We start from the raw sequence: 72089 nt of genomic DNA, 5'->3' as shown, positions 1-72089 counted from the left end.
GCCCATGGATTGTTGCAATAACCTTCTGCTTCGCCTTCCTGCTTTGGTCCCTGTTGCTTCAGTCCATCCTGTGTTTAACATTATTAATAGGCTCAGTCCTTGCAATACATTGTTTTGTTTTGTTTTTAAATAAAATTCTATGATCCCTGTTCCTCATAGGAAAAACTCCAAACTTCTTGATCTAGCTTTTAAGATTTGCTTTTTACTTTGCTCTTTTTACTCCCCTACATAAATACAGTTTCTAGGAAGATGATTACTTTCTTCTTCTTTCTCTTCTGCTTACATCACCTCACCCTCATCTTATGCTGTTTTCAAATCCTATCCATTTCTCAAGGGTGCAACTCAAGTCTTATCTCTTGGTGAAGTCCTCCTTGTGCATTTCTTCCCAGGCTGACTGGGTCCTTCTCTGACCTCTGAGACTCTGGAGGATGTTGGAGCTGGCGGCCCTGAGCAGCTTGAGTCCATTGGTTCTTTCTGCTGGTCACGTAATTTATACTCTTACTCCTGTCTCCTCCGCTAGACTTGGGGCCATATCATGATTTTCCATGCCTGGCGTACTGCCTGGCACATGGTGCTTGGCACAAGGATGCAGTGAGAAGAGACTGAGGCCCAGGTCACTGGCGGCAGTCCTGGACCAGGCCTTCAGGATTTTTCTGGTCTGTATTGTTCTCTGTATAGCTCTTGTATACAGAGCTGGGTGGATTTTTCTCTTGTATGGTTCTTTAATAATTCAGAAGCTTAACTCTTCAATGATCTTAGAAATATCTCTTCAACACCACTTCCTCTCTGTCCCCACTCTTCAGGGATAAGATCATCTTTTTCTTTTCACTTGTATCCCTCCAAACCCTAAGTCCTCACAGACCAACTGTTGTGAGCTAAATTGGTGGACATTTCCTGTCTTTCTGTGAGACCACAGCTTTTGAGGAGCGATGGAGGAGAGAACAAACCTTTGCTGACTATGGACGACAGGTGACTGTGGAAATAGGCTTTTTATTCTAGTTCCTATTTCTGGTACACTTTTAGCTCAAATTTCCAGTTAAAGTGGATTTTTGAGTGTTTTCTGATTTACACATTTCTACTGAGCAGGCTGGCACTCTCTTTTCTCCTCCTCACAAAGAGTTTAGATTTCACCTGTTGTCTGCCTTCTAGATTGGATAAATATCCAAGATGGTAATTAGGCTAGAATCCTCTGTGTTCTCACTCTGACATTGGGTTTTTATGGAATGAACAGTTGCCAAAGATTTTGAAAATGTGTCATGTTTCACCTGGAAGTACATATTTTTATGTATTTTCCTATAGAAAAGCCATCTTTTCCCCTGTTCAGCCAGGAGACAAATCTGTGGGGCTTGAATTTGAAACCTTTAATAGATAATCACTCTCATTCCATATTCAGTGCACAGCCACAGGGTGCCTGGCACTACCCGTGTTGCTGTAAATAACGGGCCCCTTACACTTGGACCTAAACTATACTTAGCCAATTTACTGGAGTGGCAACTCCCATCTGTGTGATATTAGAGCACTTTAGCGTGGCCTAAGTTCTGATGTGTTTGACTTGTTAAAAAGCACATTAACAGTGCTTTTTCTCACAGTTTTTTACCCTGAGAAGGTGAAGGGGGCAGGATCTGAGTTACTCATGAATTGTTTCCAGAATCCATTTCAGAAGAGAACTCCGTTTAGATCTCACACCCTAAATTAAGATGCTGAGACCTGTACATTTCCATTGTCACCTTGGAAGTATCTCCTAAATGCCCCTCCCTCTCCATTCCCACTGCTTTCCCCTTTGAAGACATCTTACCAAAATGGCTGCCGCCCTGACCCTCTGGTTGTCTTTTTTGATGCCAGCCTCACTTTTCATTTTGTATAGCATCTCCCTGTCACATTGATCTCTCTTAAACATCTCATTCATCACATCAGTGACCGCGGTTTCTTAGAGAAAGTCAGAATTTTTAGCTTGCTGAAACAGGGATAGAAAATGTGGCCACTTTCCCTATCCTCAGAGTCAGGATTTTGTGAATATGGTATGGCTTGCTTCCTTCCCAGCATCTCTTGCAACCCAAGGAGCTGGGAAGAGACAATAAACCAAGAGGTTGAGTTGATGACTTTTCTCTAAAATCTATTAGACTGCCACACATTGCCTCCGTAAGGGAATTTAGAAATCATCTGTCCCCACACCTTTCCATTTCATAAACGAGTGAGCTGAACTCCAGAGCCTGTAGACACTTGCCCAAATTCATCCAGCTACTAATGGCAAGATGTCTTGACCCCAATCTATCATTTCTTCTCTTATTACTCTTCTGGGCTCTACAGGCCCTGCATGACCTGATCTTTCCAGCTAATCTTTGGTTCTTACAATTCTCCTACTCAGCCTGGTGTTCTGATGAAGGCAGATTTTTAACTGTGATGTGAAAGTGAAAATCCTGTGTCTGTCACCATGTTCTTAGCTTTTCTTTTGCCTGCAATGATCCCTCTTCCTTTTAATGGTTTTAACATTTCCTCATTTATGCCATGTGTTAGAAAGAGTGTGGACTTTAGAAACAGATATTTCATCATCTGCAATGTGAGTGATCATGGACAAGATAGTGAGTTTGTTCCCTCACAGGAAGGTTGGATTAATTTAGGCAACATGAAAAAATGGAGTTTATTTCCTGGCACATGGTAGGATATCAAACAAGGTTTGTGTCTTGCGTTTATTCCCATCTCAGTGTCCACACAGTCCCTGGTGCATTTTCTGATCATCTCTCCTTTTACAAGTGTTGTGTACAGTTTCTTCCCCCTTTCGTATAAGAGGGTTATCCATCTCTACCTCGCTGCTGTTGGGCTTGATCACGTGATTTGCTGTGGCCAATGGAATGCGAGCATGTGTGATAGAGCCCACGTTCTCCTTAGAGACAGTGTGTTTCTGCTGGCTCTCTCTCTCTCATCCCTGCTGCCCCAAGACTGGTTTGTGGCACACAGGAGTCGCTTGAGTCCTAGAATGAGAAAACAGATGATGCTGCAGGAGTTGACCTAGAATGTGAGCACAAGATAGATGTTTGTTGTGGTATATCTAGGAGACTGTGGGAATTGTAACCACAGGAGAGTTCCTAATCAGTTCCCCTTTCCTCTGCGTTAATCCTGTTTCCCAAAGTAGAGTTCATAAATACAGGTGTTCAAGAAATTTAACAGATTTTATTTCTGTAATAATTCTGTCTCTAAGCCTCTATGCTGCTGGATATGTAAAAAACCCAGACAAACAATTTCACCCTTTCTTGGAATGGGTGCTAGTCACTTCAGTTGTGTCTGACTCTTTGCAACCCCGTGGACTGTAGACCCCCAGACTCCTCTGTCCATGGGATTCTCTAGGCAAGAACACTGTAGTGGGTTGCCATGCCCTCCTCCAGGGGATCTTCGTAACCTTAGGATTGAACCCAGGTCTCTTTTGTCTCCTGTACTGCAGGCAGATTCTTTACTGCTAAGCCACCAGGGAAGCCCTTCTTGGAATGTCTTCCCCTCAAATACCTTCCTAGGATTGTGCTAGAGTTATTATGGGGGCCCAAAGCCCTGGGGTAGTGGGTTTTGTTCAGGTGGCCATCATTCCTGTGGACACAACCTCTTTGGCTACGCTTGGGGTGTGGGAATCTTCGGCAGGATCCAGACGCAACCCATTAACCATTCCTGTATTTCCGGGTCCTGAGAAGTGTTGCCAGTACTCAAGGCTTAGGTTCTCTCTGTTTTTGAGACTCATCAACCCTCTCCTTTTCTCTCCCTGCTAATCCAGAAGCATGTTCTTCCAATATTGGGGAAATCTTTCCTCTTTCAAATTTTTGCAAGAAACTCTGACTTTGCTTTCAAATTCTCTTCCCATAAAAATTGGAAAGCCTTGTAAGCTGCTGTTTTCCTTCTGTGTACCTACTTGGCCTGAGGCAAGGAGCATAGGGCTGACTGTACCTATTTGACTGCAGTAGAAAGAAAAGGGAAAATTCAGGAACAAAAATAAGTTAATATTTCAAATTATTATGTAGCTGCATTTCTCATTTAGGGCAGGGTTTTTCAACCTAGGTACTATTGATGTTTGCACCTGGATCAGTCTTTGTTTGGGGACTCTCTGGTGCATTGTAGATGCCAGTAGCAATTCCCAGCCCCCACCACTGTTGTGACAATGCAATATGTCTCTAGACATTGCTAAATATCCTGAGGGGTAAAATTGTGTGTACCCGGTTGATAACCACTGATTTGATATATGAATGTTACCAAGCTTGGTCTGCTTGCTGCATGACAGGCCAATAATACTGAGACAAGGTACCATCTTATCAGGGTCTGGATGCCAGTTTCTTTTATAGAACAGAGAGGCGGAGGAGGTGAGGAAGTAAAGTAAAAAGGCTTTAAGTCTTGCAGAATGTCTCCTGGCTTGACCAGTGTTATGGAGTGCCTGTGTGCTAAGTTGCTTCAGTCGTGTCTGGCTCTTCTAGACCCTGTGGACTGTAGCCTTCCCAGGCTCCTCTATCGGTGGGATTCTCCAGGCAAGAATATTGGAGTGGATTGCCACGCCCTCCTCTAGGGGATCTTCCTGACCCAGGGATTGAACCCACATCTCTTATGTCTCCTGCCTTGGCAGGCTGGTTCTTTACCATTAGCACCACCTGGGAGGCCTCCAGCATTAGGGAGAGGATGTGTTAATTTCTTTTCTGCAGCCAAGCCATTCACAGTTGTGCAGGGTCTGAATGTCTTCCTGTGAGCTCAACAAAGGCATTTTAATGTTCAGGCAGAGGGGCAGGGTTCCCTGAGACAGGTCACTATATGTGCTTATAGCTTGTAGGTAGTGTCCTTTCAGTGATTATAGTAACAAAAGCAGCAGAGAGCAAAGGTTAAAGTAAAAGAAACAGATCCAACATGGAGTCAGATTTTGTTCTTCCCTGTTATATGAACTGAGTTAAAACCTTTGCTTTCCGCAAGACTTAAAGAGGTACTCAATAGATATTTTTTAACTAGAGGAATTAAATAACTAGTAGGTTTTATTTCTATTTTAGCTGGGGGGCTGTAGTTCATTTTAAATGGGAAAGTGAAGAAAAACAAACAAGTTTGTCTGAAAAACATTTCCCCTTCCTCACCCTTTTGCAGGTATGCGATCTCTATGGGTGAATGCTCAAATTAATTATTGTTACTGAGGGATTCTAATGAAATGCTGAATTCAGTCACTCAACCAGTGTGGCAATTAACAAAAATTTGCTTGAGGAAGAACATTGATGAAAAGGAACTACAAAATAAATACATACCGAAAAACAGAATTGCTGGGAAAGCATGAGCATGAGTCTATCATAAGATTCTGCCAACATCTCAGTCCCAGAGTTTGCTGCTTGAGGGATTTATGAGAGTGAAGGATAAAAAGGTGAACTGAAATCCCACATGCTAATAAAGCTGTCTATGTTGTCATGGCTCCAATGTCCCTGAGGACATTTGGCAATGACAGGAGACTTTCTCTTGAAGGGTGAGGGCTTTTGACGTGATGTTTCCTTAGCCGGGTGAGGATTCCATGTTGGTCAAGAGAAGAGATTTTTTGAGTAGGAGAGGTGAGTCTTGTTTTTGTGGATATGTCAGAGTTGAAGGCATCACTTAAAAAATTGTTATTTATGTTTTATAGGAAATTAACCCTGCCTCTGTTCTTGGACACAACAGCCACCCAATTATGAAGGCAGAAAGGCTAGGAAGGGATTAGCATTACTTGTGTTTGGTGCTGCTTATCCTTGGTTATGTGAACCATGTGCATTTATCTTCAGGCACATAACAGATCGTCTGTCATCTCAGATTTCTGAGAATTTATATATGCAAACACTTGGCAGAGCTGGTATCTTCACAACCTTTCTTAATAATAACAGACTGCTGTTCAGCGCCTGGGGTACAATTTAGTGGGTACATCTCATTTTGGCATATGTGTGAAGAGGAAAGCCTTGTGTGGTAGGATTACTTTACCACTGTGATATTTCAGAAATCGCTGAGATTTAAATTACCATGGGACTATATTATTAAAGTGAGGGATTTATTCAGTTTACACTACAAACCCTTAGAGAGATAAATGTACTTATATTACAGGTAAAATCAGAAGGGTAAATAGCAAGTCTGGACACCATTTTCATTTAAGTAGTATTTTAGTTGTATGAAGATTTTTTTTAAGGACAAGTGCAGATAGAGGAATGTTTAATCAGAATATGAAAAGGTAGGCTAGAAGGCGACTAAGAATTCAAAAAGAAGCTTATTTTTCAGACAATAAACTATAATTGCCCTTAGAACAGCCTTTTTTTTTTTTTTAACCTAAATCATTTTTTTAAAGGACTCTACCAAGTGTGGTCTGTTTTCTCCTCCTTTCAACTCTTAAGGTATGTTTCAGACTTGCCTTTCCTAGACTTATCTTTCTCACTTCCCTGATAGCATCACTTAGTTTCTCTTTCCCAGTTTTATCCATCACTTTCCAGAGATCAAGCTGAAGACTCCCTTTGTTCCCAAAGTCTTCCTTCATGTACACTAATCAGTATACTGATGACTGTCTTGCTGCTGTGGGCTCCACACTTAATTTTCAGAACAGGCTTATATCAGTGTGTTCTAGAATGTGTTGTAAGGGATGACACTTTATGGGATGTTAATTGTCCATAACAGGGTACCATGGCTGAGTGGTCTAAGGTGCTGGATTAAGGCTCCAGTCTCTTTGGGTGCATGGATTCGAATCACACTGCTGCCAAGTGATTTTGGAAATGGCAACCCACTCCAGTATTCTTGCCTGGAGAATCCCATGGACGGAGAAGCCTAGTAGGTTACAGTCCATGGGGTCGCAAAGAGTCGGACACGACTGAGCAACTTCACCTTAGTGGCTCAAATGGTAAAGGATCTGCCTGCAGTGCAGGAGACTGGGGTTTGATTCCTGGGTTGGGAAGATCCCCTGGAGAAGAGAATGGCTTCCCGTTTCAGTAGACGTCACATGAAAAAAGGTACCCATGTTGATGAAATAAGTTGGAAATCCTGTGTAGACAAACTTTTGCCCCCTTATCTCCAGATCCCCTAACCAAAACTTCTCAGTGATGTGAATCTCCAAGATGGGAAAATAATACATGATGTTTCCACACATTGCTCACAGATTTTTTTCTTGTAACATCTATTAACTTCCCAAGACGTCAGCATTCCATTGAACAGAACAGACATTGGGAATGCTAAGACTCTGACTAGATGATGCTGGCTGTACATATGCTGGGATGAAGGGGTGACTGAGTTCAGAGGTAGAGAATACAAGGGTGAGTGGGAAGTCATAAGGGAGCATTTCCATGAAGGTACCAGCCATGAGAGATCCAGACCAAATGGCCCATAGATCTGACCCAGTTCCAGGTAGGCTGTGAAAATCTAGGGGACGGAGTGACACGACCAGTGGCTTGTGGGGTAGAGAGATGGCTTTGAAAGTGCTGTGCTAAAATTGTCAGAAAATCAGGAAGTAAAAGAGATGGAAATGAGCATGACTATTCATAAATTCATCATGTATTTGTAGAGTGTTGATTATGTATTAGAGAGAGGGTTTGCAGGAATGAAGTGACCAAGCAGAACCCTCCTAGCTATCTTGAGAATTTGGAGTGGAGAGAAGAGGAATGGGGAAAACCAGATCCTTAAGACATTTGTGAAAATGTTGAAAAGTGTGCATGGGGGTGCTTTGCAGATGGGGACTGCTCAGGAGCATCCTGGCGCTTCTGCCCTGTGGCCAAGGGCATTCGCTGTAATTTCCAAACCCCATGACCTGAAAGGACATGGGCTGTTGACATGCAGCCTGGTGACTTAGAAAGAGCACAGACAGCTGGGGTCAGCCAGGGTCTGACATAGCCATCCATGCCATGATGGAAACAGAGAGTAAACTCCTTGCTCCTAGTGACTTGTTGGGTTTCTAGAGCAGAGAGCTCTATCATAGGGGGTGAACCTCCTCTACCAATTTCCTCTGATTTGAGAAGCACCTATCACATTCCTACAGCCATTAGACTTCTCTCTCTCCTTCTTGAATTAACTCCCCCTCACATGGCTGCCCTTGTGGCTTGGCTGGTAAAGAATCTGCCTATAATGCAGGAGACCTAGGTTCAATCCCTGGGTCTGGAAGATCCCCTGGAGAAGGGAATGGCAACCCACTTCAGTATTTTTGCCTGGAGAATTCAATGGACAGAGGCTGGTGGGCTATAGTCCATGGGATCCCAAAGAGTCGGACATGACTGAGCAACTAACACACACACACACACACACACACACACACACACACTCTGCTACAGTTCACAGGGTCACAAAGAGTGGACATGACTGAAGCAATTCACACACCTTCTTTTGTTTCCAATCACTGTTCAAAGAAGAGTATATTGAAGTAGTGGGGAAAAAAATAAAGCAATTTGAGCCATCTGGAACAGTTTCATATTCTTCCTGCCAAGAATGTCCTATGTCCACAGCAGGAAGTTCAATTAACAAATCCATGAATCAGGATTTTAATTATACATTTATCTGGAAGGAAAATGTTAGCTTCCCTTCTACCCCATACCTTACTTGTGGGAGTCACAGTGTGACAGTGACTGAACCTGGATCCCTGTGGAGAAATGCGAGGTGGTGAAATGCTAACGTGTTAGTAGAAATTCATTTACTTTTGTTCACTGGTGTTTCTGTATTTAGCAAGTAGCAAGAATTCTTAGTTGTATGAAAAGAATCAGAATTGTCTAGAAGGTTAAGAAGTACCCTAATTAAGAAATTTGCTAACTGTTATTTCCTGCTGTGTCTATAGACTGTATTTGGTTTTAAGTCATGACTAAGCATCTGAACCGTTTCCTTTATTTGAACATGTTCTCTTTTGTTATCCTGCCTTCCCAGCTAATGGTGTGCTCCTTATGGCTGGGGACATTCTTTCTTCTCCCTATTTTCCTCCTCCTCCTCTTTCCCTCTACCTTCCTTGGCCCCTTCCTTCTTTCCTGATGCCTCTTCTTCTTTCCACTGCAGCTCTTGAACCTAGAGGTCCCCAGATGCTTATTGAGAAACTTCCGTTAATTCTATTATATAGGAGAAAATTGCTCTCATTGCCTCTATGCTTAGATATACCCTAGCCTGAGTAGGAGGGTTGGTAAAAGGGCTGAGTATTGGGACAACCAAGTCCATCCTCTCTGAAGGCTGTGGCCTACACTGTCCAGAGTAAGAAAAGAGAAACATCATTTGCCAGACAGGATCTTAGGAGATTTTGTTGACCACATGACCTCAATCAACTCTCAGAAGATGGAGGTAGTTCAGAGAGAGAAAGATTTAAGCACCAAACTTACAATAGCTCCCCAGATCCTTTCCAAAAGCAGACAAGTCCATCCTTCTCATGAAGTTGCTGGACGACGCTCGCTGTTCACACTTTGTTATATATATGACACAACTGATCCTTGGTCCTTTGAAGTCTACTCTTGTTTTTAAAGAATCTGAAACTATGATCAGACTCCTTGGCTCCCCATGCCAAATCTAAAAAATATGAAGTTATTGATTTTACGTGTCAAATAGGGACACTAATATTCTTTTCTTTTCCCTTCTTATCCCTGTTTACAGAGGGAATTTAACTGGGCTCAAGGTTTTCAGGCACAGTTATTTGATCGAGGGATGAAAAGGAGCAAAGGAAAGCCATTAAGGGATGTCTGATCACTCCAAGCCACCTTGCCTAAGTTGTTTCCTAGATAAGGAAGAATGGGAAGTGCATGGCAAGAAGACCAAAGAGCGAGCATATTCTGCCCCCTCTGGGTTCACTGTATTTTATTTTACATGACATGTAATATCACATGTCTATAGTGGTTAAATATAGCTATGATAGAAGAGAATTTGTGGGCCAATGAGCAATAAGAACTATCTCTTAGAAAGTATGAACCAGAGGTGGTTAAACAGGAAGTAAAAAATGGTGTAGGAATTACAAAGAAATTCTCCTAGATGCAGCACTGGGCTAAGATTTAATCAAGCCATTGTGAGGTTTTAGGATATTTCTGCTAAAGACTTCAGTTTAGGGTAGTAGGAATAAGTACTGAGAAGGATAAAAAGAGCTTTGGAGTTGGCATAAGAGGTTATCTTCAATTTTTTTTCCTTTTGTATCATTAAAGAATTTTGAAAAACAAAGTATTCCTTTCCACATTTTAAAGTCAGTTTCTAAAATTTTAACATACGTATATACAAGAAAAGATGTAATTTATCACATGTAAATATGGACTTTTAAAAATAAGACTGTTACATTATTCTTATTTTATTGCATTTCCCGTTGACTCTCTAAGAGTCTAAAGACCATAGCAATTTACACTGAAGTTGAATTTATCTCATGTATTTCTCTCAGCATAAGTCTCAAAGTGTTAACATTTTTCTGTACAGGGTTATTACAGGTTGGGATAATTCTTAAGTAAAAAATTAGTTGGAAATGCATCACATAATGAGACAGTTTTAAAAATTCTTGTATCTATGGATGAATTTTGCTAGAAAGGAACAGAGTTAGCATCAATATAAAATCTATTTTTATTCTTTTATATTTGTAAGCATTTGAAACTTTGTTTCTCAGTGAAAAAATGGAAAGCAGGTTATTTCAATGTCAGTCAACTCTTTGGACTCCTTTCAAGTCAAGCCAAAGAAAAATCAACTCTTGATCTTTCATTAGAATAGAAGGAAGAGTTTTTATCAGTGAATTTTTGACTTGTTCTTTATTTAACCAGATTAAAAGCAGGAAATTGGACATCATCTGAGTTGTAAAAGGATACATAGCCCAGTCGGAGAGTTACTTTCTCAGCAGTGTTTTGATTTGTCTCTTTGTTGCCTGAGGTTTCTATATTGCAGGGCAATGCACTGATGAGAGATCTAGTCTGGGGGAGCTCTGCCTTTCTTTCACAGAATAGAAGGGCTCTCCTGAAAAGGGAGGAAGGAAAGGAGAGTCAGCATGGTGCCTTGAGGACATTTGTTCTTAGGAAGATCACTTTTAGGCATTTGAGGATCCTGAAATGGTCTCCTGTAGGACTGCCTGAGAGCCTAAGGGAAAGCCTTTGCACACTCCTACCCCAGTGAGAGGACCTCTCACTTAAGACCATGATTGAAAAATATTGCCTGCCATATCAGTAGACAAAGAATGTTGCAGCCATCCAGCTGGTACACCACAGTCCTTCTTCCTCCTCCCCCAAGGTGCGGGAAAACACAGATACTGGCCCTAGATAGCTGAGGTGCATGTCAAAGGAAGGATTTCAGTGAGCCCTGACGCTTGCAGCTTCCCATACATAGAAAAGCACTAAATTCTTAACTTGAGATATCTGGTTTTCTTTTATTAACAGTGATCTTTTGATATTCCAACTACCTGGTCTTTTATTTTGAAAACTCCTATAAATCCTGGTTCCCCCTCCCCCCCTCAGAGCAGTCTCTCAGAGTTATCTGAGATGCTGTGTCCTGGGCTTATGTCCTCAGATTTGTCCACTGAGTAGAACATCACTCTCAACTTTTAGGTTGTGTATTTTTTTCAGTTGACAGGAATAATGCAGATTTCCTTACACTGTTGGAAATGGGCCCTTTTGGAATAAAACCTTAAGGATTTGGAGTTATTTAATCTGTGAGGAAAGCAAGGGAAGGGAAAGGAATATAAAAGGATATGGTCTGGGCGTGGTGAGCAGTTACTCTTCATTTTATTGGGAATATAATAAGAATCAATATAATGAATTTAGACCAGAGTCCAAAAGGTTCTATCATTGGGCTGTATCATTAATCCTTTTTTGAGAGATCTTTAAGAAAGATGTAATCATAAAATTTCCTAGCTTTTGGAGAATGCTAGTAATATTGAATATATTTGCTTGATCAAGGATAGTCCAGAATAAAAGGCACAGAATGAAAATTATTTTTGATAAATTTTACCTGATGTGATTATATAGGGGAGGAGTTACTAACTGAGTATAGCAGTATATTGAGCTCTATTTTCAAGTAAACTTCTGTTTTGGTCACTTACTGGCTGTGTAACCCTAGGAGATGTTTTTAATTGTTTCTAAGCCTCAGTTTCCTTCTCTGTAAGGCAAGACCTACTCCATAGGAGAATGAGGATAAAATGAGATAATATGAAATCATTAAATATAAACCACTTGCATGCTATAGCACCATATTAATTGCTCAGTAAATACTAATTAGCCAAAATCTGGAGGGAATTTCAGTAAAAGAACTGTACTCATTAGAGCTTGTATGAAGAAATCTTTGAATTTTGACAGTCTCTTAAATTTTTAGTTTTTATTCAGCTTCAATTATCTGGTAACTTCTCTCTGAATAGGCATGAATGTCGGGTTTCCTGATATGAGAAACAGTATTGAGGCAGCAGATAGTGGGCCTCTGGGCTGGACACCTGGTGTTTGTCAAGTGGAATAAAATTCAAGCTTTTTTCTCACCCAGACACTCCAAGGACAAAGCTAGTGGCAAAAGCTGAGCTCTGCTAAAGCAAAGAGATAAGGTGCCCACTCCTGAGGTCAAGGAAGACTTTCCTGTCTGCACATGAGCAAGAAGCCTTCTTGAGGGTCAAAAAAGGAAGGGGCTCCCCCCCCATAATAAGTGTGGACGTGCACCCACAGGCCTCTGGAGTGGGATCCATCTTAGAAAAAAGTCGTGCATGCATCTTGGGGAGGGTTCAAGGACCAGTCAAATGAGGGAAAAAACAAGATAATTGGCCAAAGGTAAACAAAGACCGGGAAGGACTGTCCTATATAAGTGATTTACATTACCTCCTTATTGTGTTCCGCCTCATTCAGGATGCCCACACTCCTCTCTGGGTGTTTAACTCAGGTTAGCTTCCAACTTATTGCACTCTTCCTCGTTAGAGAGGATGCCCATACCCTTTCTCTTTGGGTGTATATCTCTGCCCTGCTTCTGAGTTAGATAAACAAAGTGTTTTCCTGTGTGCTCTCCCATACATTGTGTGATATCTCTAATAATAAACTTTGTACCTGTTTTTACAGATTTTCACCTCCTTGAAACAGCCTTGCTTTCAAACAGGGGCAAGAGCCAGGGCCACTTTGCTTTCAGCCTTTAGCCCCTGGTGGGCTAGGACTCCTAGTTTTCATCCAGGTTACCCAGGTTTCATTCTTGGGCAGGGAACTAAGATCCTTCTTCAGGACTGCTCACTACTCTCCTTCCAAGATCAGTACTAAAATCTTTGGTAACAATTAGTGAATCTTTCAGTCCCTTGGACATGGTGAAGGACAGAACAGTGTGGAGAGGACCTTGGGTTGGTAATTGAGAGTCTCTAGTTCTTACCCTTGGTACAGTCATTAACCAGCAATGGTCACGGGCAGATGATTGAACCATAGTGCCCATTTGCTAAGCAGTGAGACTGTTGGTCAAACCTGTGTGCGAAGGGCATCTGGTTAGTGTAAATGGATGAAGTTGCAGGAATGTTATACAATATAGATGCAAAATTGCCTGGACTATGGTCAAAGTGAAACCTGCCCTGTTACACAGCCTTAATAAACCCTAGACTGGCTTTGCAGAGCAGCCAAGCGAAAGTCCCAGTGGGAGAGGCATGTTGAGCAGGACTTCCAATACATGTGCTCAGATGTGGAAGGGTCTTAAAGCTTCTTTTCAGCCCCAGAAATCTTATTCCTCAGCTACATTTCATCCCTTAAAAGAAACCAATTGAATTTGATGTCCTCCTAAATTTTCTGTTATCAGTACTTGAAAAGAGATCCTTTCATATAATAGACCAAATAATGCAAAAAAGAAAAAATGCAAATATAAGAACATAAAAAGATAGGCTAGCAAAAGAATTAAAATTATGTTGACAGCTTTCCTTTTAAGGAAAGCAGAAACTTTTCTAAAAGATGGAAATGGTTGGTGATATGAAGTCAACATTTAATAAAATGAATATAGGCAGAAGGCCCTTGCAGTACTGTCAGATTCTGATGAAAACATCTTTAAGAATAGACATGATTTTTCAGCCTGAAAATTTGTATTTGTCAAGAAACCTTGTATGGGGATTCCAGAAGTGTTCTGGTTCTATAGGCCTGCTTTGTCTTTTCTTAGGGTAAGTCCTCAAACTGAAGCAGGAACTGCTAATTAGCCTAGGCACACATCTTCACCTTGTAATTCTGCTTAAATCTTCAAAAGAATAGAATCAAGCTTGTGAAGGCTGCAGAGCAATATAATTGTCTATTTTTCCTAGATAAAAAAAGTGAAAAGTGACTTAAGGTTTAACTTTGTTTCCTAGAAAATCCCACAGTAGGAATCTTGACGTGGCTACCTTCCCTTTGAAGAGATAGGTGAGTAAGATTGATGGTCTAGTCATTTTCAGGATGTTTCAGCTGATAATTTAGGACACTTGCAAAAGCATCATAGCTCATTTAAATACCACGTTAGAAATTTCCAGTTTTCCTCATGAGGGCAAGAGAGGCAAAGATGTGCTCATTATTGCTATGCATGGCTTCTGTCAATTAACCATATTTCAGAAGCATCATCAGAAGTCAGGGTAAGCCTTGCTGCAGGGTGAATTGGGGGTTCCGCACACCTAATTAGCCAGGATTCAATTATTCAGCATCAAATGGGAAACCAGTCAGGACTTCCAATTAGAATTCAAAAATGTTTTCTGTCTTACACTGCAATAAAAATAACACTCTAGAGTGAAAGAATCAGATAAGGCACAGTTACAGGAAATGCTGAGGGAACAATTACCAAGAAGTGAAATTAGAAAGCTGTAAATGGATGGGTGAAACCTGACTGGAATAAACAGAGCCTTCCTCTCAATAAGTGGTTCTCATGGAGGCAATGGCATCTTTTAGCCTTGTAGGTTGTGAACATTCCAGGAATGACCTAGGTTTTATAAGACAGGTTTAATCATGAATGGGGTCGGGTCAGGCATTAAATTCTCACTTGATACTACACTTTGAATATCCAGTGAGACTTGGCCAGTTATGCAGGGTAGAAGAGTGTTCCTGGCAAAGCATATTATGTTTTAATAAGTGGCAGTGATGTTTTTATTAAACTAAGGAGATTTCAGTTGAAGCCAACCAGTGATTATAGTTGATATCGGAAGTGAGTGCTTTCTTAATTGGTGAAAGTATTAACGATTCTCTTCATGTTGGCTCACGTTATTCATTTATGACAGAGGTGTCTAACGATGCATATAAAAACCCTTCCTTTCTAGGTGATGGGAGGAGCAGGCAAGAAATCCCATGCCAGTTCAGTTTTAAAACTGGCATCTGGAATTTCCAGACTGATCTTTATAGCCAAGTCAATTGTTTCCTACCCAGTTGGAGCAACTTGTTGAGAGAAAAATGATATTGGGACTTGGAAAATGCTTCAGAATGTTGTCTATATCTTAAGTCAAAATGTCTAAAATTGTGTATTGAAGGATTCTCTAACATCATTATTTTTGAATGTATTTATCATAACTTATGTAATTGTAGGATGAAGGGCTATTTTGAGTGGGCTGTGCAGCCAAGGACATTGAACGAGTCAGGCATCCTCATGCAGGATGATAGCTAATGCTTATACTACCCTGGTCTGTGTTAAGAACACTCTTACACAAGCTGACTCGTTTAGATGTACTTAGTATTTCTGAAGGGTAATAATGTATTAGCTCTACATCTTCTGTAACATTACTACAAATATAGTGGCTCAAAACAGCAAACATTATCTTATAGTTCTGTTAAGTCAGAAGTCCAAAATGGGTCTTCCTGGGTTGAAAATCAAAGTATTGGCATGTGTATGCTAAGTCGCTTCAGTTGTATCTGACTCTGTGTGACCCCATGGACTGTGGCCTGCCAGGCTCCTCTGTCCATGGTTTTCTCCAGGCAAGGGTACTGGAGTGGGTTACCATGCCCTACTCCAGGGGATCTTCCTGACCCAGGGATAGAACCCGTAGCTCTTAAGTCTCCTGCACTGGCAGGTGGCCACCTGGGGAGCCAGGCGTTGGGACAGTCATGTTCCTCTGGAGGCCTTCAGGGGAATCCATCTCCTTGCCCTTGTCTGCTTTTAGTCATTCTGCACTCCTGCAGAGCCAGCAAGCAGCAGAGTGTTGCTTCACACTGTATCACTTGGAGTCTCTTTTATCTCTCTTTTTGAAATTTAAAGACTTTTGTCATTACCTAAGACCCACTGAGATAATCCAGGATAATCTCTCTATTTTAAGGTAATCTGACTAGCAACCTTAATTCCATCCGTAACCTTAATTCTCCCTTGCTGTGTAATGTAACATAGTTACAAGTTCTAAGGACTAGAAAGGGGGCATATTTTGTTGTTGTTGATTAGTCCCTAAATCATGTCTGACTCTTCTGTGACACCATGGGACTTAACCTGCCAGGCTCCTCGATCCATGGGATTCTTGCCTAGGCAAGAACACTGGAGTGGGTTGCCATTTCCTTCTCCAGGGGATCTTCCCAACCCAGGGATCAAATCCTCATCTCCTGCACTGGCAGTGGGTTCTTTACCACTAAGCCACCAGGGAAGCCTGTGGACATATTTGAAAGTGAAAGTGAAGTCACTCATTCATGTCTGACTCTTTGCGACCCCATGGACTGTAGCCTACAAGGCTCCTCAGTCCATGGAATTTTCCAGGCAAGAGTACCTGAATGGGTTGCCATTTCCTTCTCCAGGGGATCTTCCTGACCCAGGGATCAAACTCTAATCTCCCACATTGCAGGCAGACGCTTTACCGTCTGAGTCATCAGGAAAGCCCTCCTGTAGTATCTAGTGGACGTATTTGGGGGGCCATAATTCTGCTTTCCATAGTAAGTATTATTATTACTCATTTTATAGCTGATAAAATGCAGAGATATTAAGTAATTTGCACAAAGTCATTTAGCTAGAAGGATTGGGGCAGAATTTGAACCTGACACTAGAGTCCATTCTTTTAATCACTATACTATGCTACTTCTATTGATATTTTGGCAGCAGGAGTTTGGGTCATTCAAGCACGACGATATCAACATATCCCTTAACTAGAATCTACACATGCAATACTGGAGAAGGCTAAGGCACTGCACTCCAATACTCTTGCCTGGAAAATCCCACGGATGGAGAAGCAGCTGCAGTCCATGAGGTCTCTAAGAGTCGGACACGACTGAGCGACTTCACTTTCACTTTCCAGTTTCACGCATTGGAGAAGGAAATGGCAACCCACTCCAGTGTTCTTACCTGGAGAATCCCAGGGATGGGGGAGCCTGGTGGGAGGCCGTCTATGGGGTCCCACAGAGTCGGACACGACTGAAGCAACTTAGCAGCAGCGGCAGCAGCAGACATGCACTCCTAGATAGGACCCCGGGATCTAGGGGCATAACTAGGATGACTGTGTCTCTTTCAGGATGGTACTTTCTGATTTTGACCTTTCACAGTCCTAACCTAGGTAAGACAACAAAGAATAGATAATTTATCCTCCCAGAGGTGGTTGCATTTTCTTATCTTATTAACATATATTTATCAAATCCTTTTTGAGGGTTTATCAAACCTTATGGTTGGCTCTGAGGAACCCAGGTTAGTGACATATTGCTCCTACCTTCAAAGAGGTCATAGTCACTGGCAGAAAGAGACAAAGAAAGTTACTAGAAAATGTGGTAAGTGTGATTACAGAATAGTATAGAAGATTGAGTTCTATTAATCCTGCCTCCAAAGCATATCTTGACTCTCTTTCTTCTCTGTGGCCATCCCATAGACCAAGCCATCACTGTCTCTGTTACCTGGACAATAGTTTCCTCATTTGTTTCTCTGCTTCCCCTCTTGAATCCCTATAAGCTATGCGCCAGAGTTGAATTAACTTTCTAGAAAATGCAAATCAGATCTTATATCACCCCTGCTTAAAACCCTCCAGCAGCTTCCATTCTACTTAACATACACAAAACTCTGTAACAAGTTCTAAAACGCCCTTGTGCGCCCCCCTCAAATCCTCCTCCTGTCACTCTTGTTCATTGTTCTCTCCCTAACCTACCTTCTGAAAATGTTAATATGCCAAGTTCCTTCTAGCCTGGCCCTTGCATATATTATGTCCTCTGCTTCCTTCTTGCACTTCACATGATGGTTCCTATTCCTCTTCCGGTCTCAGCTGATCTGACCACTTAAATAGGTGCTTCCCTCCTTCACTGTTTCTACTACAACCCTCTCTCTTTTTCCTTACAGTTTGTACTGTCTATAAGTTTTTCTGAAGGCAGAAACCATATCTAGAGTCCTGCACAGTGTCTGGCACACAGAAGGTACACAATGAGTATTAAAAAAATATCCCAAGTAGCAGAAAAGAAACCAATTAATTCAGTCCATGGACATGAATTTGAGCAAACTCTGGGAAATAGTGAAAGACAGAGGCGTCTGGCTGCAATCCATGGGGTCGCAAAGAGTCGAACACAACTTAGTGACTGAACAACAATTCAGTCAAAAGAGGTAATACTAGTACCTCCCCCTAGGCTTCTAGCAGCAGCTATAGGAGAGTTGGACAAAAGGAGAGAATTCACAACACACTTAGCATGGCATCTGGAGAAGATGGAATTTTAGCTAATGTTACTTTCACTAGGCTTCCCTGGCAGTTCACATGGTAAAGAATCTGCCAGCAATGCAGGAGACCTGGGTTTGATTCCTGGGTTGGGAAGATCCCCTGCAGGAAGGAGTGGCTACCCACTCCAGTATTCTTGCCTAGAGAATTTTATTGACAGAGGAGCCTGGTGGGCTTGCAAAGAAAGAGTCCATGGGGTTGCAAAGAGTTGGACACACTGAGCACTAACACTTTCTTTACTTTCATAAAGGGATCAGGTAGTGTTTAAATGCAAATTTCCATACTCATTTATGTTTTTCAAATACACTTTCATTTTTTTTTGCACTTTCATTTTTTAAGAGAGAATAAATACTTTGTCTCAATTAAAGCTGTGTTTCACCCCATTTTTAGTTCTTCACGTTGAAGATCTTCAACAAAGGACTTTCCCTTCCTCCCTACAATGAGGGCAGCTTTCACTCTGGTTCCTGTTCTGTTTTCCTCCTGAGAATTGTCTGCTCTAATTGGATACAGACCACTGCTTACTTAGCTTTAATAACAATTCTGCTTGTTAATAAACAAAATTAATCTTGATTAAGCCAGTTTATTCAAATAATATTCTATTTTGCTTCCTTGGGGTTTATTTCCTTAGGCCTTTATGCTTCTGTTCTGAATTCACAATTTTTTTTTTTTCTCTCTGAGGGCTTTCCTTCCTTACTTCATTCTCAAAGTAAACATGTTTAAAGTATAAATAAAAGAGCTTATGGATGAAAATGAACGGGAGGCAAAACTCCCCTGATTTTGTTCCCTTGTTCCCTTGAATCTGTCTGGTTGTATTTCCTTTTTGCTTGTTATTTGAACTAAGAGCTGTATTAATGGCAAAGGCAGATTTGTTTCCTTGGCTTGGAGGTGATTAGTCAGTTTAGAACAGGCCTGATTGGTTTGTTTTCACTTCCAGACTGTCCTGGCTCACCAATCCACAGTCAAAACAGGGCTTGTAAGACATCATTTCTTTGCTGGAATCAATGGGGATCAATTTTCCAGCCTCTAGAAACATCCTCCACAAATCTCTGAAAGCCTTTTGCAGGAAAAAAAAAAAAAAAGGAAAAAACTGTCTAGCCTGATTCAGTCAGCCTGCTTCCAAAGTTTATCCAAAGTTTTGATACCTGAAGTCACTCTTCACAGACTGAACTGCTCTGACTGGGCCCTGCCTGGAGAACATCCTCTGGAGATGTTCTCCCATCTGGAAGGACTGGAAGGCACTAAATTTTTTATATTGTCTTCCCTGGTTCCCATATAATGAGACATGTGGCTTTAATAGGCATATTTGCCTGGGAGTATCAGTAGACTTTTGCCACATTGACGTATATAGTCCTTAACCCTTCATAAGTTCTTGCCATTCAGTTGCTCAGTTGTGTCCAACTCTTTGTGACCCCATGGACTGCAGCACGCCAGAGTTCCCTGTCCTTCACTATCTCCTGGAGTTTGCTCAAATTCATGTCCATTGAGTTGATGATGACATCCAACCATCTCATCCTCTGTCGCCTGCTTCTCCTCCTGCCCTTGATCTTTCCCAGCTTCAGGGTCTTTTACAATGAGTTGGCCCTTTGTAAGATTGATACCCAAAATAGGTTACTGTTGGAGAAGTAACTGTACATGGGCATGGGTTGCCTACTCTTTAGAGGAGTTATTTATTCAGTTCTGATACTTTTTTTAAAATTCTTAAGACTAAATACTCATTTCAGTTGAAGGTGGTTGTTCCACAGAGTAGGTCTAATGTAAGTGCTCTCATTTAGTTCTTCTCAACCAAGATCCCACAAAGAAATTGCTTCCTAATGTTTGAAGGCATCCAATGAATATAAACTTCTTGTCTATGCCTCTAGAATGGTTCTAGTTTTGTTCCATTCTGGGAAGAATTGAGAAAAAAATTACATACCAATCATATTCTGTAGGATTTAATTCTCCAGTGGAACTTTGATTGAGAAAAACTGTAGAGAATACAGTGTCTAGTTTGGAAGCAGGTTTCCATAGAATCAACTCTTTGTGTGTTACTCAAATGTTTGTGTTAGAGTTGAAGCTTTCACGTTCATACTCAAGGTACTTCCAAATTCCTTTAAAGGTCCATCCATCAAACCAGCCTGGTAAGGTTGACTACTTAACTTACCTTCAGTTTGTTTCTCTTGGGTTCAGGACAGTTTCTGGTCTTTGTTTCCTCCTGGCATCTATACAATACACTCACACTGTAAATCCTTGTTCTAGTCTTAGTTTTGAGAGTTATTACTTCTCTGGCCTTTTAAAATTTATCCTAGTCCACATTAGGAATAATAATATGAGTATTTCTATCTCAAAGAAGAAAATGTGGATCAAAGAAGAAAATGTCCTTGAAGGTACTTTATAAACTATGAAGCCATATAACTATTGTAATGATTCAGGCAATTAGAATTATAGGAATGGACAATGGATTTAGATGGATCTACATAAACATGGGGTTCAAGTCCAGGTAGATACAGCAGGTCATGCACCCGTTCAGGCAGCCAGAAAAGCTGGCATAACACATTAGTGATCAGGACCCTTGATACTGAAGAATGGGGTTTCATAATTCACCTCAAAGAGGTGGTACACAGAGCAGATGAACTGCACCTAAGAGAAGATGGATGAGAACACCCAACTGGAAAGGAGATTTAGACCACTGTAGTGAGGGGAAATTCTGTCAGCCTGAGGAAAACAATAGGGGAACTCCTTTTGGACTTTGTGTATTATGTTAGTAAAATTCATTACTGGAGCAAGTGCAAAAGAAGAGCATAGAAACTACTTAGCACATGCTTAAATATTTGTGTGAGTGTGTACTCAGTCACTAAGTTATGTCCAACTCTTTGCAACCCCATGGACTATAGCCCACCAGGCTCCCCTGTCCATGGAAATTTCCAGGCAAGAATACTGGAGTGGGTTGCCATTTCCTCCTCCAGGGGATCTTCCCAACCCAGGGATTGAACCTGAGTCTCCTGTTTGTCCTGCATTGGCAGGCAGATTTGCCACCACTGAGCCACCTGGGAATCCTTAAGTATGCTGCTAAGTCACTTCAGTCATGTCTGACTCTGGGCGACGCCACAGATGGCAGCCCACCAGGCCCCCCCATCCCTGGGATTCTTCAGGCAAGAACACTGGAGTGGGTTGCCATTTCCTTCTCCAATGCATGAAAGTGAAAAGTGAAAGGGAAGTCGCTCAGTTGTGTCTGACTCTTTGCGACCCCATGGACTGCAGCCCACTAGGTTCCTCCATCCATGGGATTTTCCAGGTAAGAGTACTGGAGTGGGGTACCATCGCCTTCTCCATCCTTAAGTATATTAGGAGCCAAATAACCAAGCTTTGTGCTCAATTCAGCTTGTTCTTATGGGATGTAAATGGAAGTCGTCTCAAATGGATTGTTTTTTAGATTCTGACATATAGGAATTACTATCAAGGAGGACAGATAGCAAATGAATATAAAAATTATATATCACAAGTTGGGAATATAATGATAATAATAAATTAAAATTATTGAGCACATGTTATTTTCCAGGCAGCATTTTAGGCACTTTTCTTGCTTAATCCCTGTAGTAACTCAATAAGATATGTACCAATTTTATCTTCTCCATGTTACAGTAGGGAAATTGAACCCTAGAAAGTATAAGTGACTTGCCCAAGGTGACACAGGCAATGATTGGCATAGCTATGTTTTGTCTCCAGAGTAAATATTCCTATCATTTATTCTAGAATGCTTTAAGGCAGATATTTATAAAGTGCTTGTCAGTAGAATGATCTTAAAAAGCTGGGATGGCAAGCCAGACATGGCCTTGAGAAATAACCAGAAGTTAATTGAATACCATTTTAATATATTTATGAGTTATAAGGTCCCATCAGATATGGAGAATATGATAAGTTGAAGAGTTCTGTCATATGCAAAGATAATTATAACTAGATGAAAGGATATTTAAAATCTTAAGATTCAAAGAAATTGAAAATCCAAACAAGTAATGTATAGAGCCTGAGTTGATTATAAAGTACTCAAGATCTACTTCTTTTGTTTTGAAGCTCCCATTATGTACTGAAAATAGGACTCAGTAGACCACATGAGGAATTCAGTGAGGACTGAAAAAATAAAATTGAAGATAAGAGAAAAGGATAAAAACTAGACATGCGTTGAATAAATCTTGAGATATCTGTAGAATTTAACATTTTATTTCAGGGAACAGAGTGTAATTAAACCAAATAATTTAAGGGCTATGAATAGTTTGGGGTAATCTTTTTTTGTGAATATTTAATGCATTAATTTATTTCCTTCCTTCATGTCTTTAATTAATTGTCACCTTTTCAGTGAGTCTTTCTTAGCCACCCAATTAAAACTACATACTCCTTTACAGCATCACATAATACATGGGACACTTTATCTACCCTGTGTGCTGTATTTTTCTTCATAGCACTTCAGTTCAGTTCAGTTCAGTCTCTCAGTCGTGTCTGACTCTTTGCGACCCCATGAATTGCCGCACGCCAGGCCTCCCTGTCCATCACCAACTCCCGGAGTTCACTCAGACTCACATCCATCGAGTCAGTGATGCCATCCAGCCATCTGATCCTCTGTCGTCCCCTTCTCCTCCTGCCCCCAATCCCTCCCAGCATCAGAGTCTTTTCCAATGAGTCAACTCTTCACATGAGGTGGCCAAAGTACTGGAGTTTCAGCTTTAGCATCATAGCACTTATCACCTTATAATACTATTTTTTAAAAAAATTGAAGTATTTGGGATTTCCTGCTGGCTCAGAGGTAAAGAATCTGCCAGTCAATGCAGGAGTCACAAATTCAATCCCTGGGTCAAGACGATTACCTGGAGAAGGAAATGGCAACCCAATCCAATATGCTTGCCTGGGAGATCCTGTGGACAGAGGAGCATTCTGGGCTATAGTTCATGAGGTTGCAAAAGAGTTGGACATGACTTTGCAACTAAACAATAACAGTAGTTGATTTACAGTGTTTCAGGTGTACAGCAAAGTGAATCAGTCATCTATCTACCTACCTACCTCAGTTCAGTTCAGTCGCTCAGTCATGTCCGACTCTTTGCGACCCCATGAATCGCAGCATGCCAGGCCTCCCTGTCCATCACCAACTCCCAGAGTTCACTCAGACTCACGTCCATCGAGTCAATGATGCCATCTAGCCATCTCATCCTCTGTCGTCCCCTTCTCCTCCTGCCCTCAATCCCTCCCAGCATCAGAGTCTTTTCCAATGAGTCGACTCTTCACATGAGGTGGCCATAGTACTGGAGTTTCAGCTTTAGCATCCTTCTTTCTAAAGAAATCCAGGGCTGATCTCCTTCAGAATGGACTGGTTGGATCTCCTTGCAGTCCAAGGGACTCTCAAGAGTCTTCTCCAACACCACAGTTCAAAAGCATCAATTCTTTGGCGCTCAGCCTTCTTCACAGTCCAACTCTCACATCCATACATGACCACAGGAAGAACCATAGCCTTGACTAGATGGACCTTTGTTGGCAAAGTAATGTCTCTGCTTTTGAATATGCTATCTAGGTTGGTCATAACTCTTCTTCCAAGGAGTAAGCGTCTTTTAATTTCATGGCTGCAGTACCCATTTGCAGTGCTTTTCAGATTCTTTTCCATTATAGGATATTACAAAATACAGAATATAGCTCCCTGTGCTATACAGTAGGTCAATGTTGTTTATTTTAGATATAGTATGTATATGTTATATTTCTAAAATTTCAAATTTATCCCTCCAAAGGGGAGGAGGGAAAGGGGAAATGGTTAGCCATAAGTTTGTTTTGTAGCCATACTTTCCTCTTTGGTAGCCATAAGTTTGCTGTGTCTGTGAGTGTTTCTCTTTTGTAAATAAGTTCATTTGTATCATTATTTCACATTTCGTATTTGAGTGATATCACATGGTATCTGTCTGACTTACTTGACTTAGTATGCTAATCTCTAGATCCATCCATGTTACTGCAAGTTGCATTATTTTGTTCTTTTTTTGTTGCTGAGTGATATCCTATTATGTATATAGGAATGCTTCCATATCTTGGCAATTGTAATTAATATTGCTATGAACATAAATATATCTTTTTGAATTAGTGTTTTTTTTTTTTTTTAAATATATACCCAGGAGTGGAATTGCTGGGTCATATGGAGAAGGCAGTGGCAACCCACTCCAGTACTCTTGCCTAGGAAATCCCAGGGACAGAGGAGCCTGGTAGGCTACAGTCCATGGGGTCACGAAGAGTTGGACATGACTGAGCGACTTCACTTTCACTTTTCACTTTCATGCATTGGAGAAGGAAATGGCAACCCACTCCAGTGTTCTTGCCTGGAGAATCCCAGGGATGGGGGAGCCTGGTGGGCTGCCGTCTATGGGGTCGCAGAGTTGGACACGACTGAGGCAACTTAGTATCATGGTCATTTTATTTTTAGCTTTTTGAGAAATGTCAATACCCTTTTCCGCAGTGGCTGCACCAATTTACATTTCCACCAACAGTGTAAAAGTGTTCCGTTTCTTCACATCCTCATCAACATATGTTATTTCTGTCTTTTTGATGATAACCATTCTGACAGGAATGAGGTGAGATATTGTGGTTTTGATTTTTATTTCTCTGATGATTAGCAATGTTGAGCATCTTTTCATGTGACTGTTGGTCTTCTAAATTTTGTTTTAGGCAGATTAAAAGTCCCCTATTAGGTCTTAAGGTAGATAGGTGAAGCTATTTGGCTATTTTATAGGTAGAGTGAGCAAGGTTTTGATCTGTAATCTTCACATGGTAGAGCTGGTGATAGGGCCTGCTTTCAATGATCAGAATTGTTGTGTTGGAGTGCATAGTTTCCTAGTGAAGCTATGTTAATTTCAATGTGGAACACTTATCTTATACTCTCATGTAATATGGTTATAGAAAGTTCATAGGGTGATCCATACCTCCTACCTCATGGGGTGGGGGTGGGGTTCCTGTGACTAGCTGATGGGGGATGAAAATTTCCCAAGCTTGAGTCACAAGTGGGTCAGCTCAGTATGTGAGGGCAGGAGAAAATTATTGCAGCTATAAAAAAGCAATGAAGATACTCTTTATATTGATAATAGAAATATCTGGAAGATGCTTAGTTAAGTAAAAAGAAAGAACAAGAAGTAACAGAAACTGTTTAAAACTGATAAATGAGGAAATAGGCATAGTTCACCATTTAGATGTATGATATGAGTGTGTGTGTTAGTTGCTCAGTCGTGTCTGACTCTTTGGGACCCCATGGTCTGTCTGTGGGATTCTCTAGGCAAGAATACTGGAATGAGTTGCAATTCTTTTCTCCAGGGGATCTCCCCAACCCAGGGGTCAAACCAGAATCTGCATTGCAGGCAGATTCTTTACTGTCTGAGCTACCAGGGAAGTCCTCAGGTGTATGGCGGTAACAACCAAAGGAAGTAAAAGCAGAAACTGACAAAAGTGAGTTTATCTGAGAAGAGAGATTATTGATAGGTCAGAAAGGGTTGCAAACTGCTGCTTTTCATTTCATACCTTTCTGTACTGTTGTAAGTACAGCTTCCTGAGAAATCTGTATACAGGTCAAGAAGCAATAGTTAAAACTGAACATGGAACAACAGACTGGCTTCAAACTGGGAAAGGAGTATGTCAAGGCTGTAAATGGTCACCTGCTTATTTAATTTATATGCAGAGTACATCATGCGAAATGTTGGACTGGATGAAGCACAAGCTGGAATCAAAATTGCTGGGAGAAATATCAATGACCTCAGATACACAGATGATACAACCCTTATGGCAGAAAGTGAAGAGGAACTAAAGAGCCTCTTGATGAAAGTGAAAGAGGAGAGTCAAAAAGTTGGCTTAAAACTCAACATTGAAAAAACTAAGATCATGGCATCCAGTCCCATCAGTTTGTGGCAAATAGATGGGGAAACAGTGGAAACAGTGACAGACTTTCTTTTCTTGGGCTCCAAAATCACTGCAGATGGTGACTGCAGCCATGAAATTAAAAGATGCTTGCTCCTTGGAAGAAAAGCTATGTCCAACCTAGACAGTATATTAAAAAGCACAGACATTACTTGGCTGACAAAGGTCCATCTAGTCAAAGCTATGGTGTTTCCAGTAGTCATGTGTGGATGCGAGAGTTGGACTGTGAAGAAAGCTGAGTGCCAAAGAATTGCTGCTTTTGAACTGTGGTGTTGGAGAAGACTCTTGAGAGTCCCTTGGACTGCAAGGAGATCCAACCAGTCCATTCTAAAGGAGATCGGTCCTGGGTGTTCTTTGGAAGGACTGATGCTGAAGCTGAAACTCCAATACTTGGCCACCTGATGCAAAGAACTGACTCATCAGAAAAGACCCTGATGCTGGGAAAGATTGAAGGCAGGAGGAGAAGGGGATGACAGAGGATGAGATATTTGGATGGCATCGCTGACTCAATGGACATGAGTTTGAGCAAACTCTGGGAGTTGGTGATGGACAGGAAAGCCTGGTATGTTGCAGTCCATGGGGATGCAAAGAATTGGATATGACTGAGCAACTGAACTGAACTGAACTGAACTGTAGGTTTTTCTTTTTCTTGTAGATAGGGCAAGAGGAAAGTGTAAGGGAAAGGGGCGGTCCCAAGATGGCAGAGGAATAGGACAGGAAGAATTTCTGCCTCCCCCCCAAATTCATCAAAAGATCATTTGAATGCTGAGCAACTTCCACAAAACAGCTTCTGAACACTGGTGGAGGACACCAGGCACCCAGAAAGGCAGCCCATTTTCTTTGAAAGCAGACAAGCAAAAGCTGAGAGAATTCAGCGTCACCAAAGCAGCTCATCAACAAATGCTGAAGGATCTTCTCTGGACAAGAAACACAGAGAAGGTTTATAAACTTGAACCCAAAACAACAAAGTAAATGGCAGTGGGATCACACTTATGAATAATTACCTTAAATGTAAATGGGTTGAATGCCCCAACCGAAAGACAAAGACTGGCTGAATGGATACAAAAACAAGACCCCTATACATGCTGTCTACAAGAGATCCACCACAAACCAAGGGACACATACAGACTGAAAGTGAAGGGCTGGAAAAAGATATTTCATACAAGTGAAGACCAAAAGAAGCAGGAGCAGCGATACTCATATCAGATAGAATAGAGTGAAATAAAGGCCTTGAAAAGAGACATAGAAGGACACTACATAATGATCAAAGAATCAATCCAAGAAGATATACAATTATATATATATATGTATATACCCAACATAGTAGCACCACAATATGTAAGGCAAGTGCTAACAAATATGAAAGGAAAAATGAACAGTAACACAATAATAGTGGGAGACTTTAATATGCCACTCACACCTATGGATAGATCAACCAAGCAGAAAATTAGCAAGGTAACACAAACTTTAAATGATACAATTGACCAGTTAGACCTAATTGATATCTATGGGACATTTCAGCCCAAAATAATGAATTTCACCTTTTTCTCAAGTGCACACTGAACCTTCTCCAGGATAGATCACATCCTGGGCCATAAATCTAGCCTTGGTAATTAAAAAAAAATTGAAATCATTTCAAGCATCTTTTCTGATCACATTGTGGTAAGATTAGATGTCAACTACAGGAAAAAAACTATCAAAAATAAAAACATATGGAGGCTAAACAATACACTTCTGAAAAACCAACAAATCACAGAAATAAAAAGAAATAAAAATATGCATAGAAACAAATGAAAATGAAAACATGACAACCCCAAACCTATGGGACACTGTAAAAGCAGTGCTAAGGGGAAGGTTCATAGCATTAAAGCTTACCTCAAGAAACAAGAGAAAAATCAAATAACCCAACTTTACACCTAAAGCAACTAGGAAAAGAAGAAATGAAGAACCCCAGGGTTAGTAGAAGAAAAGAAATCATAAAAAATAGGACAGAAATAAACGAAAAAGAAAGGATACCATAGCAAAAATAAACAAAACTAAAAGCTGGTTCTTTGAGAAGATAAATAGAATAAAATAGACAAACCATTAGCCAGACTCATCAAGAAAAAAAGGGAGAAGAATCAAATCAACAAAATTAGAAATGAAAATGGAGAAATCACAACAGACAATGCAGAAATACAAAGGATCATAAGAGACTACTACCAGCAACTATATGCCCATGAAATGGACAACTTGTAAGAAATGGACGAATTCTTAGAAAAGGATAACCTTCCAAAACTGAATCAGGAAGAAATAGAAAATCGTAACCCATCACAAGCACGGAAATTGTACCCGTAATAAAAAATCTTCCAACAAATAAAAGCCCAGGACCAGATGGCTTCACAGGTGAATTCTACCAAAACTTTAGAGAAGAGGTAACACCTATCCTACTCAAACTCTTCCAGAAAATTGCAGAGGAAGGTAAACTCCCAAACTCTTTCTATGAGGCCACCATCACTCTAATACCAAAACCTATAGACAAAGATGCCACAAAAGAAGAAAACTACAGGTGAATATCACTGATGAACACAGATGCAAAAATCCTTGACAAAATTCTAGCACACAGAATCCAACAACATATTAAAAATATCATACATCATGACCAAGTGGGTTTTATTCCAGGGATGCAAGGATTCTTTAGTATTTGCAAATCAATCAATGTGATACACCACATTAACAAATTGAAAGATAAAAACCACATGATTATTTTAATAGATGCAGAGAAAGCCTGTGACAAAATTCAATGTCCATTTGTAATAAAAACCCTACAGAAAGCAGGCATAGAAGGAACATATCTCAACATAATAAAAGCCACATATGATAAACCCACAGCAAACATTATCCTCAATGGTGAAAAACTGAAAGCATTTCCCCTAAATCCAGGAACAAGACAAGGGTGCCCACTCTTACCACTACTATTCAACATAGTTTTGGAAGTTTTTGTCATAGAAATCAGAGAAGAAAAAGAAATAAAAGGAATCCAGACTGTAAAAGAAGAATTAAAACTCTCACTGTTTGCAGATGACATGATCCTCTACATAGAAAACCCTAAAGACAAAACTGGAGGATTACTAGATCTAATCAATGAATATAATAAAGTTGCAGGATATAAAATTAATACACAGAAATCCCTTGCTTTCCTATACACTAACAATGAGAAAACAGAAAGAGAAATGAAGGAAACAATTCAATTCACCTTTGCAATGAAAATAATAAAATACTTAGGAATAAATCTACCTAAATAACAAAAGACCTATTTATAGAAAACTAAAACACTGATGAAAGAAATCAAAGATGACACAAATAGATGGAGAAATATACCATGTTCATGGATTGGAAGAATCAATATAGTGAAAATGAGTATACTACCCAAAGCAATCTATAGATTTTTAAAAAATATAAATCTATAGATTTAATGCAATCTCTATCAAGTTACCAATGGTGTTTTTCACAGAACTAGAACAAATAATTTCACAATTTAAGAAACTTCAAATAGCCAAAGCAGTCTTGAGAAAGAAGAATGGAACTGGAGGAATCAACCTGCCTGACTTCAGACTATACTACAAAGCCACAGTCATCAAGACAGTATGGTACTGGCACAAAGACAGAAACATAGATCAATGGAACAAAATAGAAAGCCCAGAAATAAATCCATGCACCTATGGACACCTTATCTTTGACAAAGGAGGCAAAAATATACAATGGGTAAAAGACAATCTCTTTAACAAGTGGTGCTGGGAAAACTGGTCAACCACTTGTAAAAGAATGAAACTAGATCACTTTCTAACACCATACACAAAAAGAAACTCAAAATGGATTAAAGATCTAAATGTAAGACCAGAAAATATAAAACTCCTAGAGGAAAACATAGGCAAAACACTCTCTGACATAAATCACAGCAGGATCCTCTCTGACCCACCTCCCAGAGTATTGGAAATAAAAGCAAAAGTAAACAAATGGGACCTAATTAAACTTAAAAGCTTTTGCACAACGAATGAAACTATAAGCAAGATGAAAAGAAAGCCTTCAGAATGGGAGAAAATAATAGCAAATGAAGCAACTGACAAAGAATTAATCTAAAAAATATGCAAGCAGCTCATGCAGCTCAATTCCAGAAAAATAAATGGCTCAATCAAAAAATGGGCCAAAGAACTAAACAGATATTTCTCCAAAGAGGACATACAGTTGGTCAACAAACACATGAAAAGATGCTCAACATCACTCATTATCAGAGAAATGCTCAACATCACTCATTATCAGAGAAATGCAAGTCAAGACCACAATGAGGTACCATCTCATGACAGTCAGAATGGGTACTATCAAAAAGTATACAAACAATAAATGCTGGAGAGGGTGCAGAGATAAGGGAACCCTCTTACACTGTTGGTGGGAATGCAAACTAGTACAGCCACTATGGAGACCAGTGTGGACATTCCTTAAAAAACTGGAAATAGAACTGCCATAAGACCCAGCAATCCTACTGCTGGGCATACACATTGAGGAAACCAGAATTGAAAGAGACACCGTGTACCCCAGTGTTCATCGCAGCACTGTTTACAATAGCTAGGACATGGAAACAACCTAGATGTCCATCAGCAGATGAATGGATAAGAAAGCTGTGGTACATATATACAATGGAATATTACTCAGCTATTAAAAAGAATGCATTTGAATCAGTTCTAATGAGGTGGATGAAACCTATTATACAGAGTGAAATAAGTCAGAAAGGAAATCACCAATACAGTATATTAACACATATACATGGAATTTAGAAAGATGGTAACAATGACCCTATATGTGAGACAGCAAAAGATACGCAGATATAAAGAACAGACTTTTGGACTTTGTGGGAGAAGGCGAGGGTGGGATGATTTGAGAGAATAGCATTGAAACATGTATATTACCATATGTGAAATAGATCACCAGACCAAGTTTGATGCATGAAACAGGGCACTCAAAGCCCGTGCACTGGGACAACCCTGAGGGATGGGATGGGGAGGGAGGAGGGAGGGGAGTTCAGGATTGGGGACACATGTAAACCCATGGCTGATTTATGTTAACTGTATGGCAAAAAGCACTACAATATTGTACAGTATTAGCCTCCAATTAAAATAAATAAATTAATAATAAAAAAGAAAGTGTAAGGGAGCAGGGGCTGAGGGAAAGAGCAGTAGGAGACAAGACTGTTTTGGAGAATATTCCAGGTCACTAGCCTGGTGAGCTTTTCAGATGCTTATACCAGAGTTACTGATCTTGACTCCATTTCAGATTGATTCTGCCAATGTCCCATCATGGCTATTAGGATCCATGGTAGCCCCTGGTGTCTTCTTCCCAATCCATTGCCCACATGGTAGCATGGATGCTGGCAGATTCAAATTTCAATGCAGATGCTTCCAGTGATGTGCTCTGTTGGGAGAATAAGCAATCATGGATTTACAAATCCTTTCATGGTACCTAGAAAAATGTGAGAACATTATGCAATACAGCATTCTTCAGGAATGTGAAAGAGGCACCTCCAGTTACTTAAGTGTGAAGCATATTCCACATGAGGGCCTTTGAACCTCTTTCTACCTGTGTCATCTTCTCCTGCAGCCTTTGCTATTTTACCTCTTAGGCCTCAGCCTTCCATGATGCTGAACAAAAGTTGGCTTGTCATCCTCCCCCTCTTGCCTGCTAGGCTGTATCTAAACCCTATTGCCTTCATCATGTCTGCATTCATCCTTATTTATCTGTTTACTTATTTTTTGTTCATCATGTCCAATAGAATCTAAGCTTCACTTCAAGTTTATCATTTACTTAATATTTGTTGAATGTTGAATGTGAACTTGAACAAATTTACTTATTTTTTATGCTTTCCTTTACTCATCAGTGAAATGCAAGAACTTTAAAAGCATTGGAAGCATTTGTATTAAATGAATAAATACTGAACTCTTTTTGTATTGCTTGTATATATATATTTTCCACTATTCATAACAGTTAATGCTTTAAACTATCCACAGTAAATGTGTTCTAAAAGGATTTGAAACACGTGGCTGCCAGGGATTCTATTACTGGGGAATTCTCCAGGCCAAAATACTGGAGTGGGTAGCCTTTCCCTTCTCCAGGCGATCTTCCCAACTCCAGGATTGAATCCACATTGCAGGTGGATTCTTTACCTGCTGAGCCACGAGGGAAGCACAAGTTTTGGGTCCATTGGAAATTCTTTATGGTCACCCTGCTACATAAAAAGTAAATTTTGGAAGAACACTTGACTTTCCATATGTACCTTATGGTACTGCTTTTCTACATTTCCTGGTTTATGATTTTATTTTACAGACTGTTTTACATTTTTTGGAAACACTTTGTAGATGTGTTATCCATTAAAGTATAGTTGAAACATTTTTAGTCTTGGCATTTGACATTGTATAAACATTATTTGTATGCATATTTGCAAGGTTAGTAATGCTAATCAGGGTAGGCTTGCATTCCCTTCATACCAATTGTTTGTTTTCATCATAAAGATCATATTTACTACTACTGTTTTTCTGTTACAAGCTACAGAGTTGCTGTGTTACCTCAAACTCACTCTTCTCATGTTATTAAAAATAAGACCGAAAATAACTTAGTTTAATTGTATTGCTCTGTAATTTGTCTTTATTGGAACAAGTTAACTATGGCTTCTAACAGTGCATTTCACTATCATTGGGAAAATTTAAGGAGTCTGAAGTAATTATAGTGTGCCTTTGTAAGGAGTAATGAATAGTGTCTTGGTTACTGAGAGCAGCTTCTCCTTTTCTTAATGATAATGTAAGGGAGAGAGTAATTCCCAACTCATGGTATGTGACTTCCTAATGGGTGTGACTTAGGAAACCTCCAAAATGGGAAGTTTGTAAAGGAATATTTACCAGAATCTCATTTCTCAAATGTCTGTATGTGTGTATGCTCAGTTGCTTCAGTCTTGTCTGACTCTTTACAATGCTATGGACTGTAGCTCCCCAGGCTCCTTCCTCCATCTGTGGGATTCTCCAGGCAAGAATACTGGAGTGGGTTGCCATTTTCTCCTCCAGGGATCTTCCTGACCCAGGGATTGAACCCACATCACCTACACTGCAGGCAAATTCTTTACCCACTGAGCTACCTGGGAAGCTCAAAGTCTCTATGGGGAACCTTCTATTTAACATACAAACAATGAAACATAAAGCATAACAAAATAAATTTTTTGAGTGGTTGAGGATGCTTATGGGAGATAGTACCTTTTTTTTTTTATTAGTGATTCTTACTGGAAAATAAAGTTTTTTTTTGAAAGCTTAAGGTTTTATATTATGTGAAGGTACAGTGGCATAAGGGGTTAAAAAGGGACTAAAGTAGTCTTTGAGTGTATTACTATTGATTCAAAAGTTACTCATCCCTGTTAGAGTTTTTCTGTACTATCCAAAATTCCCATACTTTTTTTCAATTTTTCATCTTCTCTCTGTCTTCTAGAGTGATACTCTTTGCAGCTGCCTGTTTATGTGTTCTTAGCTTTTGGAACCAACAGTGGTAAAAGCACAAGTTATTTACCCTCTGTGGAAGAGAGTTCATCTCTGTAAAGAGCTTTTCTCTAGATAGTGTTTCCAAAACATATCCATCATGCTATCTCTATAATATTCCTCTCATCTGTACTATTATTTACTTATTTCTCTTTAAATATAATCCCTTCCTAAAAACTTTAAATATATTTTAAAAAGAAACATTTTTACTATTAGTGAAAGCCAATTTAATTTCTCACAAATATAAGATACCTATAATAATAAATATAGAGGAAAACAACAGAATGGGAAAGACTAGAGATCTCTTCAAGAAAATTAGAGATATCAAGGGAACATTTCATGCAAAGATGGGCTCGATAAAGAACAGAAATGGTATGGACCTAACAGAAGCAGAAGATATTAAGAAGAGATGGCAAGAATACATAGAAGAACTATACAAAAAGGATCTTCACGACCTGGATAATCATGATGGTGTAATCACTCATCTAGAACCAGACATCTTGGAATGTGAAGTCAAGTGGGCCTTAGAAAGCATCACTACGAACAAAGCTAGTGGAGGTGATGGCATTCCAGTTGAGGTATTTCAGATCCTGAAAGATGATGCTGTCAAGTGCTGCACTCAATATGCCAGCAAATTTGGAAAACTCAGCAGTGGCCACAGGACTGGAAATGGTCAGTTTTCATTCCAATCCCAAAGAAAGGCAATGCCAAAGAATGCTCAAACTACCACACAATTGCACGCATCTCACATACTAGTAAAGTAATGCTCAAAATTCTCCAAGCTAGGCTTCAGCAATACCTGAACCGTGAACTCCCTGATGTTCAAGCTGATTTTAGAAAAGGCAGAGGAACCAAAGTTCAAATTGGCAACATCCGCTGGATCATGGAAAAAGCAAGAGAGTTCCTGCTTTATTGACTATGCCAAAGCCTTTGACTGTGTGGATCACAACAAACTGTGGAAAATTCTTCAAGAGATGGGAATACCAGATCACCTAACCTGCCTCTTGAGAAATCTGTATGCAGGCCAGGAAGCAACAGTTAGAACTGGACATGGAACAACAGACTGGTTCCAAATAGGAAAAGGAGTACGTCAAGGCTGTATATTGTCAACCTGCTTATTTAAATTCTATGCATAGTACATCATGAGAAACGCTGGACTGAAAGAAACACAAGCTGGAATCAAGATTGCTGGGAGAAATATCAATAACCTCAGATATGCAGATAATACCACCCTTATGGCAGAAAGTGAAGAGGAACTAAAAAGCCTCTTGATGAAAGTGAAAGAGGAGAGTGAAGAAGTTGGCTTAAAGCTCAACATTCAGAAAACGAAGATCATGGCATCTGGTCCCATCACTTGATGGCAAATAGATGGGGAAACAGTGGAAACAGTGTCAGACTTTATTTTTCTGGGCTCCAGAACCACTGCAGATGGTGACTGCAGCCATGAAATTAAAAGACGCTTACTCCTTGGAAGGAAAGTTATGACCAACCTAGATAGCGTATTCAAAAGCAGACAGTACTTTCCCAGCAAAGATCTGTCTAGTCAAGGCTATGGTTTTTCCAGTGGTCATGTATGGATGTTAGAGTTGGACTGTGAAGAAAGCTGAGCGCTGAAGAATTGATGCTTTTAAACTATGGTGTTGGAGAAGACTCTTGAGAGTCCCTTAGACTGCAAGGATATCCAGCCAGTCCATTCTAAAGGAGATCAGTCCTAGGTGTTCTTTGGAAGGACTGATGCTAAAGCTGAAACTCCAGTACTTTGACCACCTCATGTGAAGAGTTGAATCATTGGAAAAGACTCTGATGCTGGGAGGGATTGGGGGCAGGGGGAGAAGGGGATGACAGAGGATGAGATGGCTGGATGGCATCACCGACTCAATGGACATGAGTTTGTGAACTCCAGGAGTTGGTGATGGACAGGGAGGCCTGGCGTGGTGCAATTCATGGTGTCTCAAAGAGTCAGGCATGACTGAGCAACTGAACTGAACTGAACCGAATGTCACCTAGATTAAAACAAAGTTGAGTATAATATCATGTAAGAAACGAATTGCCAGTCTAGGTTTGATGCAGGATACAGGGTGCTTGGGGCTGGTGCACTGGGATGACCCAGAGAGATGGTATGGGGAGGGAGATGGGAGGGGGGTTCAGGATTGGGAACTCATGTATACCCGTGGTGGATTTATGTTGATGAATGGCAAAACCAATACAATATTGTAAAGTAAAATAAAGTAAAAAAAAAAAAAAGTTGAAGTTCTACTTCAGTAGCATTATTCTTTGATTCTGGTGTCACTTAGCACAGAGAGTGTCACTCAGCACAGGGAGTGTCACTCATAGGTGTTTTGTGTTGAGAAAGAGTCAAGGATAATATTCAGGGTTATACATACACAAGGTCAGTGATGGATATGGAAACATGGTATATGGGGATCTGTGTTAGAGATCTAGGCCATCATCATTAGTAATGCTCCCAAGAAATCAAGAAAGTCAATCCTAAAGATTTGAAGCATTCAAGCCTGTGCCAGGGCACAGTGCCTTGTTCAATTGGAATAAGATAGGTTACTGCAGTTGCAACAATTATTATTATTTTAAAATATAAATTTATTTATTTTAATTGGAGGCTAATTACTTTACAATATTGTATTGGTTTTGCCATACATCAACACGAATCCACCACGGGTGTACACGTGTTCCCCATCCTGAACCCCCCTCCCTCCTCCCTCCCTGTACCATCCCTCTGGGTCATCCCAGTGCACCAGCCCCGAGCATCCTGTATCATGCATCGAACCTGAAATGGCGATTCATTTCACATATGATATTATACATATTTCAATGCCATTCTCCCAAATCATTCTACCCTCGCCCTCTCCCACAGAGTCCAAAAGACTTTTCTATACATCTGTGTCTCTTTTGGTGTCTCGCATACAGGGTTATTGTTACCATCTTTCTAAATTCCATATATACGCATTAGTATACTGTATTGGTGTCAGTTGCAACAATCATTGTCTCATTCAAGCCAGTGATCCCCAGCCTTTTTGGCACCAGTGACCAGTTTCATGGAAGACATTTTTTCCACAGATGGGGTGGGGATTGGGATGGTTTTGGGATGATTCAAGCACATTGCATTTGTTATGCCTCTGACAGGAGGCAGAGCTCAGGTGGTAATGCCAGCAATGGGGAATGGCTATAAATACAGATGAAGTTTTGCTTACTTGTCCGTTGTTCATCTCCTGCTGTGTATGTTTTTAACAGGCCGTGGATTAATACCCATCTGTGGCCTGGGGGCTGGGGCCTGTGTTCTAAGCCACAAGACCCTTGGGTATGTTGTACTAGTTATATATATTTTTCCTAATATACCTTAAAATAAATAGAGAATTATATAAAAATTGTGGCTCCTACATCCTCATATTGCCCATGAAGGAGGATGGCTGCATACATTTAGCTCAGGTAGCAATATGTAGTGAGAGCATTCATTTAAGGAACTATAATATTAAATTTTCATCTACATCAGGGTTTTTACTGCATTTTTGTGTATGAGAAATTTCAGAGAATGGTTTATGTTTTAGGATATTTCAGAAAAAATTCTGAATCTTCCCTCAATGTATTTCTTCTATATCTCATTTATCCTAAATGCAGAAGTAGATACTATGTTGGTATTTGATAAGGCAGTGGAAATGATTCCTGAAAGTGTCTGAAAGTCCCTGTCATTGAATATTACTTTTTAAACCAGTCATTGCCAACCCAGAATTAAAGATATAGCATATGTCTTAGCGTGGTATCAGTCTTCTGAGAGCATAAAGAAGGCTTCAAAACTCTCTACTTTGCAGCTTGTAATAGCTTTCAGTATAAAGACAGGGGCTTTGAAACTCTGCTGTAAAGGTTAGAAATGAGAAGACCTCCTTGAATGATCTTAAGATCTTGTAAGAAATCACTTGGCTGTGTCACTTCTATCAATAAATGACCTTCCAGTGAGCGTGGTTAAAATACAGCATCAAAATCTAAAAGCTAGAAGGCACTGGCTTAATAAAGATCATGTTTGGAAGTACTTTTGTCAGAAAGAGTCTCAATTTTTTTTCACCAGTCAAATGTATATCGAACCCAGTCTCCAATGACTTCTTTGAATTCTACAATTCTTATAATATTAAAGATTTGGAGATCTAAGCTATTTCTACTGCCAGTTCCCCAGTGGATGAGGGGACAGAAATTATTAGAAATGCCTGTCTTAAATTTACCAGTTAGGGACTTCAAAATGCTTTCTCAAATGAATTCAACAATCACTTATTACTAGTGGGGATATCACTAGTTATCTTACTAGTGGGGATATTACTAGTGATATTACTAGCAATGGGGATATTACTAGTGTCATTTGACTTTTGTCCTAGAGATATTCTCTGTTGAGGAGGGAGGCAGGTATTTACATAATGCAAGCCAAGCTGTGATAACTGATCTATAGTGATTTAAAATGGGAAAATATGGGAAAGAGGAGACAGTGATTAATTCTTGGTGGTGGATGGCCTTGAGAAGTAACACTTTGGCAGAACTTTTGAAAATGAGGAGTTTGCCTTTTGGAAAATGAGTATGAGCCACTTTAGGTAGAAGGAGCTGCTCAAACAAAAATATAGTGGCTTGATCAGGGTTGAATGAGTTACCCTGTGGGGTTGGAGGTGGGTGTTGTTAGGAATGAGAGGAAGAGCGTTGGAGTCACTTGGGAAGGCCTTTGAATTACACACTGGGAGTTTGGATTTTATATTTTTGAAGGTAATGAGCCATCAGGAACTTGATAGTGGAATGATATCATTCAATTGATTTTTAAAGATAATGGGGAGCAATTTGGAGGGGGGTGGGGTTGGAAGCAGAAAAAGTAGTTAGGAGCTTATGCAGTCACCTGAGATGTTATACAGAGTTAGTTGGGGGAAATGAGGTGAGGCAGATTGAATATGGATTGATAGGACTTAGCTACTGAGGGATATGTAAATAAATAATTTATTGTTGTTCAGTTCAGTTCAGTCACTCAGTTGTGTCCGACTCGTTGTGACCCCATGGACTGCAGCATGCCAGGCATCCCTGTCCATCACCAACTCCCAGAGTTTACTCAAACTCATGTCCGTTGAGTTGGTGATGCCATCTAACCATCTCATCCTCTGTCATCCCCTTCTCCTCCTGCCTTCAATCTTTCCCAGCATCAGGATCTTTTCTGATGAGTCAGTTCTTTGCATCAGGTGGTCAAACGATTGGAGTTTCAGCTTCAGCATCAGTCCTTCCAATGAATATTCAGGACTGATTTCCTTTAGGATGGACTGGTTTGATCTCCTTGCAGTCCAAGGGACTCAAGAGTCTTCTCCAACACCACAGTTCAAAAGCATCAATTCTTTGGCACTCAATTTTATTTATAGTCTAACTCTCACATCCATACATGACTACTGGAAAAACCATAGCTTTAACTAGACAGACCTTTGTCGGCAAAGTAACGTTCCTGCTTTTTAATATGCTGTTTAGCTTGGTCATAGCTTTTCTTCCAAGGAGAAAGTGTCTTTTAATCATGGCTGCAGTCACCATCTGCAGTGATCCTGTAATCCAAAAAAATAGTCTGTCACTGTTTCCACTGTTTTCCTATCTATTTGCCATGAAGTGATGGGATCAGATGCCATGATCTTAGGTTTTGAATGTTGAATTTTAAACCAACTTTTTCAGTCTCCTCTTTCACTTTCATCAAGAGGCACTTCAGTTCTTCACTTTCTGCCATAAGTGTGGTGTTATCTGCATATCTGAGGTTATTGATATTTCTCCCAGCAGTCTTGATTCCAGCTTGTGCTTCATCCAGCCAAGCATTTTGCATGATGTACTCTACATATAAGTTAAATAAGCAGGGTGACAATATACAGCCATGATGTACTCCTTTCCTGATTTGGAACCAGTCTGTTGTTCTATGTCCAGTTCTAACTGTTGCTTCTTGACCTGCATACAGATTTCTCAGAAGGCAGGTAAGGTGGTCTAGTATTCCTATCTCTTGAAGAATTTTCCATAGTTTGTTGTGATCCACACAGTCAAAGCCTTTGGCATTGAGAATAAAGTGGAAATAGATGTTTTTCTGGAACTCTCTTGCCTTTTCAATGATCCAGTAGATGTTGGCAATTTGATCTCTGGTTCCTCTGCCTTTTCCATATCTAGTTTGAACATCTGGCAGTATCATGGTTCACTTACTGTTGAAGCCTGGTTTGGAGAATTTTGAGCATTACTTTACTAACGTGTGAGATGAGTGCAATTGTGTGGTAGTTTGAACATTCTTTGGCATTGCCTTTCTTTGGGATTGGAATGAAAACTGTTCTTTTTCAGCCCTGTGGCCACTGCTGAGTTTTCCAAATTTGCTGGCACATTGAGTGCAGCACTTTCACAGCATCGTCTTCCAGGATTTGAAATAGCTCAACTGGAATTCCATTACCTCCACTAGCTTTGTTTGTAGTGATGCTTCCTAAGGCCTACTTGACTTCACATTCCAGGATGTCTGGCTCTAGGTGAATGATCACACCATCATGGTTATCTGGGTCATGAAGATCTTTTTTGTATAGTTCTTCTGTGTATTCTTGCCACCTCTTCTTAATATCTTCTGCTTCTGTTAGGTCCATACAATTTCTGTCCTTTTGTGCCCATGTTTACATGAAATGTTCCCTTGGTATCTCTAATTTTCTTGAAGGGATCGCTAGTCTTTCCCATTCTGTTGTTTTCCTCTATTTCTTTGCATTGATCACTGAGGAAGGCTTTCTTATTTCTCCTTGCTATTCTTTGGAACTCTGCATTCAGATGGGTATATCTTTCCTTTCCTCCTTTGCCTTTCACTTCTCTTCTTTTCTCAGCTATTTGTAAGCCCTCCTCAGACAACCATTTTGCCTTTTTGCATCTCCTTTTCTTGGGGATTGTCTTGATCACTGCCTCCTGTACAATGTCATGAACATTGTTTTTGAATGTCCATAGTTCTTCAGGCACTCTGTCTATCAGATATAATCCCTTGAATTTATTTGTCACTTCCACTGTATAATTGTAAGGGATTTGATTTAGGTCATACCTGAATGGTCTAGTGGTTTTCTATACTTTCTTTAATGTAAGTCTGAATTTGGCAATAAGGAGTTCATTTCCTGGGCCATAGTCAGCTCCCTGTTTTTGCTGACTATATTGAGCTTTTCCATCTTTGGCTGCAAAGGATATAATCAATCTGATTTCGGTATTGACCATCTGATGATGTCCATGTGCAGAGTCTTCTCTTGTGTTGTTGGAAGAGGGTGTTTTCTATGACCAATATGTTCCCTTAGCAGAACTCTGTTAGCCTTTGCCCTGCTTCTTTCTGTAGTCCAAGGCCAAATTTGCCTGTTACTCCAGATATCTCTTGACTTCTTCCTTTTGCATTCCAGTCCCCTATAATGAAAGGGACATCTTTTTTGGGTGTTAGTTCTAGAAGGTCTTGTAGGTCTTCATAGAACTGTTCAGCTTCTTCAGCATTACTGGTTGGAGCATAGACTTGGGTTACTGTGATATTGAATGGTTTGGGTTGGGAATAAACAGGGATCATTCTGCCATAACCTCTAGTTTGTTCTCTATCCATAAATCCATTTGTTTTGTTATATTCATTCATTCACTTTAGATTCAACATGAGTGATAACATACAGTATTTGTCTGACTTGTTTTTCCCTTCTTGCTCTTAACATTCTCTCTTTATCTTTAAACTTTGCCATTTTAATTACAATGTGTTTTGGTGTGGACCTCTTTGGGTTGATCCTGTTTGGGACTCTCTTTGCTTCCTGGACTTGGACGGCTGTTTCTTTTTCCAGGTTAGGGAAGTTTTCAGCTGTTATGTCTTCAAATATGTTCTCAAACCCCTTTCTCTCTCTCTTCTCTTCCTGGAACTCTTCTTAATAGGAGTTAGTATGCTTAATGTTGTCCCAGAGATCTCTTAAACTGTCTTAATTTTTCATATTCCTTTTTCTTTTGGGTTCTGCTCCAGTGATTTCCATTACTGTCTTCCAGCTTGCTGATTTATTCCTCTGTATCTTAAGCCAATGTTTTTCATTTCAGTTATTGTGTTCTTCATACCTGTTTGGTTCTTCTTTTCTAACATTTTGTTAAAAAACTTCTAACTTCTCACACTGTTTATCCATTCTTCTTCTGATTTCTTTGATTCTCTATGATCACTACCCTGAGGTCTTTACCAGGTAGATTGCCTATCTCTATTTCACTTAGTCTTTCTCTTGGGGTTTTATTTTATTCTTTCATTTGGAATGTGCTCTTCTGTCACCTATTTTTTTCTAATTTGCAATTTTTATTTCTGTGTATCTGATTAGTTAGTTAGGTTAGTTACTTTTTCTAGCTTCGGAGTAGTGGCCTTTTGTAGGAGATGTTCTGTGTATCCTAGCAGTGCATCTCCCCCTGCCACCCCCTCCCCTGCCCTAGTCCCTGGAGATGTATTCTCGAGGGGTGCATGGGTCCTTCTGTTGTGGTGGGGTGACTACTGTGGGTGGTCTGGTAAGCCTTGCTGGTCCCTGTCCAGTGAATTACCAAGATCTGTGTTGTGCAGATGCTGTCAGTTATTGGTTGACAGGGCTGGGTCAGGAGGAAGTTGGCTTAAGAAATCTGGGGGACCTGGGGTTAGTACTGCCTCACTGGTAGGCAGAGTCATGTTCTGGGGTGGGTGGTTGTGGGGCTGGGGTTCCCAGATCCATTGTTGGCCTACTGGTGGATCGGGCTGTTTCCTGGTATGGCTACTTTGGGCTACAGGGTGTCCCAAAGCTGATTCTGGTCTGTTGGTGAGTCAGCCTGATTCCCAGGGCAGCTGGGTGAGGAGTCCAAGGTATCTCAGAGCTGGTATTGGCATGCTGGTTGGTGGGACCACAGCCCAGGGGCTCCTGGGACTGATGTTGGTTTCAAGATGGGTGAGAATGGGGCCCAGGGGAGTCTTAGGGCTACTGCTGACTCACTTGTTGGCAGAACTGGGTCCTGGGGTCTCTGGGTGCAGGGCCTTGGGAGCCCCAAGGCTCTTGCCATCCCTCTGGTAGGTGGGGTTGGATCTCAGGGATACTGGCTAAGGGGCTCAAGATGTTCCAGAGCTGGAGTTGGCCTGTTGGTGGGCAGGGATGGGGCCTGGGGTATCCTAGGACTGGTGCTGTCTCCTGGTGTGTGGGCTGGTTTCTGACAAGGCAAACTTCATGGCTGCTGTGGTCTTGGGGCTGGTGTCCACTCGCTGATGGGCAGGGTGAGGATCCAGGATATTCTGGGATTGATATGCGCCAGTGTGTGAAGTAGCCAGGGCTAGTGCTGGTCCACTCATGGGCACAGCCAGGTCCTGGGGTCTCTGGCTACAGGACACAAGGTCCCAGAGCTGGTGTAGGACTGCTGTCAAGTGGGACTGGTTCCTGACACAGCTGGCTGCGGGGTCTAGGTGTCCCAAATCTTGTATCAGTCCACTGGTGAGTGGGGCTGGATTCTGGAGTTGGACTGCGAGGACCAGGGTGTTTTAGAGCTGGTACTGGACTGCTGAGGTGTGGACTAGGCCCTTCCATAGCAGGCTATGGGACTGTGATGGTCCTGAGGCTCGTGACTGCCAGCTGGTGAGAGGGGCTGGTGCTCAGTGGGTCTAGGGGTTGATGTCTGCCCACTGGTGTGTGAGGCTGGTTGTGAGGCTAGGGTCAGCTTATGGTGGGTGGGCAGGGCCCAGGGAGTCCTGGGAATGGTGTCTGCCCACCGGTGGCAGAGCTGGGTCCCAGGGTTTCTGGCTGCAGGGCTCCAGGTGTCTCAGCCCTAGTGCCTGCACACTGGTGTGTGGAGCCACATTCGGGGTCCTCTGGTGGCTTAAGGCTGGGGGGAGGTGGGGGTGCACTGGGGAATGGGGGGAGGGCATCTTAAGAGATCCTGCCTGCTGGTGTGTGTAGCTGTCTCCTCAGCTAGTTGCTTGGCCTGAGGCATTCTAGTACGGTTGTCTACAGGCTGGCTGACAAAGGCAGGGCCAGATCTCAAGGCTAATAAGCTAGAGGGACTATTCCAAAATGGCGCTTCCAGCACCAATGTTCATGTGGTAGAACAAAGTCCCCAGAATTGTTGTTGCCAGTGTCTCTGTCCCAGGTTGAGCTCCAGTTTGCTCCTGCCTCTCTGGGAGGCTCTTCAAGATCAGCAGGTGGGTCTGCCCAGGCTCCTGTTGAATTACTTCTTCTACCCTAGGTCTAAGAGCATGTGAGATTTTGTGAAAAGTGAAAGTGAAGTTGCTCAGTCGTGTCCAACTCTTTGTAACCACATGGACTGTAGCCTAGCAGGCTCTTCCGTCCATGGAATTTTCCAGGCAAAAGTACTGGAGTGGGTTGCCATTTCCTTTTCCAGGGGATCTTCCTGACCCAGGGAATCGAACCCAGGTCTCCTGCATTGCAGGCAGACACTTTACCTTCTGAGCCACTAGGGGCCCTTCAATAATGGAGTCTCTCTTTCCCACAGCCGTCTGACTCACTTGAAAGTGAGCCCTACTGGCCGTCAAAACCAAAATTTCTGGGGGCTTGTCTTCCCAGTGCAGGACTCTCAGGCTGTAGAGCCCAATGTGGGCTAGCCCCCTTGCTCCTTGGGGTGAATCTCTGTAAGTATTTTCCCTTTTCTTGGTCACCTACCTGGATGTATGGGTATTAACAATACTTAAACTCTGTCCCACCTACTGGTCTCATTGCGGTTCCTTCTTTATGTCTTTAGTTGTAGATGATCTTTTCTGGTAGATTCTGGTCTCTCTTATCAATAATTGCTCTGCAAATAGGTATAATTTTGGAGTGCCCATGGGAGGAGGTGAACTCAGGGTACTCCTACTTCACTATCTTGACCAAGCTTCTCCAGATGGGAGGATTTTTAAGAGAAGACAGAGGACATCTGTGTTGACTAATCACCACCCACCCTCCACCACCCACCCTCCAACCCCCGCCCAAATTAAGCTTGCTTGTATCTTTGTTACAGGAGGTAGTTTTACATTGTGGTGTTGGGTGCTAGCTGAAGTTATGGTTCTGCACCCTGCCACTAAGACTGGCAGGGACATGCTCCTTGATGATTCAGTTCAAGGAATTGGCTTCCAGGTCCTAGAGAAAGACAGTCCTGGGTTGTAAAACTGGCCAGAGCATTTTAAAAAGATTTACTACATATCAAAGGGGCAGAAAAAGAATTTATAATTTCAGATTTTCTAAAGGAAATGTCCTAAGAAAAGGGAGGTCAGGGCCTGGAGTGAGGAAGAGCTCTGCCTAGAGTTATGTCCAGTAGAGGGGATTGTTAAGGCCGTCTTGATCAGATTAGTGGACTTGGATGTAGAGGTTGAGGGGAAGGTATGTCAGATGATTCTTTGGTTTCTAGCTTTGGTCTTGGGTTTCTTTCTTTTGTTTTTTGATGCCATTTTCTCCCTGATGGCTCAGTGGTAAAGAATACATCTGCAGTGCAGGAGATGCGGGTTCAATCCCTGGGTTGGGACGATCCCTAGGTTGGAGAAGGGAATTCACCAGTACAGTATTTTTGCCTGGAGAACTCCATGGACAGAGGAGCCTGCTGGGCTACAGTCCACAGGGTTGCAAAGAGTCAGACACAACTGAACAACTAACACTTCACTCGCATAGAGAAGAGAAGAGACGAGGCATAGAAGATTGTTTTTTTTTTAAAAAAAGACAAATTAAGTTTTAGAGAAACTGAGTTTGCAGTACTTGTGGGATATCCAAGTTGTGTTGGATGTGTGGGTCTATGATCCAGAGAGATGTGGATTGGGAGGAAGTTTTGAGAGAGGACATATGGAGCTAGTGGCGCCTTTAATTTCAGCTCATTGACTGCATAACTTATGTTTAGGTGAAACTAGCATTGCCCTCCCACACCTCCAGTTGAGGGAGAATCTGTATGGATTAAATTGAATTTTGTGAAATAGTAAGATGCACCTAATAAATGTCCAATATATCTCATTATTTCTGTTATGGTTGTGTGTGTGTATTAGTTACTTCAGCCATTTCTGATTCTTTGCAACCCCATGGACTGTAAGCCACCAGATTCCTCTGTCCATGGAATACTGCAGGCAAGAGTACTGGAGTTGGTAGCCATGCCCTTCTCCAGGGGATCTTCCTGACCCAGGGACTGAACCTGGGTCTCCTGCACTGCAGGCAGATTCTTTACCCTCTGAGTGTGGAGCTAATGTAAGTTACAGCATGAGAATCAGATGGTTAATGGATGACAGCTACCATAAAACTAGTTTTCATTGTGTTCCAGAGGCTATGAGAACCCAGAAGAAGGGGTTGTTTACCAGAAATATATTTTCCTTAGAGTCAGCAAACAAACAAAAACCAATGAGACAGAGTTCCCCAGGGCTCGTTTTCATTTTGCAAGGTCATTTTGCATTCAGTGAAGGATTTGGACCTTCCCTGAAAGAGAAAAGAAAATATGCCACCCCCCACCCCAACCGCCCTACCCCCTACAAACCAAAAGCAGTTTGTTTTCGGACAAAATGGTGAAAAATGGAAAACCACATCAATCAGTCTGTTCTCTTTGACCCAGTTCCTACCTGCTTTTCCTAAGGTCTGTTCCTAAGGCGCTAAGGTCTGTTTCTTTGCTAAAAACATTTAAAGATGCCTATGGTATGGGGGTGGGAGGGTGGGGAAAGATGCAAGCCATGATATTGTTTTTCCCTGGGTTTTCATGGAGTTTCAGATGCACTGGGGAACCTGGAACTATAACTTAGGGGTAGGAATATTTTGAAACCTGGGGACCATGGATATTTTTGTGCTTTTTTGTGTTATGATTGGACAATAGCCACAGAGTGAGTTTAGTCATGACAAGCCACATCAGCTCAGCTGTAGTAACCTTTGTATACTAGTATCCGTTTCTGACATTTAAATGATGAAGGATAGAAGTGTGTGGAAGGTAGAACTCTAACCTGCTCTTGACTTCAGGGGCAGATGACAATGGCATGAATTTTTACTACTTGGAATTTGGCATTGGGGTTTGTTTATAGCTAATGCAGCTTTCCTGTTATTAAGACACACATTTAGATTGGTGTTCCAAGAGTTCTCCAAAGGCTGTTCACATGTATTTTGAAGAGCTCTTTGAGCATCAAATGGCTCACACGAAAGAAGGCTTTTCATCAACTGAATGTGAAGGGGAACATGATTCATAGGAAAAATAAAATCCCCCCATCGGCTTTTTGTGAGGAAAACCACAAAGGGGAGCTCTGGATTGGAAAATTGTGTTCAGTTAAGCTTATTATGGCACAAAGACTGTAGGGTTCTTACCTTCCTCCCTGTATTTATGGGATCCTTGAAAAAGGTAGGTGTTTTTTTTTTTTTTTTTTTTTGGTCCCTAGCTCTGAAAAATGTCTTTTGGATTTTTGATGTATTTTAGTGGCTGTGTCATTTCTGAAACAAGTGGTTGTTGACCATAAATTTATTTTCTTTGCAGTTAGTGAACAAACAAGCAAAAGCGAAGAGGGAGAATCCTCCCCCAGAGGCCATTTTCTGAACTTTACTAAGTACTGGATCAGCTGGGTATAGTCTCTCTCCTGGACAAGTCAAAACCAGGGAAAACCAAAAAATAAGCTGTGTGGGAGATGCTTCCCATTTTCAGTAGGAGGGGAGGGAACATCTGGAGTTTAGCTGGGAGGGAAAGCAAGCTGAGCTGGCTCCCTGCTGCTGGGGTCTGTTGGAAGGAAGCTGTCAGACAGCAACATGATATATTATCCTCTGCAGACAGAACAATATGTGTAAAAATAAATAGCCATGGATGTTAAGATCCCTTAATGCATGTTGACACATGAAGGCAGAAACATCACAAACAGGTTAGTCTGCCTTGCTCCCCTGTCTCCTGTGATGATACGAACCAGCATAATACAGAGAAGGAGAACTGGGGGAGGAAGAGCCAGGGAGAGGGGAGAAACGAAATGAAGAAATGTTGCTCTCTAATCACCCTGGGTTCCCTGGATGCAGCTGTGGTGGGTGAAGAAACTTATAGTCTCATATCAGGTGGTTTTGGAAGACAGTCTATTTTAAAACAGTTGCCTCGGGGGATATGGTTTTGAAGTGGTGCTAGTGTGCCCAAGACTGATTTGGAGCTTTAATAGTTTTCTTTTAAAATAAAATGATGAAGTTTGTTTTTACCATTGTACTGAAGTCTGTTAACTGAAGTCTAAGTAAAATGGTTAAAAAAGGAAAACTATTTTCAGACAGTCTTTCCTTTCGCCCCACACCTGACCCCTACTGAGTTTTAGTTCAGTATAATTTTGTTATTAGACTCCAAACTTGACCTCAAGGGACCCTTTAATGTGTGGATTTTTGAGATACACCATACTGTGAATGGTGGGGTTAATCTCCTGAGTGGTAAAAGCCGGTTCTTTGTTCCTTGAGTTTCTAAATACCAGAAACATGTCTTGCCTCTTTAAAAACGGTGGACTATGTAATATGGAAATTCACTACAAATGATCAATTGCACAAAATGGATTTCTAAGGGATTTTCCCCCCCTGTTTCTGACTCAGTCTGTTTTCTGATCTGCATCCTAAAGAATCTGAGCTTGTAGGGGGTGGTAATAGATGCTCCAAAAAAGTTTTGTGAACAAATAAATTTGAGACTCTCTGGCTTACCAAGACCGTGTACGCATGCGCTTAAACTGGGGGACATTTTGGGGCCTGGTCCTGCCTGGATGCGTTGGGATTTGTATGCAGTACTTTACAAATCGATTTTACCATGGAACTTCCAAGGAACCCAGTTTGGATTCTGGATAGATGGGTCTAATTTTTCTATGGTTTTTACAGAAGAATCACTATAACACAATTTCCATAACCTTAGGTTGTTTATGTTTGTAGTATTGCCAATGTTTTGAATAAAGGGAAAAAATCAGTAAAAATGTCAGACAAGTCTTTTTTTCCCAGATAGTTCCAAAGCTGGGGAGGAAGTGCGCTGAGAGTGTAAATGTTATGGTTCATGTTGGCGCCATATAGGTTGGTAATACTTTGTTTTCATTTCTAGCCAAAATTCTTAAATTCCAGCTATTCTATTTCCAGTGGCAAAGATCAAAATAGAACTCTTAAAATTTCACACAAAATGGCTTTTTGAAAAAATAGAAATGATTTTTTTATTGTAGAAAATACAGAAAAGGCATAAACAACAATATGCAAGAAATAATATTCGCTTGAAATCCTGACACCCAGACAAAACCTCTGTTGACATTCTGCATAAATCAGAGCTGCTGATGGTAGTTTGCAGATGTGTTTTATTTGGCTGTGTCATATTTACATTTTTTAAAATTAGACTGTCAACATGTAAAAATTGGGTGATTTATTACAGACACATATATCGTCTAGCTTCTTCTGAAATATTGAAGATTGGCATCATATGACCTGCATTCTGGCATGTCAGGGCTCACAACTGCTGTCTTTAGGAAAGAACCCCCGTTATAGTTTATCTGCCTGTGTGGGGAGATATTTGGGCATGAAACTCCAGTTATAAGTCCTTTCCCATCTTTTTCCTCTTGCATAACATTTAATTTTTTAAAAGGTACTTATCCTTTTATATTCAGGTATAAGTTTTTCCTTTGGCTATTTTATAAACATTTTTCTATGCCATTAAATATTCTATGTCATTGCTTTTGTCTGCATAATATTTTGCTATGTGGCCATACCATTCTTTGGGCCTCCCTGGTGGCTCAGATGGTAAAGAATCTGCCCGCAATGTGGGAGACCTGGGTTCAGTCCCTGGATTGGGAAGACCCCTGGAGAAGGGAATGGCAATCCATTCCAGTATTCTTGTCTAGAGAATTCCATGGACAGAGGAGCCTGGCGGGCTACAGTCCATGGGGTCACAAAGAGTCAGACATGACTGAGCAACTAACACTTTGACTTTCACTTTCATACCATTCTTAATATACCAATTCCCTACTCTACTGGGCTTTCATATAGTTCCTTGGTTAATGTATTCAATACATAGCACAGGGAGATAAACATCCTTGTGGGAAAATCTGTGCGCACGTCCAAGGTTGTTTCCTTAAGATCAAGTTGTATACTTGGGGATCACTGAGTCAAAGAACATAAATACTTTAAAGATTTTTGAGACTCCTTGCTAAATGTACCCAAATGTATTTTCACATACTTGATAATGAAGTAATCTCTTCAGAAGTCTTAATTGGTTAATGTGTCTTCCTAGAGGTGACTCGGAGAAGGCGATGGCACCCCACTCCAGTACTCTTGCCTGGCAAATCCCATGGATGGAGGAGCCTGGTGGGCTGCAGTCCATGAAGTTGCTAAGAGTTGGACACGACTGAGCGACTTCCTTTTCACTTTTCACTTTCATGCACTGGAGAAGGAAATGGCAACTCACTCCAGTGTTCTTGCCTGGAGAATCCCAGGAACGGGGAAGCCTGGTGGGCTGCCGTCTATGGGGTCACACAGAGTCAGACATGACTGAAGCGACTCAGCAGCAGTAGCAGCAGCAGAGGTGTGACTGTGAGCTCTATTTCCCACATTTTAACACTGGACTCTTTTCTCACATACCTGCTAATAGCTCAGGACACAGTAGTGTTCTATAGAGGACAGTCTGAGAAATTTCAAACTGAGTTCCTGATTGTGAGAAAGTGCTATAGGGAGGGCATTCAAACAAGCTGTGTTTACATTGTAATTCTGTATAGTTGTCAACTTATGTATATTATGTTAGGAATTTCTATCCAAAGAAAATTTTTCCTGAAAAGCCTGCAAAATTCTTAGGGCAGGGACTATTCTTATCCATTCTCACTCTTTTTTTGGGCACTCCTCATGGTTTTCAGAATTTTAGTTCCCAAACTAGGGATGGAAATGGGCCAAGGCTGTGAAAGAGCTGAGTCCTAACCACTGGACTGCTAGGGAATTCCTCATTCTCCCTCTAACTAACATCCTCTGACCCCCTCTTTCTTCCTTCTTCCTCACCAGTAGTGCCCTTATCACCCCTGCTTGTTTTTCTTTTTTTGCTTATGTGTGAAGAAACAAATATCAACCCTCATTTTTTTTCAGAACACAAACTGATAAATAAATAAACTCCCTGTAGAAATTTGGGAGAAATAATCTATTTTGCAGTGTGGAGCCATAAGCAGGTTAGTGTGTAGAGAGTGTTGAAGGTGAAGTCAAAGAGGAAGGCAGGTAAGATGATCTGAGAAGATCTTTGTGGGGAAGAGACTTGAAGGGGGCAAGCCAGAGAAAGAGAGAAGTTACAACCTGAATGTTTTAAGTGAAAGATAATGTGAGGCTGAGTGGTGAATGTCTTCAACTTGAGCTTGATGGCAGAGGGATATGTGAGAAAACTAGAGAGGGAGAAGAAAGCACTGACGATGACTTTTCAAATATCTCAGCCATCAGTGACGTTAATTTATGTCTATGTATAACTTCCCAGGATGTTTATATCCAAATATATTCATGGAAATGGAAAAACAATTTAAATACACATGTTTAGAATTAAGAGGCTCTTATGTACATAGTGGTCTTAAATTTTTTCAAAGTTAAAGCAACTTCATTAAAAAAATTCAGGTGTAATTGACAGACAACGTTTTACTAGTTTCAGGTGTACGACAAATGGTTCAATATTTGTATATATTGTGAAGTGATCACCACAGTAAGTTAACATCCATCACCATACATAGTTATAGAATTTATTTTTCTTGTGATGAGAACTTTTGAGATCTACTCTTAATGCCTTTAAAATATGAAAGATAGTATCATTAACTATATACCATGCTATACGTTACATCTCTAGCACTTATTTATTTTATAGCTGAAAGTTTGTGCTGTTTGACCCCATTCACCCTTTCACCACCACCTCCTTCCCCTCCTCTGGCAACCACCGATCTAAAAGAGCTTTATTTTTTACTTAAAAATTTAGCTAATATATAATTATTAGAGAAATGCAAATCAAAGGTATAATGAGGTGTTGCCTCATACTGGTCAGAATGGCCATCATCAAAAATTCTACGAATAGTTAATGCTGGAGAGGGCATGGAGAAAAGGGAGTACTCCTACATTGTAGTGGCAATGTAAATTGGTGCAGCCACTGTGAAGAACAGTGTGGAGATTCCTTAAAAAAATAAAACTAGAACTACCATGTAATCCCACTCATGAGCATATATCTGGAAAAGATGAAAATTCTAATTTGAAAAGATACATACACATTAGTGTTCATAGCAGCACTATTTATAAACCATGACATGGAAACAACTTAATATCTGTTGACAGATGAATAGATAAAGAAGATGTGGTTTATAGACAAACAATGGAATGTTACTTAGTCATAAAGAAGAATGAAATAATGCAATTTTAAGCAAAATGAATGAGCCTAGAGATTATCATAAGAGAAATAAGTCAGACAGAGGAAGACAAGTAGCATATAATATCACTTATATATGCCCCATACATATGCTCCTGGCTCATGCTAGTAAACATTGACTAGGCCTTGTATTTCCTTCAGGGTATGATGCCTGTCCTTCTAACAGACCCAATACTTTCTGGGTGGATTATATTTTGACTTGGTCTTGATTACTGGTCTTAGTTACTAACTACGGAGGGAGATGCTAGAGGAAGATCATAAAAGGGGTGCTCATATTGTCTTGCAATGTAGAGGCCTCTGTATTAATTGCAAGGGGCAAGTTCTAGCCTTCAACGCTGGGGAATGGGACACTTATATAGGGGAATCTGGAGTTTTATGCCTACATCTCAGTTCTCAGGAATCTTCCTACCCAGAGCTCTGAGCTTGGCACTGGAGAGAACTCAACCTTCTCTTTAGCTGCACTATGCTTGTAACTAAGTCCTAATTCTTAACTTTTTGTATCTTTTGGCTGCAGGAGATAAAAATGTTTTTATATATTACCAGCTAGAACCTTTGCTTTTCATAATTCACCTCCAATTAGTGATTAATTACCCTAGCCTTTCCTTGTCTTTCTCCAATATATTGATAAAACGCAGCAGTAGCCATCCGATTCCTGTGCCTTTACAACTACTGCTTCTGTACCTGCCAGTGCATTCTCTTCTGAGAGTATCACATTCTGGTTCACCACCAGTGAAGATTTTAACGGTTGCACTCCTGCCAAATGCTGGGGCTTCAGTTCTGCATCTTCCACCAGTGATGGGGTCTTTATTGCCAGTCAGTTAGCAGGTAGACAGGCTTCAAAATCCCATGTTAGATTCTGCTTTCTGAGTTGCTCCTGGCATCATGTATCTTAGGTTGGGTGTCTTGGGGAACAGATTGTGAGACAGAGATGCAGGAAGTTCACATGCAGGAAGTTCACTGGGGAGTGGTCTTGGGAACAGTTCTTGTGAGGAGGTAAAGCAAGCAGGGTTGGCAGAGAGAGAAGATGAGCTGCAACACCGCCACAGCAAAGGCCTCCACCGATTTCATGAGGGACTTGGTTTTGGGGATGATGCTTCAAAGTAGATCCAAACTGAGGCAGGGGAGCCAGGCCATTGAACCCCTGTAGCAAACAATCATTGGGTGTGGACCATCCTCAAGGAGAGGGAATAACCTCAGATGGGACAATTTTCTAGGGCCAAGGGCAATGGTTGTGGACGAACTCAGCTATGAGCTATGAGCCGCCATCACTCCTGGCAGAAGGGGGAATCAGTGTCTTGATCTTGATGATAGAACCAGGACACAGCATAGCATTCACTACAGTGTGATCTGAGATTGCTACTAAGTCTGACAGACATCAGAGGCTTATATATAAAGCATGGCCCTCGTGTTTTTTCTATCCAAGACTGTCTTTCAGAGTCTTTTTCTGTAAATGCTAAAATAGTGCATCTATGAGGTTCAGATCATAGCTCTTGTTTTCTTTCCTGTCTCAACCTCCACCTAATATGCCAATAAGTCCTTCCAACAATAACTCCAAAATACTTGTTTTGAGTCCGTTCACTTCTGCATCTTAATGCTGTTATCTTAGTCAAGCCACTGTAGTCTCTTGCCTGTTCTACTGCAAGTGTCTTTTAAGTCCTTGTTTGCACTCTTATTTTCTACAATTAATTTTTCATGTGGCAACACAGTGATCTCTTAAAGATGTAAATAGGGCCAGGTCACATTTTAACTTAAACATTTAATGGTTTAAATTGCATTTAGAAAAAAATCTAAAGCTTTTTGCCATGGTTTACAAGGCCCAATATGATCTGGTCCTTCCTAGTTTCTCTGACCTCATCTTTATGTCTCTCCTCTATCATGATGGTCACTATTATGGCCTACCCAATAGTCATTTCCTCTCCTCCTTAGCAACAGAATTTTGATTTTTTTTTGTCATAATGTCAATATCCCCAGGTGATGTAATAAGACTAATCCAAGGCAATTGTGAAAATCCTTACTTTCCCAGCCCACTCCCTGCTAGAGGCATGGTTGGGGGATGTTTATGAAACACAGGCCAATAATACCAAATTGAATTTTGCTAGAGTGTTTCTGAGAAGCTTTTCTCTACAATTCATTTCTTGTTGAAAGGAGGTAATAAACCTAACACATTGGTCCTTCCCCGTTCTTTCTGCCATGATTGTAGACACAATATCTGGAACCACTGCAGCCATCTTCTGACAATGAAGAAAAGACCTACAGGATTACAGAGATGTTGACTCTAAAGTTCTTTGACCTCTGAACCAGTTTATTATCTTTAACACTCAAACACTAAACTCTACCACTTGCCAGCCAGGGCTATATACTTGTTCTCACCAAGTCTGAAACTCTTTTTTTTCCCCTGTATCATCACGTGGCTGCTTCTTCTTCATACAGATAGATTGCAGCTCACCTTCTCAAGGAGGTTGTCTCTGACCACCTGTCTCAAATCGGAGCACTTCTCTGAGTCCTGTTCAGACACTCTATCAGGATATATATTTAAACTAGCACTTAGAGTTTTGTGAAAATATCTTATAAATTGACTACTTTTTAATAATCTTTCTCCACTAGAATGTGTTTCATGAGAGTGGGGATACTGTTTGCCTTGTTCTTTGCTGTTATCACCAACACTTAGACTAGGGTCTGGCAGATAGTATGTACTACTGAATGTTGGGTCTTCCCCAGTAGCTTAGTTGGTAAAGAATCTGCCTGCAATGCAGGAGACCTGGGTTCAATCCCTGGGTCAGGAAGATCCCCTGGATAAGAAAATGGCAACACACTTCAGTACTCTTGCCTGGAGAATTACATGAACAGAGAAGCCTGGTGGGCTACAGTTCATGGGATTGCAAAGAGTCAGACATGACTGTGTGATTAACTTTCACTTTTCACTTTCAGTGAATCATGAGTAAATGAATAAATGCTACCAAATACTAACTGTATTTGGTCATTCATTCTTTTAACTTTGCTGGCCTTCATAGTTTATTTTTGGTAGAGATTCTAAGTAGTACCATTTAGAAGCACTGCAGTGCTGTGAAAGTTGAGTAGAATCACGTGTATGGAGGTCCATGGGAACACAGAGGACAGTGCAAGCTCTAAGATTATGAGTGACAGCTGCCCTTTCTCATTTCTGAATGTCTGTGCTGCAGGCATTGCAAATTTCCCTCTTTTATTAAACTCTTATATATGCAGAAAAGAGTTATGAGCTTAGGAACCTGGGAAAGTAAAATCAAATGACTTGATTGCAGTGTTTATTACAGCAGGCACCTGGGAGCACTCTGGCTGCTGTGTTTGAATGTGGCATTACTCGGTCTGGGTACTACAGAGTGAATGAGTTTGAATTTGGTGTACCAAGGGTAAAGTCAACATATAGACAGTTGCTAGCAGAGTGGAAAGATAAAGGTGTGATTATCTGAGGAAAGTGATTGGGGATTTAAAAATCAGACTAATCATAACAATAAAGTCAGAAATTGGGCTTTATCAAAAGAAGGGGAAAAACAGGAGGCATTTGGGAAAGAGATCATTGAGCTGGTAGAAACAGGTATTTTTGGCTGCTGTTTACAGAAGTGATGATAGAGGAAAATTATGAAAACTAGGGAGATTATTTATAATAATTAAAAGTGGAAGTAGACTGGGTAACATCCATCTCTCCATTGCTCCATTGTTCTCAACAAAATACAAGAGCTTTATACAGAGAACAAACATTTAATTATTATCCAGATATGAACTGCTGGAAATCTAAGATGGAAGAAGTAAACATATAAAAAAGGAAAAGGAAAAGTTTTCTGATGTTACAGTGGAAAGAGGACTGGGCTTGGAATGAGACAATGGTTGATTAGTTCACTAAATATATTAATTAGGTATCTTCCATGTCTAGACATTGCTGGGTGCTGAGATACAGTATGGTTACTACCATTAGGGAGTAGCTCTAGAAGAGGCTCTGGGCAAGTTGGCAGCAATTTTAATAGAGTATGATAATACTGTAGTAAGGGAGAACAGGATGCTTTGAGAACACATAGAATCTGCCCTTGTGTGTGTGGGCACTGGAGGAAGTGATGTCTAAGCTGAGACAGTGAATGTGCTATTTGTGCCGCAGGGTCTTTGAGCCATCTGTTTCCTCTGCCTGGATTGCTATTCTCTCTGTCTTCTGCATAGCTGTCTCCTTGATAGCTTAAAGATAACTTCCTCAGGGACATTTTCCCTGAGCAGTCAATCCAAGGATATCTCGGAAAATCTACCATATCACTCTTCTATTTTTTGAGCATTTATCATTATTTACTATTTTCTGATATTTTTACTGTATGTCTCCGTTTAGCATATTTGCTCCAGGGGACCTGAATTTTGTCTTCCTTTTCCATCACTGGATCTTTAGTGCTTATGACAGTTCCTGGCTCAGAAGAGTTTCTCAACAATATTTGTTGAATTAAAAAATGAGCAAATGAGAACAGCAGTCACAGAAGGCAAAAGGGAGATGAAAGAGAGAAGAACGGAATGTTTTGTTAGAGAACTCAACAGTTGTTGTGGGTTCTGATTGATTCCTAAACCCCTGTTAAGGGTGTTTGAAGAGACTGGCTTCTCAGGGAGCCTTCTTTGCCTGTGTAAAGTGTTGGCTCTTCTGCGCTGATGGACTTTAATTTCAATCTGGTCATATTCTGCTGCATATTTCAGAGTTCTGTTTTCCCTCTGTTTTGGCACTCTTCCCTGTATTCCTGTTTTGGTTGCAGAGGTCTTACTTTTTAGATTTCCTTGGTCCTAGCAATGGGATCTAGTGGATGAGTGGTCAGTCTATGGACTCAGGTTGCAATCTTAAATATGAAAGTCTGAAATGTTTCTCTTAGGTAGATTTGAACCTATGTTACTTTCCCCCATAGACCATAGCTAGTAATTTGTTTTTCCTTTGCCCAGAATTTATTCATGGTGTACCATCCTTTCTTGCTTTAGGAAAGCTATAGGTGGCTCATCTCAGATTTATGGTCTCCAGATCCTGGTCAGCACTTCCTGGGAGGCACAGCTACAATTAATTATTGTTGTTAAGTGGTGTTGGTTCTGCCCTAGATTTGGGGGAATGGCTCCTATTTGGGGCTTTTGTCTTACCCTGCACAATCTCCATGGACTATTTCTAGTGTTAATTATCATTAGTGGTAAGTCTTCTCTCACTTCTGGGGAGAATGGGCTTATTGTTTGAAACCTGAGTATAAGAATACATTATAATGAGTTTTTCTCGCTTTTTGAATTTTTAAGTACTCATTTCATATTTGTTCGAGGGACGTGGCAAGTACTCTCCCTTTTATGTGCTTGCTACTGCTGCTAAGTTGCTCCAGTTGTATCCGACTCTGTGCAACCCCATAGACAGCAGCCCACCAGGCTCCACTGTCCCTGGGATTCTCCAGGCAAGAACACTGGAGTGGGTTGCCATTTCCTTCTCCAATGCATGCCTGCATGCTAAGTCGCTTCAGTCGTGTCCGACTCTGTGCGACCCTATGGACAGCAGCCCTCCAGGCTCCTCTGTCCACAGGATTCTGCAGGCAAGAATACTGGAGTGGGTTGCTATTTCCTTCTCCCTTTGTGTGCTTGAGATAAAAAATAAAGTTTTATCAGAGAACAGATAAAACTTTATTTGGAAATTATTGCCTGATGGATGCAATACCTATATATATCTTCTATATATATCAAATGGATATTCTTATACATGGGAAGTCTCCACTCTAGCCCTGTCCTTTCTTGCTTGATTGTCATCGATGTGGACATCATTGTCAATACACCAGTGCTTGAAGATAGTGAGTCTAGAATTGGTAATGAGATGGGGAAGAAGCTGTGAAAATCAGGAGCAGTTTAGAGGAAGTGAACACTCCTTCCCCAGCCCAGGGTAGCTCCTAGGTAGGACTGTTCTAGCTAATGCTGATCCTCCAGCCCTGTTATTTTGTTTTGTAATTCAGCCTGAAATCCTGTCAGTCAGATACTCATTTGGGTAAATAAACACCTGTTAAAAACATGCATTTATCTGTAGAAAGCATGAGTAATGGTCTCACAAATAGAATTAATCTCTTCCTTCTCTATGTTTTTCTGTAAGTTACCTCTTGCTGTACAGCAAATCACCCAGGGTTAGTGGTTTAAAAATAATAATCATTTTATTTGCTCATGATTCTGTTGTCAGTGATTTGGGCTGGCGTTAGATGAGAGGCTCTGCTGCTGGTCTCTTTGGGGGTCACACATATCTCTGTAGTTATCTGGAGGTCTTAAGTTGGGCTGGCTTCTCTCTGCTGCCTGTGGACCTATCTGCCAGGAGGCCAGCAGGCCAGAGTGAGCTTCCTCACATGGTAGCATTGGCTTCCAGAGAGAGCGAGACCTCAGTCTGCAAGTCCTCTTCACGCTGTGGCTCAGACATCACACGATGCCATCCTGTCACATTCTGTTGGTCAAAGTCAGTGAAAGTCAGCCATAACTTAAGGAGTGGAATAATAGACCCCACCTATTGATGAGAGCAATAAACTGCTCCTAAACTTCCCCTAACCTGCTCCTGCTAAAGCCTTTGACTGTGGATCACAACAAGCTGTGTAATATTCTTAAAGAGATGGGAATACCAGACCACCATACCTGCCTCTTGAGAAGTCTGTATGCAGGTCAAGAAGCAATAGTTAGAACCAGACATAGAACAATGGACTGGTTCCAAATTGGGAAAGGAGTGCATCAAGGCTGTGTATTGTCACTCTGCTTATTTAACTTCTATGCAGAGTACATCATGAGAAACGCTGGGCTGGATGAATCAGAAGCTGAAATCAAGATTGCTGGGGGAAATATTAACAACCCCAGATATGTAGATGATACCACTTTAATGGCAGAAAGTGAAGAGGAGCTAAAGAGCCTCTTGATGAAAGTGAAAGAGGAGAGTGAAAAGCTGAATTAAAACTCAACATTCAAAAAACTAATATCATGGTATCTGGCCCCCTCACTTCATGGCAAATAGATGGGGAAAATGTGGAAACAGTGTCAGATTTCATTTTCTTGGGCTCCAAAATCAATGCAGATGGTGACTGAAGCCATGAAATTAAAAGACACTTGGTACTTGGAAGAATAGCTATGTCAAACGTAGGCAGTATATTAAAAAGCAGACACATCACTTTGCTGACAAAGGTCCATATAGTTAAAGCTATCATTTTTCAGTAGTCATGTATGGATGTGAGAGTGGGACTATAAAGAAAACTGAGCACAAAAGAATTGATGCTTTTGAACTGTGGTGTTGGAGGAGACTCTTGAGAGTCCCCTGGACTGCAAGGAGATCAAACCAGCTAATCCTAAAGGAAATCAACCCTGAATATTCATTGGAAGGACTGATGCTGAAGCTGAAACTCCAATACTTTGGCCACCTGATGCGAAGAGCTGACTCATTGGAAAAGACCCTGATGCTGGAAAAGACTGAGGGCAGGAGGAGAAGGGGACGACAGAGGATGAGGTGGTTATGTGGCCTCACCAACTCAATGGACATAAGTTTGAGCAAACTCAGGGAGATTGTGATGGACAGAGAAGCCTGGTATGCTGCAGCTCATAGGGTCACAAAGAGTTGGACATGACTTAACAACTGAACAACAACACTTGATAAGAGGGGGCTTCCTTGGTGGCTTAGCGGTAAAGAATCCACTTCCCAGTGCAGGAGATGTGGGTTTGATTCCCGGGTCAGGAAGATCCCCTGGAGAAGGAAATGGCAGCCCACTCCAGTATTCTTGCCTGGGAAATCCCATGGACAGAAGAGTCTTGTGGACTTGGCAAAGATTTGGACATGACTTAGCAGCTAAACAACAACATTGATGAGATGACGTACACAGTCTCATTCCAAAGGAGGCATGCCTCCAGAGATGGGAGGGATTCTTGCCACCATCTTTGCAGCTTCTATGCATGGCTTCCTCTTTAAGCTGTTGGGGAGTGGAAACTTTTACTTGATCATCCTGCAGAGGGACTAGAGCGTTTCACAGAGCAGGTGTTTGATAGTCATTGGCCGAACTGAATTCATATGCAGAGTAAGATTAGCTCAAGTCCCACAAGAAGTCAAAGTTAGAGTGTCTGACTGAGTATAGGTGAAATTGGGGATCTTGGGTAGGTTCAAAGGCTGGGGGTAACAATAGTTAGATTAGTGAAGTCACGGTTCTGCTGCTCACAGCTCAGAAACTAGTACGAAAGGCTAGTGTTGGTTGGAGAAGAAAGATTGCTTTATTCAGGAGGTTGGCAGCATGGCGGAGACGGCTGATCTGTATCCAAACACCAGCTCCAAACTGACCATAAAGTTTTTGAGGGGAAAATCATTTGAGGAGAGAGGCAGTCTTTGTTATCTTCCACTGCAAGCACTGCATTCTTTCTTCTGATTGGTTGGTGGTGAGGTAACAGGGCAGTGCTCCAGGAATCTTGTGCTCAGCCTGCAGTTACCATCCTCCACCCTCCACTGCAGGAGGGAATGGCAAACCACTCCAATGTTCTTGCCACGAGAACCCCATGAACAGTGTGGAAAAGCTACATTACTTGCATCAAAACAACTCTGCTAAAATGTCTGTGGGTTTCTCTAAGACTGATTCAGATCTACTCCATGCAATAAAAGTCTCACCTGCGATTCAGAGCTAGGTCTGTCTCTTCTATGGGAGCTGTATTCCGCCTCTGTGAGACAATAACTTGAATGAAAGCATTTTGTATAGCTGAGGGAGCCTACCAGTTGCTGCCTAAAATATTTCAAAGGTATTAACAAATACGTGTTCAGGGTCACCTTGATGTGATCTTTCTTCTGAGATTGTTTCTTATTTTGAGAATCCTTTACCACCTATAGGGGCTTCCCTGGTGGCTCAGATGGTAAAGCGTCTGCCTGCAATGCGGGAAACCCCGGGTTTGATTCCTAGGTCGGGAAGATCCCTGGAGAAGGAAATGGCAATCCACTCCAGCACTCTTGCCTGGAAAATCCCATGGGCAGAGGAGCCTGATAGGCTGCAGTCCATGGGGTTGCAAAGAGTCGGACACGACTGAGCATATAGAAACTGAAATGTTAAACAATGTTATCATCCAATCCAGCAAGTTCTGGCTCCTCTCTGTAGCTTCTAATTCTACTTGCAAACTGAGCAGTTCTTGCTGTAGCCCATCTCTCTTCCTATACTTTCTCAGAATCAGCTAGATGGAGCCAGTGGACACTTTCAGCATTCTGCTAGGAAATCATCTTGCCAAGGTCCACAGTTTCATTATGCTCATTTTCTATCTTCTGAGTTACCATAAGTGATAGTTTTGCCAATTGTTTCTTTATCACCTAACATGGGTGTCATTTTCTGGCCTGCTGGAGCAGGCTCTTCATTGCTTTGTCAGCCTCTGCTGACAATTAGCTTGCCATTTTTCAGCATTGTCTGAAATTGTATCTGCTTATTTTCCAGGTCCAGCTATCTACCTAGTCTTAAAACCAATGCTGCCTGTTTTACTAGTTATACTAGTATACTCTGTTATACTAGTGTTCTAATTCTGAAATTAGATCTCTCTCTCAGATTTTGCTTTGTAACAAATCACCTTCAAACCTAATGGCTTAAACAAGAAATATTGATATTTCTCACACCCTGTGAGTAAGTTGGGTGGTGTTCTGATTTGGGTAGACTTGGCTTGGCTGGGAGGTATAGGATGGTCTCTCTCACATGTCTTCCAGTTGCCTAGGTGTCTATGGGGTGATGGAACTGACTTGGCTGAGTGTCTTTCATTTTTTATATTGTGGTAGCTGCAATTTACTAAAAGTAGCAGGAAAAGGCAAGTTCCTGAACTTGCAAGTTCTTGCCAGAAAAAAGCAGGTTTTTGAGTTCTTGCTTGTATCATGTTTGCTATTATCCTCTTGGTCAAAGCAAGTCAAGTGGCCAAGCACACAGTCAGCATGAGATGTGATTACCAAAGGCAAAGACAGGGAAAGGAACTATTGCAGCCAGTTTTACAAACAGTCTCCTGCATTTGATGTGGTCAGTGCCCCTTTTAGGATTTTAAATTTGGTTCAGTATTTCTTTCATTCCACAAGAAGTAGCATATAATGTTTTGTGTTTGTATTTTCCAGTACTGCACAAATCAGTGTATGTTCACAACATTCATGAACAATAAAGGGAAATTTCTTATCTGTACAGATGGTGAAGTAAACATTATGAGATTAAAAGAATGTTTCAAAGAATGTTTCTTTCCCCAGTTTTTGTAAAGATCTCACTTGTGAGGAATTGCACATATTTTTGTGCATTCCTTTCTCACAAAGAGTAGGGTTTCAATCCTTTGAAAACATTGCTGATGATATTCAGTGAACATGAACATCTTTTTTTGTCTAAGAGGCAAAAAAGTTGTAAAGATGCTGTTACATTCACTTCTCTGTAGTATTAACAATAATAGCTCTTATTGCCCAAAAAACTAAAACAACTTGAGATCTTCTAAGTTTTATATTGACAGTGCTCCATTAAGAATCTGCAGAAGAAGAAACTTATAGTGGTGATATCTAAATGGAAAAAAAGAAGCAGCAGGGCAAAGTGGTTGAAGAGAAATGGAAAGCAATAAGCAAGCAATTAAAAAAAAAAAGCTTGATGAAGAGGAAGTAAACGAAAAGAGTCATTTAAAAAATCAGGCTTGGCCTATGTGATGGTTATGTGCCAACTTGACTAGGCCACAGGGTTCCAGATTAACATTAAAAAAAATAATTTATTTTAATTGGAGGTTAATTACTTTACATTATTATAGTGGTTTTTGCCATACATTGACATGAATCAGCCATGGGTGTACATGTGTCCCCTATCCTGAACCCCTCTCCCACCTCCCTCCCCATCCCATCTGTCAGGGTCATCCCAGTGCACCAGCCCTGAGCGCCCTGTCTCATACATCAAACCTGGACTGGCTATCTATTTCACATATGGTTTCACATACATGTTTCAATGCTATTCTCTCAAATCACCCCACCCTCACCTTCTCCCATGAAGTCCAAAACTCTGTTCTTGACCTCTGTGTCTCTTTTGCTGTCTTGCACACAGGGTCATTGTTACCATCTTTCTAAATTCCATATATACGCATTAATATACTGTATTGGTATTTTTCTTTCTGACTTACTTCGCTCTGTATAATAGGCTCCAGTTTCATCCACCTCATTAGAACGGAATCAAATGCATTCTTTTTAATAGCTGAATAATACTCCTTTCTTACAGCTTTCTTATCTATTCGTCTGCCAATGGACATCTAGGTTGCATCCGTGTCCTAGTTGTTGTAAACAGTGCTCGATGAACATTGGGGAACACATGTCTCTTTCAATTCTGGTTTCCTTGGTGTGTATGCCCAGCAGTGGGATTGCTGGGTTATATGGCAGTTCTATTTCCAGTTTTTTAAGGAGTCTCCACGTTGTTCTCCATAGCGGCTGTACTAGTTTGCATTCCCACCAACAGTGTGAGAGGGTTCCCTTTTTTAGCACCTTCTCCAGCATTTACTGTTTGTAGACTTTTTGATAGCAGTCATTCTGACCAGCGTGAGATGGTACTTCATTGTGATTTTGATTTGCATTTCTCTGATAGTGAGTGATCTTGAGCATCTTTTCATTTGTTTGTTAGCTACCAGATTAACATTTGAATCAGTAAACTGAGTAAAGCACATTGCCCTCTTTAGGTGGTTGTTAGTCGTGTCCGACTCTTTGGGCCCCATGGACTGTAGCCTGCCAGGCTCCTCTGTCCGTGGGATTCTCCAGGCAAGAATACTGGAGTGGGCTGCCATTCCTTTCTGCAGGTGATTGCCTTACCCAATTAGTCAAAGGTCTGAATAGAATAAAAAGGCCGACTTTTCCCTTAGTAGGAGGGAACTCTTTCTGCCTGACAGGCTGGAGCTGGGATACAAGTTCTTTCCTGCCTTTAGAGTCTAACGAAACATGGGTTCTTTTTTTTTTTTTAATTTTATTTTTTTTTCCAACATAGGTCTCAAGCCTCCTGGCTTTCAGACTGGAATACACCAGGGTGCCTCTGGCTTGGTGCCTACAGGTCTTGGGACTTGTCAGCTTCCATAATCTTGTGAGCCAGTTCCTTGTAATAAGCTACACACACCTACACACATATACTCACATGCACCCTACTGGTTCTATTTCTCTGCAGAACCCTGGTTAAATATAGGCTAGAGGATTAATTGGAAGGCGAAGAAAAAATAGAAAGAGATTTTAGTTTATGATGAAGATGTCTCTTAATGGCGAAATTAGCAAATGTTGTGTAGAGAGAAAGCAACTGTATCACCTCTTCCAGTTCAGTTCAGTTCAATCACTCAGTTGTATCTGACTCTTTGCGACCCCATGGACTGTAGCACGCCAGGCTTCCCTGTCCTTCACCAACTCCCGAAGCTTGCTCAAACTCATGTCCATAGAGTCGGTGATGCCATCCAACCATCCCATCCTCTGTGGTCCCTTTCTCCTCCTCTTCCAAGGCTCTTCAATTTCAAAACTGTGGAGAAGATTTGAATGAAGGTTCAGTAGTCATTATTCAGTTCACTAACTTTTATTCCCATAAATTACACAGTTTGGATAGGATAGAAGGCAAATTACAGGCTGATTTACAGATATGTGGTGGTGGTGTTCATTGTTCAGTTGCTAAGTCATGATTGACTGCGTGCGACCCCACGGACTGTGGCACGGTAGGCTTCCCTGTCCGCTATCTCCTGGAATTTGCTCAAACTCATGTCCATTAAGTCAATGATGCAGATGTTAGGCAACACCCAGAACCAATAGGAGGAAGCCTGCCAATAGCAGCAGTTAGTGGGGAAGCCCAGCAGAATGGAGGGCAGGACAGCTGCAAAGCAGGAGAACACATTATATTCAGGATTAGCTTCTGCATGAATGGGAGTTGGCATCATGGTGAAACCCCCTAAATATTTCAGGGAAAATATTAACTACTCTGGAAGCCAGGCTAGCTTGAGGAAATCAGGAGATAAAAGAAAGAGCAGAATTAAGAGTTCCCTTTTAAAGGTGCTCAAGGGTGGATATTACCTCAAAAATGGTGGCTTAAAAGGTTCAGTGTCACTATTGTTCAAATCAGAAAATGCCTTGAAAAAGTAGGAAAAAATTATAAGGCTCGTTAGAGTTTTTATAGTGGTTGTGGGAAAAATTGTAGAAATAACCGCTCCAAATTTAATGAAGGAGCACATTTAAAGGCAAGTTTTGATGCAGTGAGCACACATTTATGACAGAGGGCCATTTTGTTTAATTATCCTGTTTGTGGAGAGTATTTGTGCCTCATATATAAGATGAATATGGATAGACTATACAGATTATTTTGGATGTTCAAATAAAGAAAGCTTGAGGACAATGGTGATACAATTTTAAAAGAATTTATATAAGTGGAGTTTGGAATTCTTATAATAAGATATTATATGAGAAATTTGTTCATATTATAGAAGACTTAGAAATGAGGGGAAGAGGCACCAACAGTCCCACGACCTCAACTGCAGTCACTATTATTACTTTGATATATTTTATTTCTCATATTAAAATATATTTTTAAACAGTTTTAGTTATAGTCAACTAGCTTTTGTCATTAAACATTCTGTTACAAACATGCAACAAGGATTGTAATTTTAAAATATTCAATCTCCTTTTCTCTCTTTTCTTGTTTTAATGGGTACCCAACTTTTGTTGAGTATAACTTCTCTAGCTACAAAAATGTTTGAGGTTGCTACTGAATAAATGCCAAGCCCTAAGCGGGAAGGTCAGGCGCTTGTTGGTTGCTTACTCCATGTCGGTTTCACCAGTCTTATTTGCTAACAGAACCATGATCTTGTCTGGATATTGTCTTCTCTGACATGATTCAGAGGTGGGTGGCCCAGTCTGTGGCTTAATAGTTGATCCTTGGTTTAGATGATAAGATATGAGAGTGGGGAGTCTTTTCTTGCTCTTAAAAGGGTACCAGAAGAGATGGTCCTTGTCCAGCATTATATCTTTGGATGGCAGAACCAAGTTATGAAAGGAACCTAGGATGGTGTTGATGAGCACTAAGTCAGTTAACTCTGAAACGTCTGGCTTCTTCACTGTTGAAGCACATTTGAGTTAGGTTTTCTGTGTGCAAAGAGAAAGGATTCTAACTGAGAGATGAAGGTCATATTTTGGCTTGACATTCAAAATCAAATTATACAGTAGGTCAAGAACAGTGAGAGATTTACTTGAGAGATTTATTACATTCTGTAGCTCCTCTCGTTCTCTCTGTGTCCACCCCTGTCCCTTCCCACCAACCGCCCTCTGGCTAGCATACTGACAACTGAATTTGGAAGATGTAGTTTTACAGTGTCCTCCAACTGTATGGTTGGAGACCTTTCTGCCAAGCTCTAAGACTTAATTTGGGAATTAGAAGAAAGAAGGTCTTAGGGAAAAGGTAAACCTTTCTGGGCTCAGGATTGTGGATTGCGGGAGTTATGGGCAGGGGAGAAAGAGAGGACAAAGCGTTCAGATATGAGTTTCCTGAGCTCTTTTTTTCTAGTTTAGTAGCGGAGATTCATTCTTTGGGGGTAATCCTGAGCCAAAAGAAGAGAGTTATTGCCCTTTCTCCCCTTGGTCATGGCCAGAGAGAAAAGTAGTGTAAGATGTTCAAGAAAAGGGCAGGGAGCTGAGGTTTTGGGGGAGTAATTCCTATGCCGTATATAAAGATGCTAAAACAGAAGCCAGTGTGCTTGCCACAGGCTCACTTAAGGAAAAGGCTGGGATGGATGCTGGGACAAAGGGCCAGGTGGGGACTTGGCTGAGGCTCAGAGTTCTTCTATCGTGTGCTCCAAGGTGAGGCCAAATTACCTAAGGAGTTCTAATTCACTGAAACAGGAGAGACCAGACTACATGTTACACCAGAGGCATTCTCCTTGAATGCAAGTGAGGCAGTATAGAGATCAGAGGATGTGAGGTAGCAGTCACGGAAGGTCCTGCCAAGGCTAGGGGTGATGTTCTTTCCTCTCACTCCCATCATACAGCACAGCCCATCTTCTTATGAAAAAAGAAAAGAGGTAAGGAAGCCTGAATAAACCCAAAGGGAATATTATCATTGTTATTATTAAATTATTACACTGGATACAATCTCAGTCTGGACAGAATAATAAAAGCTATTTTTTTTTCTCATTGAATAAAAAGTGAGAGCTTAGTGTGATGACAAAATTAATTAATTATATAAATTCATTATAGACAAAATAAGCATTTTCTCTGTATTTCAAAACTAAAGTGTGAGTTGAATTGTATTTTTTCTGTGTTCCACATAGTTTTCATCACTGCAGTTTATGACAGTGGCACAGTAGTCCATGATAAACATCTTTGAGCATACAGATTTTTCTACATTTTGGGTTATTTCTTGAATTATATTTCTGCAATGAGTTTGCCTGTTCCAACAAAATGATCATTTTGTTTTTATGCTGAAATGCACTCCAAAAAAGCAATTTTAATTTACACTACTACTAGCACCAAAGTATCAATTACAGGTTCACATATTCTATGGCATTTAATATTATTAAATGTATATATTTAATATAGTTAGTGAAAAACTTTGGTGTTTTATTTCTTATTCAGTCAGTAGAATATATATATATTTAAAATTCATTTTCATCTGTAGTGATTATTTAATACTTATAGTTTATTATTTCATTAGGTGCAATATCAAACATTTTGTACCTTTAGAAAGCAATGTTTGTTTACTGTAAAGAAGTTAGTGAATTCAGTCTCAGGCCTTTATGCCTGTTGGGGGACTTTAATAAGGATGACAAATGGGCAGAGCTGTTCAGAAGCCCATGATGCATCTCTCTTTGGAGAGGGTTTACTTTGGGTAAGCCCTACCCATGAGCCTTAAAAAATTTCCACACTGAGCTTCCCTGATAACCTGGCACCATGTTCTCATTTACAAGTTTCCTGGCTGCAACTTGTAAGAAGGAAGTTTTAGAAACCAAACAGTGTCAGCTCCTACTCTTAAAAATCATCCAACAGCCAATATTGTAAAGTTTCATGGCTTTCATCTCTTTTCCTTTGCTTCTTTTCCTGCAGTGAGTGTGTCCCAGCAGGCATGGGATGCTTATTTGACCTGCTCTGTGGGGGTGCAGGTTCCTGTTCTTCTCATCACTTCACACCGCACGGTGTGTGAGGTGGCTGTGTCATCCGACAGAGTGTCACCAGCCTCCTTTGGAAGTCAGCATCTGAGGAGACTGTGGGAAACCACAAGGGTGCCTGAGACCTCTCCCTAACCCTGCCATCCTTCTCCACTTTCCACAAATAGTGTGATGTGACCTGTCCCCACTTATCTCAGTGATCCTCAGTTCTTTCTCATTGGACATTGATGAGAAGAGTAAAGTTGCTGCTGGTTCTTGCCATCCGGGGAGCCTGCCTCCTGCTGCTTCTGGGACAGACTTGCCCTGGGAAGGGCCATTCAAATCCCCAGGTAGTCAGTCCTGAAGGGCAAGATCAAAGATCCAAGTTTTGTGTCTAGTTAAACTGGGCTACATGTGGGAATACTAAAGTTTATCAGATTAAGGAACAAAGTGACAACAGAAGGAAAAAGAATCTTTATCCCACCAAACAAAGCTATTTTAATTAGTGTTCATACCAAGTCTTTCTTTTTGGTCAACTTTTATAAATCCAAATTGTAATATGCACACAACCTTGCAGTTTGCATTTTTGCTTCTGTATCTGTATAAACAAGCTTCCACACGCTGTTACACAGTGTTATGCCGCTGTGGGGGGTTTGCAAATCTGACATGGCTTCCCCGTGCTTCTTGCCAGTGATTGGCCCAGAGGTGCTCAGGGGACCAGCTGTGGCCCATGTGATGTGATTAGGGTCTGCTGAGTGTACTTCTAAGAAAGAGGAGATGCAGAGGAAGAGCCAGGCCTTCTTCTGTGGGGGCCGGTTATGCTTGCAAGGTGATCCTCATTACTGAGGAGCCATTTTGTTATTATGAAAGTGAAGTCGCTCCGTCGTGTCCGACTCTTTGTGGCCCCGTGGACTGTAGCCCACCAAGCTCCTCCATCTATGGGATTCTCCAGGCAAGAATACTGGAGTGGGTTTCCTTCTCTAGAGGATCTTCCCAACCCAGGGGTCGAACCCAGGTCTCCCACATTGCAGGCAGAAGCTTTGAGGCCCACTTCAAAGGCAGGAACACACGGAAGGTGGCACCTATTCCCTAAGCACTGTTTTGTCCAAGATGAGGTGCTGTGAGTAAAGTAAGCACACCATGGTCCCTGCTCTAGCGATGAGACAAGTCTACAGTCTGCTGACAAGAGAAAGAGTCCCGAATAATTATAATACAAAGCCAGTGTGATGCTTCCTTTAGCGTTGTTGTTACTAACCAGTGGCATGTAAAGAAAACTGTCCAAAGCTTTACCACTTAGCAGTTGTGGGTTACAACACCTCTCTGCAATCTGATTGGGTTACTACATATCACTGACCTTGGTCATCTACCCATTTGTAAAATGAAGAAGCTATACTATTTGAGCTCTTTGTCTCTTTTAATAATTAATAATATTTTATATTTCTCCCATTCTGGTAATAATAAGCCGGCATGTGAATAACTGAATGAATGACTCCCTAGAGGGTTTTTTGTGGGGGGTAGGGGTTTTTTTTTCCGAGGGTGTCCAGAAGTTATATAAAAGTAAAACAGAACAATGAGAGAAAAGATGTAAGGTGCACAGATGTTCGGTAGGCAGGTGGAATTAGATATACTTTGCAAATTGATGGAATGGAAACCAGCCAATTTTATTTTGGATTATAAAAATAAGATATACAATGTGTTCTGTAATAGAAAAATTGTGTGTCCAGGAAGAGGTAGGAATTGGAGGGTGGCGCGACTGTCATCTTTAGGCTGGTGAAGGGCACGGTGCTAATTGATCATCTTCTTCCCTTTGTGTTTCCTCCCGTCAGTGCAGTAGGTCAGTGGTGCTGATTGGATGGTGAGTCAGAGAAAATGAAAGGAAACCTATTTCTACTCTGGGTTCTCAGCACATAGATTTATTGCTTCTGTATTTATTTCAGCAACAAATATAGAACCAGACTCAAAATGACAAGTTTACAAGCCAAGCAGGACCTGTAGTTGAATACATTCCCCAGAATAATGATATTTCCTTCTTGGAAACCAGCTGTTACCCAGAAGGTTAAGAAAGAAAACTTTCTCTGTATAGCACTGTCTAGTTGGCTAGATCCACGTGCTCCAGGTATAAACAAGGCTTTGGTATACTCTAGTTTAAGATCTTCTGAGCTATCAGTTTTTGTGGGACTATCCCAAGTTGCCTCACCTTTCTTTGAAACACTATGCAAGTTGCTTCAGTTGCTACTTTGTTCTCTATATTCTGCTCTAACTCTCTTCTGTTCTAACTGTGGTAGTCAGTTAAAGCACATATCATGTCAATGGACTGCTACAAATTCATCAGAAGTTTCCCAGTGGTACCAAGAATACAGTCTTTACCATGGTGTACAGGCTGCTGTGTTATTGGTTCTTGTTTTCATCTTCACCCTTGTCCCATAGTACTCTCTCGCTTGCTCACTCTGCTTTCTAAAAAGAAACCTCCTAAGCTCCTTTCATTTAGAGGCCCTTTGAGGTCATTAATTAATTATTCATTCACTCAAATCATCCATTCAGTTAAAAAATGTTTACTAAGTCCCTCCTAAGAAGTGCCAGCTACTGTTTTAGTTGTGGTCACATAGGGTTACTACATGTGTGAGCTGGCATTTGTAGCCACTGAGATGAATTTGCCTGGGAAGAATTGCAAAAATGTATTTCTAGCACTTCTCATTTAATTCAGTTCATTTTAAGATAATAAAGAATTGGCATATTTTGTTACCCTTGGTTTTGTGGTATTAGAGGCATAACTCTACAGTCTAAAAAAATCGCTTCAGCAAAAAGAATGACTTTAAGAGGTAACCTATTTCCATACCAGTTTTCTGTGCTTCATGTATGATGCATATGTCATAATGGCTCAGATTTGTGTATTTTGCATTTTTAAGACGTTTGAATTGGGGGAGGAGGATATTCTGTTTATCTTTAATGGAACAGCTTGACTCTGTGCTTCACAGTCACCAACTTTAAGTCATTGTTACACTAGGAAAGCAAATGGACCAAGGTGTAAAGAGCAGGTCAAAGATTGTATGGGAAATGACAATATTTTACAATGTAGAATTTTGGCAAAATGTGAATACGATAATTACACAACCCTCTTCAGCTGCTGAGGTATCATCTAATAATGTCCAACAATTGGCTCCCCAGCAGGTATACTCCAAATGTAATGATGTTCTTGAAGCTTTTCTTTACAGAGTAATTTCTCAAATGTGTACAAATTGCCTTGTGCCAGCATGGAGAGCCCTTTTAGCATTTCAACTCAGATTTCAGAGGAAGACTCATTAATTAGGACTTTTTCAAATTCCCTCGGTGACAAGAAAAACTGCTGACACACTACTGAAATAATACCAAAGTTCAAACCGTGTGTGTGTGTGTGTGTGTGTGTGTGTGTGTGATCCCTCTGAAGTTGAACTCTTCATGCCAAAGTTTATGGTGTTTCACTTCTGTTGATTTTATGTCTGTGAGAACAGATAATATCATGGTGTATTATTTTTTCCTTCTTTCTTCCCTCTCTTCCTCCCTCCTGTATTTCCCCAGCTAACACAATCATAGTTTTCAACATATGACAGTAAATAATAGATACTTGATGTAATTTTCCCCATTAGACTATAACGTTGAGAGAGAGAGCTGACCGTCTCATTCATCATTATAACCTTGATGTCTGGTGCCTAGATATAGTAGGTACTCCCTAAATTTTCTAAATCAATAAGTGAAAAAGTAAATTTTGTTGATTAGTTGATTAATTGATTATCATAAGTACCCCTTCAAAGGCACTTGCTCACTTACTGAAA

This window comes from Ovis canadensis, chromosome 7 (assembly GCF_042477335.2).
Source record: "Ovis canadensis isolate MfBH-ARS-UI-01 breed Bighorn chromosome 7, ARS-UI_OviCan_v2, whole genome shotgun sequence".
Classification (NCBI taxonomy): Eukaryota; Metazoa; Chordata; class Mammalia; order Artiodactyla; family Bovidae; genus Ovis; species Ovis canadensis.
The sequence above is the reverse complement of the archived record's forward strand: the minus strand, read 5'-3'. Positions refer to the sequence as shown.